Source organism: Rhineura floridana, chromosome 4 (genome assembly GCF_030035675.1).
Source record: "Rhineura floridana isolate rRhiFlo1 chromosome 4, rRhiFlo1.hap2, whole genome shotgun sequence".
In the NCBI taxonomy this organism is placed as follows: Eukaryota; Metazoa; Chordata; class Lepidosauria; order Squamata; family Rhineuridae; genus Rhineura; species Rhineura floridana.
Window position 1 is genome coordinate 167,321,432 of NC_084483.1, and position 72,089 is coordinate 167,393,520.

General features: G+C 42.6%; 1 long non-coding RNA gene across 1 annotated transcript; it reads right to left on the reverse strand.

The window, feature by feature from the left end:
* Positions 1 to 1,716: 1,716 nt before the first annotated feature.
* LOC133384493 (uncharacterized) lies at positions 1,717 to 18,694 on the reverse strand. Its single transcript, XR_009762585.1, has 3 exons — positions 18,309 to 18,694; positions 2,723 to 2,808; positions 1,717 to 1,986 (listed from the first exon to the last, which is right to left on the reverse strand). It is a non-coding gene; the product is annotated as an uncharacterized LOC133384493 (long non-coding RNA).
* Positions 18,695 to 72,089: the final 53,395 nt, after the last annotated feature.

The window sequence follows — 72,089 nt, forward strand, 5'->3', positions numbered from 1 at the left end:
TCCATCAAATTTGCACTTTCTGAAACAATTTGAGAACTGAAATATAGCATAACTTGTACATATGAATTTTACAACGCAGTTCTCCAATCATATGTTTACCAAAAAATGCATATATTAGGGGAAAGCGTGTGTAAAAATGAATATATTAGTGAAAACAACATACACATATGCATATTAGAAGTTGCCTGCAAAAATATGTATATTAGTCAGAATTGCATACGAAGATGTGTTTATTAGCAGAAATTTGCACAAAATCCTGAAGAATTTTCAGGAGGATTTTAAAAAAACCAAACACATCACAAACTGCTGCAGAAATGTGGAGAACTGAATTTAAAAGTGGAAAAATACAAGAACAGAGAGAACCAAAACTGGCAGATCCTTCCATCTCTATTCACAGGAGAGCGCTTGATGGAGCTACACTCCTCCCTCACTGCTGTCAGCAGCAACTCACTGAGCTGCAACGAGATTCTGGGTCAGTTTCGATTATGGTGGCATGAGGATGTGGACAAGCTCTTGAAGAAGTGTGGGTTCTCCAGGGATGTTTCCAGAACGTAGTTATGGGGGGCTACTGTTTGATGCCATGGGAGCTTTTCTGTGGTGCCCCACAGGTTCCACCTTGTCCCCATGCTATGAAGCCATTGGGAGCTGTCATCAGGTGTTTTGGAGTGACGTTTCGGCCAAAACGCGGGTGACACCCAGTTCTATCTTTCTGTTCCATCTGAATCAGGAAAGAGGACTGAGATGCTAGATAGGTGTTTGGAGGCAGTGATAGGCTGGATGTGCACCAACAAACTGAAAATGAATCCTGGAAGATAGAGGTATTATGTTTTCCAGGTCCTCAAGTGCAGCAGATGGGATGGCAGTCTGTTCAGGATGGGGTTGCACACCCCTGGAAGGAACAGGTTTGTAGCTTGGGGTTCTCCTGGATTCAACACTGTCACTTGAGGCCCATGTGCCTTTTTCCAGCTCCGGCTGGTTCACCAGCTATGGCCCCTTCTGGACAGAGATGATTTGGCCACAGTATTCCATGTTCTGGTAACTTCCAAACTGGATTATTGCAATGTGCTCTATGTGAGACTGCCCTTGAAGATGACCCGTACATTTCAACTGGTCCAAAATGCAGCAGCCAGATTACTGGCTGGGGTTGCCTTTCGAACTTATATAACCCCTGTTCTAAAACAGCTGCATTGGTTGCCAGTTCATTTCCGATCCCAGTTGAAGGTGCTCATGCTAGTGTTTAAAGCCCTATACAACATAGGCCCCAAATATCTGAGAGATTGCCTTCTTCCCTACAGATCCTCTCAGGTGTTAAGATCAGCAGAGGGGGGCATCATGGTAGTTCTGCCACCCTTAGAAATTTGAGGGATGGTGGCCCAGGATAGGGCTGTCTTTGTAGCAACCCCTAAATTGTGGAATCCCTACCCTGCAGAATTGTGCCTGGCACCATCACTGCATAATTTTCAGGGAATGCTAAAGACACACCTCTTTACCCTGGCTTTTTGACACCTGAGATGTATGTCTCTATTCCTGAGGTTGTAATTTGTTTTGTTTTTAATATTAAATTTTAAACTATTGTAACCCTCCCTGGGACCTGCTGGTGAAGGGCAGGCAATAAATCTAACAACAACAGCAACAACTGTTTATTTATTTATTTATTATTGTTATTGTTACTGCACTTAAGGCAGGGATTACCAGCCCCAGCCAGCATAGCCAATGGTCAGGGATAATGGGAGGTGTAGTCCTACAGCATCTGGAGGGACACAGGTTCCCCATTCTTGACTTAAGTCTCATTTTCATGGTCCACTCCTAGTGTGGTAGCTGCTTCTCATACTGAGACAGCTACATGAACAGATGTGGTCAAAGCTTAGTCTTCTTAGGCTTGATTAAAAAGTAGCATTTGGCTGACTATATTGTTCAGGCATTCCTCCAGGTTGGAGACAGAGCCAACAGGGTGAACAGGCAAGAGATACATACATCTGTGTATATCTGAAAAGGAAGGAAGGAAGAAGCATAACCAATAGTTAAAAGGAACTGCAAGCCTGAAAATCACTGCATGAGATCACTTTTAATTCCTGAGTCTAATGCTTCCCCCCACCCATCCCCCGTCTCTCCATGCAGTCCCCAAGGATCTCATGTGGGGTTTCTTAGAAAACAGCAGCTAGCTCATTAGATGGGAATTTACAAGATTTGCTTTTATGGCTCCATCAGTCCAAAGAAAAGCATTCTGTGTATCTCACCCACTGAGATGTTACAAACTCCAGACAAACACAGGCCCATCTTTACATGCTGGGGTTCTCATTTGAGAACAAATGAGATAAATGGCTTCTGGGTAAGGATGGAAACATCTGTCAGTTTTGATTCTCTCACTTTCTCATTTTTCCAATCTTAATTTCAGTTTTCCACATTGCTGCAGCAAATTGCAATTTTTTAAAAGCATGTTAGTACAAATTTTTCCTAATACACACATTGTATAGAGTTTTGACTAATGTACACATTTTTGCAAGCCATTTCTCATCATATAATGCATTTTTGAATGTTATTTTCACTCATATATTAATTTTCCCTCTAACAAATACATTTTCTAAACATTTTTTGAACTGCATCACAAAATTTGAATAAGTGTGTATTTTGAAAGATGGCTGTGTTTCAGTTTTCATACTGTTCTGGAAAGTGCACATTTGATACATTCGGCTTGAAATGCGAACTGAATTGAAATTCTCACCTGTCTCTAATCCTGGGGAGAGCTGTGCAAACAGTCAATGCAATGATGTGGGTAAATGCAAAGGAGGCAAGACTCTATGGGCAGGGCTGAGAGAGACAAAATAGGGGATGGTTATTATTCTGAGCAGAGTTTCTCTCAAGGTCCCATTTTCTAGATTAAGGAATGCTTCTTCCTGACACTGTAGATTTACTGTATTTTGGAAGTGCTAGATCCTGGAAATATCAGCTTGCCTAAGATCAAGAGTATCCTATATTTCCCCCCATAGGTGTGCAAAAAATGTAAATCTGGGGTGGGTGGGTGAGAGAGATTTAGACCATATTGTGAGGGGGAAAGGGGCCTTCTAACAACTCTCAGCACCCTTAACAGACTACACTTCCCAGGATTCTTTGGGGGAAAGCCAGGACTATTGAAAGTGGTGGAATACTGCTTTAAGTTGTAAAGTGCAGATGTTGTCTCAGGGAGGACAAATGTCAGGATGGGAAGGGTTAAGTAGGCTCTTCCTCCCTCCTTCCCTACACACCTCTCTTTCCACTCTTGATCACAGCTTCTGAGACTGTTTTACATTAAAACAAACAACCCAGAGCATTGGAGAAGTTTCATATAACAATGTCAGCTGTAGTTTGAGCCCGAGACACACAAAGCAAAGTTTGGGTCACACCACAGTTGGGGGCTGGGTTACTTAAAGGACCACCTAAACCACAGCTTTGGTACTGCCATTTCCACATGGGCACATTCAATTTTGTAATGGAATTCTCTTACAATGACCCTCAAGTACTGCTGAGGGAAGGACATTCAGCTGTGCACTCAAGAAGATCCTCCTGTATTTTGGAAGCACTAGGTCCTGGAAATATCAGCTTGCCTTAAGATCAGCTTCAGACACCTCGCTTAGGTGCCTGCCTACAGACAACTAGGTTGGCAAGCACACAGAACAAGGCCTTGGCAGTAATGTTCCCATAGTTTCGGAACTCAGTCCTACATGAAGTTAGGCAGGGTCTTATAAATGGACCTTACATATCTGTGTTTTGACTGCTGTTTTTAATACTAGGCTGGGGGTGTTGTTGTATGGTTTTAATATGCCAGGTTTTATTAATGTTTTGTACTGTTTAGAAGTTAATGAAATGTCTGGTTTTAATTGGGTTTTTCAATGATTTTAATTGGGTTCTAAAGTTATGTTTTATTTCTTTGTGTATATTTGACTAAACCACTTTGGGAACGGTTTTGTTTGAAAAGTGGTCTATAATTCTTAATAAATAAATAAGCAAAGCAGTTCTATTTCTCGAGGCATAGGATTGATCTGCTGAGGTTCGAAAGAAAGAACTTTCTCAGACCCAATGTCTTTACTGCTATTCACATTGGGTGCAAGGGGTAGGCCCGTTGTGTGTGCCTTGACTTGGGAGACATGGCTGAGGTTTATAAAGGGAGGAGGGCATCCTTGTGATTAAGAATTATGCTGGAGCTTCTGAAGGCCAGACTAGGTCCCTTAGCCACCACTTGTTTATCTCTAGCTTCAGCTTTGTACAATTGCTTCTGAAAAGCATGACTTTAGTATCTACCCCCCTTTATCCATGAGACATTATACAGCCACAAGAGTAGCTATATACTGTAGTCAGCATGGATTTTTCCCATTCCACAATGTTAAATTGAAAATACCCCCTGTGCCATTCTGATGCTTCCCATAAGCTCATTTCAAAACAAAACCTTACAAAACCTATAGTCCTGAACTCAGAAATGCTTGCTTAACAACCCTGCAAATTTTCATGGTGATACACAAAACAGTCAGAGAGAATCAAGAGTTCAAAGTGTAAAGAGAGAAAAAAACCAGACCCCTATTTGACTTTTTTCTGTCAGAGTTCTCATAATCTGTTGAAATTAATTAAAAACCAGCCATGTTCACAGAGTACCTGTAATCGTATTACTGACCTTGCCCCATACTCTTTCATCTTCTGCAGTTTAAAAGTAAAAAAAAAAAAAGAAGCCTGGCTGACTTTTAATTAATTTAAGTAATTTTTCATTGAACTCAATGATAATGTTGGGCATGCTCAGTAAGAACCAACTGTCAGTGTTCTAAAAGCTGGACTCACAGCTGCTTGGCTTCCCTAATCAGGGGGCCACACCCACATCAGACTTTGATTTCACTTGAGACAGTCATGGCTTCCCCCAGAGAATCCTGGGAAATGTAGTTTGTGAAGGGTGCTGAGAGGATACTCCTATTCCCCTGACAGAGCTCCAGTGGTCAGAGTGGTTTAACAGTCAGCTGGTGTGAAGCTCTGTGAGGGGAACAGGGCATCTCCTAGCAACTCTCAGCACCCTTCACAAACTACACTTCCCAGGATTCTTTGGGAAAAGCCATGACTATCTAAAGTGAAATAAAAGTCTGGTGTGGATGTAGTCAGGGACAGCTTTGGTTTAAATTTGGGTGGGAGGCTAGATGTGCCTGCTGTAGAATAAAAAGGTCGGGTAAACCCTGAAAAAGAATGATACTGTTCCCAATGTTTTCCTTTTGGAAACAAAAGGGGCTTTCCCTCTGTGGAGTGCCCACCCATTCATCTCCTCTCCCTGCCCCTCCCCAGGTCAGTTTCACCTATCATAAGCATCATTGTACAGGAATAAATCCAACTGAACTCAAAAAGCAAGCAAATGATCAAACCTGCCCTCCCCTCCCCTCCTCCCCCCTCCTATTCCCTCCCTCTTGTCACTTCCCTCCCCCTTCCTTCATCCCTCCCTTCCCCTCCCCCAATTCCCTTTCCAAAGTGAAATAAAGGCCTGGTGTGGATGTGGCCAGGGACAGATTTGGTTTAAATTTGGGTGGGAGGCTACATGTGTCTGCTGTAGAATAAAAAGGTGGGGGAAACCCTGAAAAGCAATGATACTGTTCACAATGTTTTCCTTTTGGAAAGGTAAGGGGCTCTCCCTCTGCCCAGTGCCCACCCACCCAATCTCCTCCTCTCCCCCTTCTCCTACCCTCCCTGCCCCTTCCCTGGGTCAGTGTTGGACTACAACCTGGGAGACCAGGGTTCGAATCCCCACACAGCCATGAAGCTCACTGGGTGACCTTGGGCCAGTCACTGCCTCTCAGCCTCAGAGGAAGGCAATGGTAAACCACCTCTGAATACCGCTTACCATGAAAACCCCATTCAAAGGGTCACCATAAGTCGGAATCTACTTGAAGGCAGTCCATTTCATTTTCAGGCATGATTGCACAGGAGTTGAATGCAATAAGCATGCAATGATCAAACCTGCCCTCCCCTCCTCCTCTCTCCCATCACCTCCCTTTTGCCCCTTCCCTTCCCCTTCCAATCTCCTTCTTCCTTCTACCCCTTCTTCTGCTCCCCTCTCTCCTCCTTCCTTTTTTCCCTCTATTCTCCCCTCCCCCTCCTCCTCCCCCATGGTCAGTTTTACCTATCCTAGCCATGATTGCATGGGAGTAAATCCCACTGAACTCAATAAGCATGCAAATGATCAGATCTGCCTTTCCCCTCCTTCCCCTCCCCTCCTTCCCCTCCCCTCCTTCCCCTCCCCTCCTCCTTATTCCTCCTCCCCTGCCGACTCCAGGCTTCCCTCCCCAGGGTCAGTTTTACCTATCCTAAGCATGATTACACAGGAGTAAACCACTGAACTCAATAAACATGCAAATGATCAAACCTACCCTCCTTCCCCTCCTGCCTGCTCCCCTCCCCCTGCTCCCCTCCCCATCCCCTGTGGTTAGTTTCACCTATCCTAAGCATGATTGCAGGGGAGTAAATCCCACTGATCAATCCATTCTCAGCAAACTTGCACAGGATCCCATTTCTTACCTCCCGGATTAAAAAGCAGAGAAATTCACGAATAGGCAAAAAACCTTGCAGTTTAAGAATTTACCTATAGCCAGCAGATATTTCTATTAAACTTGAAAAAGCAGGGAAATTGGACAGCTATAGTGAATTCACCAGGGGAGCAGGAGACCTGATCTCCTCTCTGAGATATTGTTCTACAAATTTGTCAAAATGCAAACACAATTTAGGTTGGTTTTCCACAGTCCCATCCACTTCCTGTGTAGCTTGGAAGAATTTGGTAACATGTGCCTCTGAGCATATGGTGAGTGGTGGCAATACCTGCAATCAGCCCAAAGAACAGAAACAAGACGTGCTGTGCTGATCTTGTTTTAACAGGGAGGAATCAACAATATTAAAACAGTTGATACAGTTCAGATAGTCACTTGAAATATGTTTGATTTATTTTGCAATTTTAGTGAAGTTTCCTATAGTAAATCATTTTCTTTTGCTTCTCTTTCTGTGAATATGTGAAGTACAGCAACACTTTGCAACACTAAAAAATAGCTCCAAAAACAATTGTGGAATAATGGCACTGACTGTTATTCAGAATAGTTTCCAAAGGACATGAGGAGTGTTTCAGTTTGCACAAAAGAAAACCATGGGGGGGGGGAAATATATTCTAGCAAAATGCTAGGTGCACTCTGTTTTTAATGGACCATGCCCACCTTTCCTTAAATGGAGAAGTTTAAGTATAGCAAGCTTAAAACATGCATCTTGGGCAGGCCAAGATTGTTTTTTCCAACAGGTACAGTCATTGCTTAAGTAGTAACATAGAGGCGGGTCCCGCTTCACGGCGTTTCGCCTTTCGGCGTTGCGCTAATGCGGTGGCTTTCAATCCCAGAAAGTCCCCACTTTAAGGTGCTTGTTCTGCTTTTATGGCGTTTTTTCATCGCGCGCCATTTTTGTGCAACACACACCATTATTTTCAATGGGTTCTGCTGTTTGGCGGTTTCTGCTTTTCGGCAGCAGTCCGGAACGGAACCTGCCGTATAAGCGGGGCCGGCCTGTATTGTAATTAGTCTGATTTCACATCAAACTGCAGTTTCAGATTCAACTGTTAGTACACCCAAAATAGAAATAGAGTATAAGATCCAGTTTGAAACACAAAAGGCTGCCTTCACCATCATATGACATTGACCGCTAAAAAGGCTTTGAAATTAATAAAAATAAATTTGACACAGACTTCTAGGATGAATAATGATGGAAATATAATTTTCTAGGTTAGATTCTCTGTAGAAACAGTAGTAACACAGAAAGGAAGCAAAGTAAGAACACCAACAAACGTACAAAAATGTAATTCTTCATCTTTGGAGATGGCAGGTGTCGCCACCACTCACCATATGCTCAGAGGGGCGTTAGCAAATTCTTCCAAGCTACACAGGAAGTGGATGGGACTGGGAAAGACCAACCCAAATTGTGTTTGCATTTTTACAAATTTGTAGGGTAGTCCAATGTCTCAGAGAGGAGGTCAGGTCTCCTGCTCCTCTGATGCATTCACTATAGCTGTCCAATTTCCCTGCTTTTTAAAGTTGGATAGAAATATCTGTTGGCTATAGGTACATCCTTAAACCACAAGGTTTTTTGCCTATTAGTGAATAGATACTATGGATTCTTGGAGAGAACTTTATTAATTACATCCAGTCACATTCTCACCCTAATCTTTTATTCCCTCCTTCCCAGCTCCTCCAGTCAACTACTGGCCTCTGCTCAGGACAAATTTCTTAAACTCAGATTTATTAACAGAATACAACGCCCTAACATGAGGTTTTTGAGCATTGATGTTTGACCAAATCAAGAATAATCCACAATAGGTGCTAAACTATGGGCTGCTTGAAATATTTACACACACACACACACACCAGTGTCGATATTTGTTGTATACCTACTTGTTTCATTATTGTGAATGTACATGTCTGATGTAATCTTGCATACAGTTAAAACAGCCTGACTCGCACCTCTGTCAAATTGCAAATTTTAGCAAATGCATAATTATGCTTTGTTAGAAATACAAGGCCCTCCTGTTGATGTCAGCTGCTCTACATTCTTTCTAGTGTATTTTTAGGCCTGCCATAAACACACAAAATCTAACTTTTCATCGCAACATCAGGAGTGTAAATTCTTCTGACAATTGGTTGTGTGTTGCTTTAAGCAGCCAGGTCAAGTAATTGGATTAACGTGCTCCATTCCTGGGCTGGGCTGCCAAAGTAGTTAACGGGATAACCTCTTTTCAAGCATAGTGATTGGGATTTAAGGCCAAGGTCTGCTGTAATGTAACCTGTTGTCTTCTTATCCCAAAATGGCCCCTTGTGTAATACTTAGCAAAAGTGTCATCCCTGTACTTACCGACCTGTACCATCAGAGGAACTTTTTCCAAGGTCAGAGGTTAAGAGAGGAGAGAGGCCATCCCAGGCAATATCCCTCATCGGCTGGCTTTAAGAGGGTCCTGAGAGCCACCACCCTTACACTCTGTTGCTACAGGTAGCTATAGAAAGCCAGTGTGTCATCAGAGAAAAAGTCAGGAAAGATTCAAAAGCGGTGCTGGATATTAAGGTCAATGAAAGGTACAGTGATAAGGAAAAGTTGTATTTAATCATAGAAAAGGAAGTCTGGAAAAAGGATGGGGAACTTGTGACCCGCTAAATGATGTTGGATTACTACCATCATGGAATACGAGAGGAGTTTTCCCCAACAGGGTGCCCTACAGTTGTTCTGGACTACAACTGTCATCATCCCTGACCATTGGCCAGGGTGACTGGTTTATGCGAGTGGAGTCCAGAAACATCTGAAGGGCCACAGGGTCCCCATCCCTGGTCTAGGAGAACCTTGAAGGTTTTTGAGTCTAGTCTTCTTCACTGGAGCATGTTCTTCCCCGTACAATCATTGCTAACAAACTGCTTAGGTAATGGGACGGAGAACATAATTTATCATTGTCAGGAACAGAAAGGAAGGACAGACAGACAGACAGCCATCAGGTCATATTGTCTGAGCCAGCTTGGTGACTAAGGGAGGTTCCAAGGAACCACCCTCCTGCCTTAGTTGCTCTGAGTCTGCCTCATTGATTTGGAGATATGATGAATAAATTTGGATGTTATGTAATAGGGCTGTGAACAGAAAGTCCAGGTGACTTGTGCTTCCTGTTATCTGTGCTTCTTTGTAATATTTGACATGCAAATCTTGCAACTTCCCCTGATAGTAACATACACAAAGTCCCAATGTATGGATAATTCATGCATCTCACTGCAGGGGAAGAAGTGAAAGTTCCTTAGTGGACATAGCAAAGAAGCATAGAAAACAAGACATGTGAGTCACTATGGGGGGAGGGGAATGGAAAACTGGGGGTGTCAAATGGGGTGAGTTGAATCCTGAACAACAGCACTCCACACAGCAACAACTTGCTGTGATTCCTTGCTCAAGTGTTCTAGACATTTCCAAGGTGATCTAAGATGATCAGGTGATCAGGGCCGGTGCCAGGCATGACTTGGCCCTTGGGCACCAGCCTGCTCCGGGCCTGTGGTGCCTGCCTGCCTGCGCCACCTATCTTTCCCACTACGTTGAATGCTGGGCGCACTGTGTGAGTATGCTTGCCATCAACCAAGGTGGTGGCAGGGGCATCAGCTCCTTAGGGAAGCCTCAGCCACCATCTTGGTTGATGGCAGGTATGTGTGCACAGTGCAAACAGCATTCACTGCAATGGGAGAGGTAGGTGGGGCGTGCAGGCGGGCATTGTGGGCCTGCACGGTTGTGTGTGGGGTGCCTGGGAGGTCCCTCTCTACAATCCACAACAGGGTCGGGAGGCGACGCTGCCGCATATCGCAGAATGGGAGCACTACCCTCCCACCCTAAGAAGGATCCCTTGGCCAGGGTCCGCCCTGGTTGCCCGCTGGCACCAGCGCTGCAGGTGATTTCATTTTCTGCCTCTTGGCCTTCTTTGTGCATGCATGCCCATTGCATAATTTGGTTGATACAGCTCATGTGGAGCTTTGCACTTTTAACTGGGTTTGAGAGAGAAAAAAGACTCCTGTTTGGAACCTGTAAAAAGGGGTGTATTTTGGCTCTCTTGGGTTGTTTCATGATTCCCTCGGAGTCAGACCAGGAGTGGCAGGCACTGGAGAAAGATGGGACAACCAAGCAGAGCTTGATGGAGCAGACCCCCTGCCTCTGGACATGCCTGGCTCTGTTGCTGATGCAGGAGTGCCAGGGGCTTTATCTCTTCTGCCGTGGAGAAGGGGCTATCTGAGTCTGCAGAGGCCGCTGCCCTTCTAGGGGATGGGATGGGCTCCTGGGCATGGTCTGTTGGGACTGGGTGGGGGGATTTTGATGGGGAGGTGCCCCAGCATTGTCTTCCAGGGAGAGCAGAGGTGCCGCATCAAGAGCAAAGAGGAGCCACATCCTTCTGCACATAGCGCTTGCCTTCAGGCTAGGAACTCCCATGGTAGTAGGGATTCTTGTGAGTAGCTAGGCATCTCCGCCTCTGTTTAAAAGCTTGGCAGGTAGGTGGGGAAACTTGTTGGAACAACTTCACAGCTCCCATGCAGCCTTGGAATTCTTGTCACTGATCTTGGACTTGTGAACCCTGAGCCTTGCACCTGGACCAGACTTATTCCTGCTGGCCCTTTGCCTTGCAAGAGCTCCTGGACTGTGCCTGGCTCTTCCATGCCTCTGAGTGTGTACTGTTAATCTGCTTTAATAAAGTGTCACTTCCTTACATATACATAAGTGCACCTGCTGTCATGTTTTCGGCAGGAGCCAGGACAAGGTAGATTTAGAGGGAGCAATTCCATGAAACTCAGTGGCACTCCTCCCAGCTCCTTAAGCCTCCAGGTTTATTTCCCAAGAATTCCAAGGAACACTGCTGTGCTGTGGTGTAGCCTCATTCTAAGGCACATTTGGGAGTGAGGGAGGGGGAATGGCAGTCTCCACTTGCAATTAACAAAATGGAAATGAGTGGTTGGAAAATACAAGTGGCAGCCACCAGTTGAAAGGAGCACCGGAAGACCAGTGAGTGCTGTCCTCCACATCAAGGAAAGGGAATTTTGCCACATCTTTTCCAGTCTCGCTCTCACTCTCTCACACACACTGACTTCCTGGTTAAAGAACAATCTGAAAATGTTCATCCCAGCACTACTTTTATTACCAAAGTTCAGCAAGCAGAGTTACCCCCAAATCTGTCAGCTCCTTTCTCTAGTGGGAATGAACTGGTTTTGTCATGCACAAGAGGTGGATGGTAAAAGCAAGCAACAGCTTTAAACTACTTGTGGGCACTTCTCCCAGCTCCCTGGCAGTCGTGGCTCTCCCATACTCCCCTATTGATGCCACAAGGATCATTCCCAGGAAGGAAGAATGTTTTTTTCTGGCTGCGTTTTGAAGCCCTCTGCTGGCCACGCCTCCCCCACTGCTGCCTCCCCCACTGCTGCCTCCCCCACTGCTGCCTCCCCCACTGCTGAAATCTTTCAAGACCGCCCACAGCAAAGCGTTGGGCCAATCGAAGGGCTCATCCAGACGACTGCAAAATGTGTGACACGCCCGCTATGTCTGTTCATTATTTTTCGGTCGTCCAAATGACGTCTCGCGCTGTTACGCATTTTCGCAGGTTAAATCCGCTCCTTGCAATACTGGCAAAAATGCGATTTGCTGTTTAAAATCGGGAATCATCCACTGTGCCTTCAGGAGGTAGGATGCAATACCACGGACTTTACAGCTGAGGGGTGGTTCTTGGGCGTTTCCCCTTGCCCCTTCTCCTCATTCCAGCCAATCACGTATCTGCACTTTTGCGCATGTGCGAGAATAAGCCTGGGAAAATTGAACCAATCATCGCAATGGTGGGGTGTTGGGGGGGGTCTGCAACTACTGCGCAGATGCATTTTATTTTTTGCCAGCCTGCAAACTGGGCAGCCGCTCTGGGTGAGATCTGCAATGCACAGCAAACAGAAAGGGATGGTGGTCGGTTTCAGCCTGCCTCCAGAAAGCTTTGTCAATTTCATTGTACTTGCTGGGGGTTTTGCTTCAAATCAGAAAAGCATACATTTGTTTAAGTGTAATATCACAAATACAAACAAGAAAAGGGCTGCTGGTCGGTTTCACACCTGCTCTGGAAAGCTTTGTCAATTTCATTCTCTGTGGGAAGGAAAGGGACAAGGAGAGGAACGTGACACGTTTCTTGCTTTTCTGGAGAAATAAGTGCAATTGCCAGCATGTGTATCTCCTTAAATATCAATAAAGGCAGAAAAGCATACATTCATTTGAGCATAATATCGCAAATACAAACAAGGCAGGCGTGAAACCGAGCAGCAGCCTTTCCTTCCGAGGCGAGAACTCCTTTACAGCCATATTGTGCTTCGTTGCAAAGGGGGAGAGGAGCATACCTAATTTTTTTGCTGACCAATTGGTTGATAGGGGGAGGTTTTAGAGGCGGAGCTTAGAGAAAGCAAAAAGAATGTAGGGGTCTTACTGCTGCGGGTGTGGGTGCAAAAAAGCGTTTTTTTTAATTGGGAAAGAGCAAACTAAAAGGCAAAATGAGGACTATCAGATGACAAACTGAATATGGAAACCGTGGATTATCCCGCTCCGTTTGGATAAGCCCAAAGTCTCTGCCTGAGCCTGCAGCAAAGCATTTCCATTGGCCATACCTGGAAGACAAAGAGGTTGATCTACAAATCAGTTGAGAAACCTCCCTGAAGCTGAATCCTTAAAAAATGCACTGGAGCTGATCTGATGACGTTTTAAGAGTAAAAGGGGCAAAGCGTTGTGTGCCCCATATTGAGAAAAGAGCAGTAGAGACACACTGGAACTGGCACAACAGTAAGTGGGTTTCTACCCTTATACAAGTCAGACCCCTGGCCCTTCAAGCTCAAATAAGGGGGAAGGGCAATAGCTCAGTGGTAGAGAATCTGTTTTGCATGCAGAAAGTCCCAGTTTCAACCCATTGCATCTGCAGGTAGGGCTGAGTGAGACCCGTCTGAAACCCTGGCTGCTGCTGGTAGTCAGTGTAGACAGTATTAGCAACATAGGAAGCTGCCTTATACTATGTTCCTAATATTGTCTGCATTGACTGGCGGAGGCAGCTCTCTAGGATTTCAGACAGGGATCCTTCCCAGCCCTACATGGAGATGCCAGAGACTAAACCTGGGACCGTCTGCATGCAAAACACATGCTCTACCACTGTTCTACAGCCCTTCTTCACAACATTCCTGTCCCAATGTGATTTGTGGGTCCTGTTTGCGCAGTGTGCCCGGCACATGCAGAAGCCTGTCCCTGGAAGTACTTTGAGTCATTGCTATCTTAGCAAGCTATTTCCAGTATAACTTGCCATATGACTCCTGTCTGGTTAGGGGTGGTGGGGGCGGTGGCGGCCTGAATGACAATAGTAATGATCCAAAGAAGGATACTACCGCTTTAGTATTAGGGCATATGCAACCGGGATTTATTTTATTTTATTGCAGGGCAATGTGCACGTCTCAGGCGAATTGATTCAGCATATCTGATAGTCAGAAAACACAGGATGTGATTCTCGACTAGTCTGCTTGAAGGACTTGGGAATCATGGGATGAGCTTTGTTTGGATTCTAAGTGCATTAACATCGGCATGTCACACAGCACGCATTTTCCCTCTGGTCCTGCTTCTGTGTGCCTTTGGTTGCACACTGAAGCATCAGCTCAGGGGCTCCCATTAGGACATGCAGAGTTAAAAAAAATACTGCTGGTTTGGGTTCGTTATTAGCTTGTTTGCTTTGCCTGCTGACTCCTTGAAAGTAACCTGAATCAGCAAGGTCAGCCAGACATCCACTATCAGTCAAACCAATCACAGACACGAACTTCATAAATGTCTTTCATTTGCAACCTACAAGTTGGACAGGTTATGTGGGTTTTCAGTCTATTTTTAACTCGACAATCTGTCATTGGGGTTTTTACAGAGCTCTTAGCTGCATGCCTCAGGATTTAGAATGCAATCACAGAGTATATTATAGGATTTCCTTTGCCACTTTTTAGAAACAGCAGGTGCAATGTCAGCATTCAATGCTGATAACAAAATGCAGATACCATCACACATGCATTGCATAACACACCTAACCTTGAAGGTATTTGCTCTGTCAGAGACCAACAAACACTAAAAGCACCATCTATTGTTGATAGCCACTTTATGCTAAGAATTGTGTATGGGTACACCGGTAGTGGTCATAATGGCAGGGATATTTGTTTGTTTTTAAAAATATATTACATAGTTAACAGTTTAAGGGCCTTCCAACTCAAAAGTGCCAGGAATTAGGGGTAGCTGCCCCATGTAACAAGTCATTGGGATGTGGATGGCAACGTTTCAGTGAAGTACTTTCAAACTCTGCATTAACTTTTTCCACCAACTTTGTCCATTGGATTCTCCTGGGCAGGAAGGAACATATAAGAGGACTTCCTCTTCCAGTTGAGACTCGGCAGGAAGGAGTATGAGATGCTTTCCTGAGCTCTGGTGTATTCCTATATCCTTGGTTGTACTTTGCTCCTGACTTCAGATGTGCTTCTTGACCCTCCATTAGATTCCACTGAATTCGGATTTGGTACCAAATTTTCCACTAATTCACTTATTCTCAATTGCTAAGGATTAGATTTTAATGTAGAGAATTTCTGCACCTTTTTTTGAAAATGGACCTTTATTTTTTTAACAATCTGCTTCTACAACATCGATTGTAAGCATGATAATTTGCTGATCTTTCCTTTTAAAATATCAATTAAAGTATCAATTCAAAATATTGATATTTTTAAAGGAAATATTGACATTTTCTTCAAAATACTGATATTTTGTTAAAAAATATCAATATTAATATGGATATTTTTTCCAAAAAAACATGGATCGGTAAAAGCAGCGGCTAGCTGATACAGAACAAATTCAAATCAATGCCAGCCTGTTAGGTCAACAGAATACTTTTGAACTGGCACCGGCCAACACTTCCCTTCCCTACCTTCTATCCTGGTTCATCCTTCAGTCCTAACTTACTCTTTTGTCCTGACTTCTGGGTTCATCCCATTGCTCTTTGCTCATCTCACACTGCTGTCTATGATCCAACAAATATTCTGTGCTACTCAAAGTAGGTCTAAATAATAATTTTATAATGCCACCTTCTCACATACAGACTAGCCCAGATATCTGACCAGCAGGAAGAGGACATTCTTTGTGGTGGCACCTGCTCTTTGGAACAGTCTTCCTCCAGGAATAAGGCATGCACAAACTTCAATCCAATTTCATCATTTCTGTTCATCATGAATTTTGCTGCTTGATTGTTGGATTTGATTTGATATTTTTATTGTATTTTTGTTTTTCATATTGCATTTTATTATTTATTCCATGCTGCTTCGAGATGACACATAGCAGGTGATATATATAAGTATTTAATAAATACAATTTACCTTTTAAACCATCTGTCCCTTCTCCCTTTTCTCTGCCTTCTCTGGCAGAGGCAAAAGAGGAGAGATGAAATGTAAAGGTAAAGGTTGTATTGTTTGGGGAACCTAAAACGTAGACAGGCCCATGCTGCTAGCTTATCGATTCTGCTTGTGTGAAACAGTAACCCGTGCTTTTTCTTATTATTTTCTGAAACAATATGTGAATTAAAGCACTGTCATCCTTCAAAATCTGCACTGCTCTGAAATTTGCAATGCAGGTCTCCAGCCAAGACAACTGCACCTAGTATGCATAAACATAAACATAAAACAACGTGTAAAAATGGATTGCTAGAGAAAATTGCTTCTCAAAAATGTGTATATGAGAAATTTGCACTAATGCTAATGGATTTGCATGAGGATTTTATTTTTAAAAAATTGCAAACTGATGTGGAAAAGTGGAGAACTGAAGGCTGGAAAACTGAGCAATGGAGACAAATTGAAATTGTCAAATTCACTCATCCCTAGACCCAGACCAGCCCACAAACTCTCTCTATCTCAGTGGCGTCACTAGGGTTGGTGTCACCCCCATGGACCTCCTCCCGTACCAGACCATACAGAATCCTTAGTAATGTTTTTTGTACTAACGTTACTCGTAAATCGTAATTCCCGTATATCACTGAATGTAATAGCAATAGTAGTGACATAAACAACTAGCAAAATTAAAATTACACCTTTAAATTACAATATCATACGCACAGCCTAAATGTATTTACATTTATACATAGTTTCATGTGGTTAAAGTGAAAATTCACCACTGAGATTAGGAAGCAGAAGGAATATGGCAAGCAGGGCCGCCCCTAGACTGGTTGTAAGTAAGGAGGTAGGCAGGCCAGACTGGCAGATGGGGGTTGGCTGAGGGCAGACTTAGCTTGGTGGGGTGGTGCCCTACTTGCCCTAATTAATGAATCAGCCTCCAGTGGAACTTCAGTGTCGTCCCCTCAGTTATTTTGGGAGTTAATGGCATTCCATATGAGAATCATGGTTCCACACACACACCCTGCAGTAGTGCAGATTTAGGAACTTTTACTGTTGTGTAATTTTTATAGAGGTGAAAGAGCCAGGCTTATTTTGTCCCTTAATTGCTCCCTTCCTAGGAAGACTATAGAAAGGTTTAGAGCTTTCCTGGACACTGATAACGCAACCTGAACCTGATGTAACCGGTAGGGCTGGGAAGGACTCCAGTCTGAAACCATGGAGAGCCGCTGCCAGTCAGTGTAGACAATCCTGAGCTAGATGGACCAGATGACATAAGGCAGCCTTCTATGGGTGGTATTCAACTCAGTCCTCCTCAGAGGAGGCCCACTGAAATTAATGGAGCTAAGTTACAGTGCAATCCAATATATGTCTACTCAGAAGTAAGCTCCATTAGGTTCAATGGGACTTACTCCTATGTAAGTGTGGATAAGAGAAAAATCAACTCATTTGAAATGTGGTGCTGGAGGAGAGCTTTGCGCATACCATGGACTGCAAAAAAGACAAATAATTGGGTGTTAGAACAAATTACACCAGAACTGTCACTAGAAGCTAAAATGATGAAACTGAGGTTATCATACTTTGAACCCATAATGAGAAGACATGATTCACTAGAAAAGACAATAATGCTGGGAAAAACAGCAGGGAATAGAAAAAGAGGAAGGCCAAACAAGAGATGGGATTGATTCCATAAAGGAAGCCACAGACCTGAACTTACAAGATCTGAACAGTGTGGTTCATGACAGATGCTCTTGGAGGTAGCTGATCCATAGGGTCGCCATAAGTCATAATCGACTTGAAGGCACATAACAACAACAACAAGTGTGTACTGGATTGCAGCCTTAGTCATGTCCATTAAGTTCAATGGGTCTGCACTGAGTAACAACTAGCACTGAATACCACCCAATACAATTAAAAACAAAATAAAACATTTAAAACAATTGAAACAACTAAAAGCATGTTTAGAATCTTGTTTGGAAGAAGGATTTGGCTAAAATGGGGGGAGAGGGCTTTGAGATTCCATTATGGCACTCCCCCTCCAAAATTTCCAGCACTGCTCCCATGTAAGTGTACCTAGGTTTGCAGCCTGAGCAGTAGACCCATTGAAAATATGGGGCATGACTCGATCCATTCAGTTCAATGGCCCTACTTTGAGTAGAAGTGAATTGGCTAAATAAAACACAACCCAGTGCTTTATTGCTGACACGCTTGCCGCCCTGGGCTCTTTTCAAACCATTTATTTCAATGCCTCTACTCTGAGTACGGCTGCTACGCACCCCTCCACTAAGTGTAAGCCCCCGCGGAGCTCAACGGGGCTCCCCACCAGGGAAAGTGAGACTAGGCAAGCAGCAGCCTTGGAGAATCATGACTTACCCGAGCTGGCCGGCTGCTTGCTCGGGGCTGTCCCTAACCGGTAGCGCCTAAGGCCAGCGCATCCTTCTCACGCTTCCCGTCACCCCCCTCCTTCCTTCCAGCGGGGCAGGCAGGGCCACCCGGCCGGCGATTGCTCCGGGGAACGAGAGAACTGCATCACTCCCACCTCTCCACCGCTGGGCCCCGCGTGGGCGGCTGAACGCTGGCTGGCCCGCCAAGAGGCCGGCGTCCAGCCAACCAGCCCTCAGCAGCAGCAGCAGCCGCCGCACACAGCTTAAAGCCAGGAGGGATTTTCTGGGTTGCTTTGCGACATGCCCGGCCTCAGGCTGCTGGAACTGCGGAGAGGGAGAGAGATCGCACCATTCTGCCAGCCTGTGAGGCGGCAGGGTGGGTGCTGAGTGAAGAGGGCAGTTGCCGCACTCGCTCCTTTCTCTCTCTCTCTCTCTCTCTTGGCCGCGCCTGCCGCTTCCCGGTCGCGGTGCCTAGGTCGCGGCTCGTGGTGTAACCCCCGTCTCGTGGTGACACCTGGTGCGGCCTGCACCCGCCGCACCGCGGTAGTTACGCCCCTGCTCTCTGTCTCTCTCTGTCTCTCTCACTCTCTCTCTCTCACACACACACACACACACACACACACGTGGGTACACATGAGGAACAGCCAGCTCACCTATTCTGAGTGACAGTGTGGAGGTTGAAGATGATCATAGAATCATAGAGTTGGAAGGGGCCTATAACGCCATCAAGTCCAACACCTTGTTCAATTCAGGAATCCAACTTAAAGCATATCCGCTGCCTCTTGAATGCCTCTGGTGTCAGAGAGCCCACTGCCTGTCTAGGTAACTGGTTCCATTGTTGTACTGCTCTAACAGTTAGGAAGTTTTTCCTGATGTTCAGTTGAAAATGGCTTCCTGAAACTTGAGCCCATTATTCCATGTCCTGCACTCTGGGACAATCAAAAAGAGATCCTGGCCCTCCTCTGTGTGGCAACCTTTCATGTACTTGAAGAGTGCTGTCATATCTCTCCTCAGTCTCCCCTCAACATTGCATTATTGGCTCATATTCAGCTTGTGATCAGCAAGTATTCCAACATCCTTCTCGCATGTATTATTGCTGAGCCAAGTATCCCCCATCTTATAACTTTGCATTTGGTTTCTTTTTCCTAGGTGTAGAATTTGCACTTATCCCTGTTAAATTTCATTCTGTTGTTTTCAGCCCAATGCTCCAGCCTATCAAGATCACTTTGAATTTTTTTTTCTGTCCTCCAGGGTATTTGCTATCCCTCCCAATTTTGTATCATCTGCAAATTTGATAAGCATTCCTTGCATCTCATCATCCAGATCATTAATAAAAATGTTGAAGAGCACTGGACCCAGGAACAAGCCCTACAGTACCCTGCTCATTACCTCCCCCCAGTTTGAGAAGGAACTTTTGAAAAACACTCTTTGAGTACGATTCTGTAGCCAACTGTAGATCCACTTGATTGTTGTTCCATCCAGCCCACATTTAGTTAGCTTGCTGATCAGAATATCATGGGACACTTTGTCAACAGCTTTGCTGAAGTCAAGGTATATTATGTCCACAGCATTCCTGCAGTCTCCCAATCAAAGAATGTGATAAGGTTAGTCTGGAAGAATTTTTCTTGATAAATCCATGTTGGGTTCTGGTAATCACTGCATTGCTTTCAAGGTGGTTACAGAAAGACCACTTTGTAATCTGCTCCAGAATTTTCCCAGGGATCTATGTCAGGCTGACTGGTCTGAAGTTCCTAGGTTCCTCTTTTTTTGCCCCTTTTGAAAATAGGGACATTAGCCCTCCTTCAGTCATGTTCTTCAAGATTTGGAAAATGTGGGCATCTCACTAATAATACCACTTGAAAGGGCTTCTAATAAATGGGACTGAAAGGAAGAGGGTAAGCAGGGAGCTGAGCCAAGGGTGCTGTACATGGATGTAATGATCTTAAGAGAGGAAAAAACAACAATGGCCAATGGAAGAATAACTGGTCCAAAGCCAGCTAAGAAGCATAAATGGGTTCGGCACTTTCCCACTCACTCAGCTACAGTGATGATCTTTATAGTCACTTTTTTTGTACATATTCCCACCATGTGTTGAGTATCTCATTAGTATTTTTGATGCTCTTTGGGCTATATCAGCATGGAGGAACACTTGTATTAACTGGGCCTGGCATCCGAGTACCACAGATTAACGTAGCTTGGATGTCACAAAGAATGTTTTCTTCTGCCATAGGTCTAGGAGCATCATCCATTCAGATTAAGTTACAGAAGTGCAAGTGGAATTTGCATATTATTATTCACCATCATAAGCCCTGTCCAATGGATTGCTCATAACATTCCCTCAGCCACAATCCACATTTGAAAACCATTATATTACATGGCAGAAGAGCTTCATTTCATTTCCCAGCAACATCACATCACATCACAGTTTGAGTGTTGGGAAATGTGATACCATCTCCAGAACAGAAGTACTACTTTAGGTGATGATGCGATTGCATTTGGCAAACCACTCTTGCTGAAAAACTAACACAACAATGCAAATTGGCCAGAAATGACACCTTTTTTTAGATATGTGGTTCTCATTTTTTTTCATTTGTCTACTCTCTGCATGGTAATTTATGGCCCCATTTTCTCAGATTCTTTTGGAGAGCCTGTCTTACTTAGATCCAGATGCCTCCATATTTGATTGGAGGGTTGGGGAACCTGTAGCCCTCAGATGTTGTTGGACTCCAACATCCATCAACCCCAGACGTCATGGCTAATTGTCAGGAATTATGGGAGTTGCAGTCCAGCAACCTCTGGAGGGCCACAGGTTCCCCATCCGTGCTCTATTGTAGGTATTCTCACATCAGTATATGTTTGACAAAGTACTATACCTAAAATTCCAATGGCTGGCAGACTTTGTAAAGTTTGTTTATTGTTTCTCTTGTTATGAATAAAAAATCTTTAAAATAAAACTGTATACGTATGATGTTTGGATCTCCCAGAACAAATAAAGAGCAATTGTGCATTTATTGTGCATCTTCATATACACACGATGCCTCTGATTGCATGGAAAGACTTTAGTGAGAAACTCAATGAAGAAAGACATATGAAGCTGCTAAACAAATGTTAACTGATAATAATAAATGCAAGGAATTTTGATTGTTCTATATTTGTACAATAGGAATGGGCATGCTAAAATTATGCTTATGTCTGGAATATAGAAAACAGTATATTTTAATCCACATTTTTGCCTATACATACACCCACCCACAGCCCTGACACTAGAAACCTTCCAGCAATCCAAACAATTGCCATGGCTAAAGTGGACCGCATTATTTCCTAAAATGGTACAAAACAGCCTTATTTTAACCTGGGGTTATTTTCATCATGACAGTCATGCAATCCCCCAGCTGTTAACTTTGCTGTGAGAAGAGCAACAGCTTTTAGGAGAACAGAAATCTAAGCAAGAGACTTCCCCATATTGGACAAAAACATATAGGCATCCAAAATGGGACCGCAATGGGAGAAGGATTCCAAATGACCCTGCCTTTTCTGTATGCACCTAATCAGGTATTCATAATTCACATTTATGAACAAGGAAGGGTGAAAAGACATCTTTATTATTGTTGTTGTTATTGTTTCAATTTATTAGTCAAATGACTTACAACATAATTAAAAGCTAAATTTATATATCATACTTAAAACAAAAATAAAATAAAACAATAACCACCCCCACCCACAGAAAGCTTTGGCAGCACACTAATAACTTAGGCTGCAATCCAATGCATGTCTACTCAGAAGAAAGCATCATTGGGTTCAATGGGACTTACTCCCAGGCAAGTGTGTATTGGACTGCATCTGTAAAGTCTGATCTTATCCCTTTCTTCGGCTACAGTAATACAAGCCAAAACAAGACCTATCGGGTATTGGCCAAGCTCCAAGACAGGGTGTAGCTGGGGCTTTGCACAAGCAAATGAGGCTCAAAAGGGCCAGAGACAGATGACATGTCAAAGATATGCTGTGTGTGTGTGTGGGGGGGTCATTTTCCAGGGTAGGGTGGTGTGGTTACTCACTGTAACAAGCTGCTCAGACGGACATGGTTACTTAGATGAAAGGGTTTAATAAGGTCTGATGAATCCCAGTTGATTTATAAGGAATCAGCTGACTACACTCAGGCCAGAATTACAACTTAGAGCAGGGGTAGCGACATCTGGAGGCCATGGATAGCCAATGTGGTGCTGTCCAGATATCGCTGGACTTATTTATTTATTAGATTTATATCCCACCCTTCCTCCCAATAGTATCTTCCATTAACCCTGCCAAACGGCCAATGGTCAGGATGATGGGAGTGGTAGTCCCAAACATCTGGAGAGCACCATGCTGGCTATCCCTGGCCTAGAGCAGGGGCGGGCTAACCTGTGGTCCTCCAGATGCTACTGGACTCCAACTCTAGTCAGCCCCAGCCAGCATGGCAACAGCATTTGGAGGGGCACAGAAATATTTTGGTTTGGTGCCTAAATGAGCAGTGAGGTTTCTGTTGGGAAGGGTATTTTAAAGGCAAGGGGCCACCACAGAAAAGGCTATCTCTCCAGTAGGGATGTAAGAAGGCATTGACTTCTGTTCTGACCTGTGTTTGTTACATGCAGTTCACCTTCCAACAAGAGCTACATTATTCATGTAACTGTCTGCTATAGCAGATACTTACATAATTAATTAATTACATAATTAATTAGTTACATTATTACATTCTTCCACACCGTTCATTTAAATGCAAAAAACCCCGTGCAAATGGGAGGATGACGACTCATCATTGCGTATTGTTTGCAGACTGAAAGCAACAATAACAGTGAATGCCAATCATATCTGCTGGATTGGATTCCGTTGTAGACATGGGATGAATAAGCAAACAGCAGTGATTTCTGCTCCTGTTTCTGTCAGTATTTCTTCCTCTCCAGTCACCATCCACTGAACTTCAGATAGCAGGCCACCCAGATAAAGTCCCCAGATGACAATCTCGGTGGATGGATGAGTTGATATGGGAGAAGGTGACCCAACAAACAGCTGGGTCCTAAGCTATGTAGGGCTTAAAGGTTAAGACCAGCACTCTGAATTGAGCTCAGAAATGTACTGGGAGCTATTGTTTCAGTACAGGAAAGAGATGACCTCTTCACCCAATCCCTATTACCAAGCAAGGAGCAGTGGTCTAGAGTAGCTGCAGTTTCCAAACAGTCTTCCAAGGCAGCCCCACATATAGCACATTGCAGTAACCTAACCACACAGGGCAAGAATAACTGTGGCTAGCAGTAGTGTAGTAGCTTTCTTGCAATTAACACTCATTGGGACTCTTCTCGGTGGCTAACATACTCCTCTTTCAGGATGATTGGCTCGTAGGACACTGTGGACATAGGGACCTTGCTGGGACCTGGCTCTCCAAAAAGGAAGGGTTCTAAGACCCCCCGAGACCCTGGACGACTATACCCCTGGTGGATAGCCTTTTTCTGCCCAGGGAGTCACAGTTACCATAGCTTCAACTGATAGAAGATCCTTCATGCCACCAAGGATATTGAAGCCTCAAAAGGTAAAAATAGATTTAATAGACTGGGCACCTGATGCATACATTCCCGAAGGTGGAATATACATTTGAGAACAAAATAATGTTATCTATATCACAGAGGGAAAACTGAAGCTGAGAGAATGGTGGCTTGTTTAAGGCCGCCTACTGAGATTGTGGCTGAACTGAAGTAAGATTTGAACCAGGGGCTTCCAGGCTCACAACTGCTATGCTATATCAGCTTTTTGGTGCTTGATGAAAATATCTCACGTCATTTCCATTCATGATGCAGATATTTCCAGCCACCTCCTTCCTCGGAAGAGCTGTAGCTCAGTGACAGAGAAGCTACGACACATGCCGAAGGTCCCAAGTTCAATCCCTGGCATCTTCAGTTAAATGGAACAGGAAGTGGGCAATGGGAAGGACCCTTCCCTACCAGAGATGCTGGAGAGCCACTGCCATTCAGAAGAGACAATACCAAGCGAGATGGACCAATGATCTGACTTAGCAGAAGGCAGCTTCCGGTGTTCCAGCTTTCTCTTTTTCCTCTAGATTCTGCTGTTCTCAAGGGCACTGCAATCACAAAGATCCTTGGCTTTCACCTTCTTTTCTGTTGTGAATAGGCTGGCAGCTGTTGGCATGGTAGTTATTATTTACTCCTATTTTAGATAGCATGTTTGGACTTGATGAAGTTCTGAAGTTCAGTCGGATCAGCTTGCAGAGCCATCAAGACAGCACTTGTCAAACTGCTAGAAAAGTGGTGACCTTCAATGGACCATTGAACTATAACTGAAATGGAGGCTTGACATTGTGTCACAGTACAGTAGCATAAATAAGATGTTGGCCATTGATCTGTTGATGACAGATACAAGTGTGTGCATAAAGTGAGCACTCTCTAAAAATAGAACACATGTAGAAAGGGCTTCAAGTGCCTAGTATCTGGGCTTCTCATAAAGTAGGTCACAGATGACCAGTGGAATAAAACAGCAGATGCTTTGCTGCTCTCAGTGAAAACCCAATGGGGCAAGACAACCCATGCATCAGTGGGGCCAACTAGAGAAGAAGGAGCACCTCTCAGTGGTAGGGTGGAATGAACCACCCTGCACTAGTAACCAGCTTGAAAAGAAGGAGCAATTCTAAGAACATAGGGACAGCCCTGCTGGATAAGTCCAATGATCCATCTAGTCTAGCATCTTGTTTCCCATTGTGGTCAATCAGATACCTATGGGAAACCCACATAAAAGTAACAGCCCTCCCCTATTAATAGTGATAGAGAGAGTGGAATTAACCATAATATCTACTGCACTAACTGCCCAGGCTCCATTCCTTTTCCAGTCCCAACCATTTTAAGGACTGGCAGCTCAGTTTCAATTAAAAACAAAAAATAAAAGCCCCCGAACCCAGCTCTACTTGCACATAACTAGTCTTGTGGAACAAGCTTTTAAAAAAAAGTTTTTAAAGATGTTGTGTTTTAATGTATTTTAAAGTCTGTTTTTATGATGTTTTAAAGTGTTTTTAGTGCTTTTGTTTGCTGTCCTGGGCTCCTGCTGGGAGGAAGGGTGGGATATAAATCAAATAATAAATAAATAAATAAGTTGTGACCCTTAATGGGAATGTACATCTCCATCTATATCAAGAAGTAATCCAAAGACTGTGAAGTGGAGCCCAGATGAATACCACAGTGTGAAGTGCATTTCCAGATGCACAAGTTCACCTGCAATGGCCTCCAGCCTCTGTGATTTATACAAAAGCTTAGAAATGCATTGGCTGTGCCAGAACATTCCTTCTCTTTGGTTCTAGAAATCGCACCAGGTGATGTGGAAATGTCACAATCATATCTGGGGAGGGAGGGAGACTTAAAGTATCAATTAATTAGTATCTCCTTCTGAATAACCATGGACATGGTCATATATCTTCCTTAGATATATGTTTAGTTGTTTTCCACCTTATATTTATTTATTTATTATTTGATTTATATCCCACCCTTCCTCCCAGCAGGAGCCCAGAGCAGCAAACAAAAGCACCAAAAACACTTTAAAACGTCATAAAAACAGACTTTAAAATACATTAAAACAAAACATCTTTAAAAACATTTTAAAAAAACTTTCAAGACATCTTTTTTAAAAAGTTTAAAACATATTGGTTAAAAAAAGGTTTAAAACATATTTAAAAGATTTTTTTAAAAGGTTTAAAAACATATATGGCACACTTAACCCTTAATGTTTGCAATTTCTTTTATCTGTTTCTGAAAACAGTGTCATGTGCAGAGCAGTCCTATCCTGGAAGCAGGGAGAATTTGACAGTGGAGCAACCTCCACATCTGCCAGCTCAATGCAATCAGGGCAGGAGATAGAGGGCAGGGAAGACCAGATTTTTTCCTCTTTTCCCTCTCATTGATATCAGTTCAAGACTTTCAGGGCTAGTGTAGTTTGAAGCCAGTTTTGTGATCCATTAGGGAAACAAGGGGAACTTTTGATCCATATTCTGTGGATCTACACCTCAACATGCCCCTGACATACCCTGTTTTGCCCCCAACACCACTGGCAGGACATCTACACTACTGGATGGGGGTTCTAGCAACACCCACCTGTGGCCCCCTTTCCACCAACAGAGCAATGCCTATGTTGCTTCCTTGGGCCCTGAGCTGGACTTCATCTGACTGTAGGATTACAATCTTAATGTTTCATTCATTCATTCATTCATTTAATTTATATCTCACCTTCCTCCCAAATAAGTTTATGACTAATATAACAGCAATTATATTAAATATTATTTATTTATTTAATTTATATCCCACCCTTCCTCCCAGGAGGAGTCAGGGTGGCATATTAACAGATAAACTGCATATAAGCTTCATTTTAATACATGTCCTAAGTATAACCTGCTGAAAAGATAGTTATGATCATAAATGTGACCTGAAACAGCAATAAAATAGGGTAGTTCTTGAGTTCACAAAGGAGCAACTAAGAATTTTGTCTTATAGAATTGCCTTGAAGTAAATCCCACCAAATCCAATGCTACTTGTTATGTGCCTTCAAGTTGATCATGACTTATGGTGACCCTATGAATCGGCGACCTCCAACAGCATCTGTCATGAACCACCCTGTTCAGATCTTGTAAGTTCAGGTCTGTGGCTTCCTTTATGGAATCATCCCATCACTTGTTTGGCCTTCCTCTTTTTCTACTCCCCTCTGTTTTCCCAGCATTATGGTCTTTTCTAGTGAATCATGTCTTCTCATTATGTGTCCAAAGCAGGATAACCTCAGTTTCATCATTTTAGCTTCTAGTGACAGTTCTGGTTTAATTTGTGGTAACACCCAATTATTTGTCTTTTTCGCAGTCCATGGTATCCACAAAACTCTCCTCCAACACCACATTTTGAATGAGTTTATTTTTCTCTTATCCACTTTTTTCACTGTCCAACTTTCACATCCATACATAGAGATTGGGAATACCATGGTCTGAATGATCCTGACTTTAGTGTTCAGTGATACATCTTTGCATTTGAGCACCTTTTCTAGTTCTCCCATAGCTGCCCTCCCCAGTCCTAGCCTGATTTCTTTATTGTCTCCATTTTGGTTAATGACTGTGCCAAGGTATTGATAATCCTTGACAAATTCAATGTCCTCATTGTCAACTTTAAAGTTACATAAATCTTCTGTTGTCATTACTTTAGTCTTCTTGATGTTCAGCTGTAGTCCTGCTTTTGTGTTTTCCTCTTTAACTTTCATCAGCATTCATTTCTAATCATTACTGGTTTCTGCTAAGAGTATAGTATCGTCTGCATATCTTAAATTATTGATATTTCTCCCTCCAAGTTTCACACCTCCCTCATCTTGGTCTAATCCCACTTTCTCTGTGATATGTGCATAGGCTTGAAGCCTGAAAGCAGGGTGAAGGATGGGAATGTGAGAGGTGGTTATGACATGGGATTGGAGAATGTGGATAGTAATCTGTTCCTTTCATCTTATAGTATTACTAGGGGCTCTGCCTCTACTTGCTTTGCTAGCCAACACTGCCTACTGTCTCCAACCCTCTTTCCCCCTGGGGTCACCAAAGCCCCCCCCACAGTTCACTGTAGCTCTTCCCTCACTCCCCTCAGGTGTCACCAGAGCTCCCCTCCACCTTCTCCCCCACCAGAAACAAAGGACTATAAAGTCATACTAGAGGACAGGATCATAAAGAGCTTGAGGAGGAATACCTTTGGGGAAAATGTTTTGTTTCTTTTGAATAGATAGTTGGATTTTTTTTTTAGGATATTAAAAAAAACAGAAAATCACAAAACACTCCACATATGCAGAATAATTCAGTCTGAGGCTTGGCTGTTTTGGCAGCGTAACTTACAACATCCCCAGTCTGTTATCCTCAAGGGTGACCTTTTTTCATTCATGTACTGTATTGCAACATAAAAAATCTGTTTTCTCCAGCTGGCCTTATATAGTTTAAGGCATTGTTGACATGTATTATATTAGTTATATATATAGGGATGGGTGAGTTTTTCCCAAGGCTCATCTCAGATTCACTCATTAATTATCTAATCTTTATTAATTTAATAGTTAGGGTCTTTGAAAATTATTATACACACATATAAGAGCCTTCCGGCAGCCTTGCGAGATCAGACCAAAGACCCATCTAGCCCAGCATCCTGTTCTCATGGTGGCACCCAGAAGCCTATGAGAAGTCCACAAGCAGGACATGAGCGGGGCAGCACTTTCCCAGCTTGTGATTTCCAGCAGCTGGTATTCAGGAGCATACTTCCTCTGACAATGGAGGTAGGACACAGCCTTATCCTCCATGAATTTGTCCAATCTTCCTTTAAAGCATCCAAATTAGTAACCATAACTACACATAACCCCAGAAGTCCTTCCCATCAGCCCCCGAAACCAATTCTTTCCATTCCTTGCAAAAGGAGATAGGCATAATTGACAGAAGCAAGGAAAGGTGCTTTCCCCCCTTCCCTACCTCCTCCCCTGGTATGCCAATCAGCAGCACTGCAGCCCAGTAGCTCCTGGCTTATGTAGTTCTCCCAAGGGCTGCTGCAATTGCTATTTGTGCTGCCATGCCTATCCACTTAGGAAGGTGTGGGGAGATTTTGGGCATCCTGATGTTGCTGAACTACAATTCCCATCACCCCTAGCCATTGGCTATGCTTGCTGAGGCTGATGGGAGTTGTAGTTCAGCAACATCTGGACATTTGATCCAAGCCAGAGAAAAGTTTGGGCTTTTTGAATATCAGACGTTTGTTGCTGATACTGGTGTGCAAAAACTCCACTGGCATTCTATGGTCGAAGGGGGTGGGGATTCAGTGGCCCTCCAGATGTTGGTGGACTTCAACTCCCATCAACCCAGCCAACATGGCCAATGCTCAGGGTGTTGGGAGACGGAGTCCAGCAACATCTGAAGGACCACCAATTCACCTTGCTGTCAATCAGAAGCCAAGTAAAGGCAGGCATTTGAATTCTTTCTTTTTTTATTGCTCATCTATTGCACATTCCAGGGCACACCTAGCTCCTGCACTGGCCTGTTGTTTCAGCTGGTAGACTGGGAGAGCTGCTGTCTGTGCACACATTAGTGATGCCAGCAATCAGTCGTTGGGCTAGGAATTCTTCATTTGGTAGCCTCAAGTCATGCTGATCCCTGTGATGCATCCAGACAGCAACACACTTTTGTCTTTTATATGTATCCCAGGATACAGGCACTGCACTGTTCTATCACAGCTCACAACCATAGCCAAAAGGTCAGTTTTGCAGTCATGCATATGAAATACAACCTTCTCTTTAAAAAAAAAAAAAAAAAATAGGGCTGCCCTGAAGGCATCATCTCCATGTCAGGGAGGCTAAGGATAAGCAGCCAAGGCCACATGATACAACATTTTTCACAGGAGAAGGCTTCACATCATAGCACACAAAAGCACAATTGTTTGAATGGTGTTGAAGTCTGAGTATTATTTAGTGCTTCCTTTAAAAACAGCCACTACCTCTCTTGTTTACAGTATCATTTGCCGTCCATTTTAGATCAGGCTCCCAGTATCCAGTTGCCCTCGGAGGGATCCTCCAGATGTCCTTTTTACTGTGCATTCATGATGCTTTGTGCTCATGATGGTATTGGGCCAGTTTTATGAAATCCCACATTCAGTACTGTTTGTGCCTGCAAAAGTTTCAGGTTGGACATACTGATTCATTTCCAGTCCGTTCATTTCCTGCAAAAATCCTGTAACTTTTTCGAGGTCAAATGTTTTGGGTTTTTTTGTTGTTCCATTTCTGTTGGGCAAGAGTGTCCTTCCAGACAGCAATAATCCAATAATATTGAGGAAGCATCGCAGAGCAACCGAAGACGATGTGAAATGATGTGTGGACAGCAAAGTATACATCCACCTCTAATGCTGTATTATTGTGTCAATAACACACTGGTCTAGAGGGGCCCTAAAAGAACCTAGGCCAGAAAGGAAACACAAAGGGAAAGCAAACCAGGGAAGGGCCTTAAAGAGCTCGTGGTTTGCATGCAAAACGTCCCAGGTTCAATCCACAGCATCTCCAGGCAGGACTGGGAGGGGCTCCTGCCTCAAATCCCAGAGAGCTGCTGCCAGGCAATGATAATGATACTGAGCTAGATGGACCAATGGTCTGGTTCAGTATTATTACTGATTACTGTATTGCCTTCTGCACATGTCTCAAGGCGATGTACAAACAATAATAAAAACAGCTAAAAACAACACAGAAGACAGCAGCAGATCAATTGAAAGGCAGCTTCCTTTGTTCAGGGATCATTGTTGGGAATGTACGTGGTTCCTTTTTGAAGGATGCTTTCTGTTAACGCACAAAAGAACTGGTTCCAGCTAGCCCTTGAGAACAATCCAAACTGATAATCTGTTAGGATCTGAGGCATCTGCAGCTCAGCCGGTTGAACCCTGTCTCAGCCAGGGCTGCTCCAGCGTAAGTCCCAAACCTTGGCTCAGCCAAAGATATGCTATTGTAATTCCCTCATCCTGGCACAGCCGAGGCTGATGCAAGTTAAGAAAAGGGCATTGCAGGGGTGGGACCAGGTGGGGGCAGGACTTATGCCAGATCCTAACTCCGTTCAGCTCAGTGACGTGCCCTGGCAGCCCAGCAATGGAAAAAAGAATGGTGTAAGAAAAGCTTGTTTTCCCTCTGCCAGGCTTGGGCCAGCTCAGCTGGCAGTAGCCTTGCTCCTGAATGGGGTTTGGATCTGGTGTATTCTATGCCAGTTTAATGTAAACCAGCATAAATTCCCATAATTTGGATCGCTCACCTAGTCAACAGAGATAGGAGTTGTAAGTCACCTAGAGACTACTTGGTATGAGGTGACTAGCAAATATAATCATCATCATCATCATCATCATCATCATCATCCTTGGCTGGGGTTATTACAAAGTGTCTACACTCAGCAGCAGGATTGCAAGTGGCAGGATCTCACCGCAGAGGGGAAGACTTTGAGATAACCTGTGTGCCTGCTCAGGTTGCTGTCCAGGTGCTAACTTTTGATGGGCAACTTGGAGGTCCCACCTGCCCTCCCTTCCTATGGTTCTTTATCTTGAAACCACATTTGGATGGACAGTCCTTCAACTAGATAACACCTTCAAGCAGAGGCCTGTCCTCTGTAAAATAGGACACATGGACAACCTTACTCATGTCTCATTTCAATTGCAAGACAACATGACTGCTTCCTTAAGCTAGAAACTAGGTCTAGTGTTTTAAAACATAGATATCTGGCTTGGATACTTTGTATAGTTTAATTATTGTTATCTATGCAGGGGGTTTTTAAGGATATAGGCCAGAAGAATATGATACAGATTTACTAGCAGCAGGTGATGATTGCATAACTCTGCTGTCAGCCAACCCCCAAGTGGAAATGGTAGTTCCAGCAATTCTGGGAAGAGAGAACATGCTGGAAGGATAGGAACTGGCTGAGAATTTATCCCCTGCCATGTGAAAATCCTTCCTTCACATTCGTTTAGGGTCACATTCATTGAATGTACAGCAAACTTCTTTTTAAAGAGCTGTTTAAAATGCTTTCATTCCAATTCACCAATACAGTATATCCTAGGATTCAACCAAACTAGGGCTCTTTTTGACAGTTCTATTTTGTAATGAATGTGAGGGAAAGAGATTCACATGGTAAGGGATAGATGGCTTGGGATCCAGGCCCCAGGTCCCAGATATGCCTGCCCAGGCATTGAGTCATCCACAGAAGCTCTCCTCTGGGTACCCCTGCCATCTGAGTGGAAGCAGGTGGTAACTGGAGAGAGGGGACTAGGTGGTGGTGGCACCCACTTATGGAACTGCCTCTGTAGCAACATAGGAAGCTGCCTTATAATGAGTCAGACCATTGCTCCATCTAGCTTAGTATTGTCTATACTGACTAGCAGAAGCTCTCTAGGATTTCAGACAGGAGTCTCCCCAAACCTACCTGGATATTTTGGGGAATGAACCTGGGAACATAAGAATATAAGAAGAGCCTGCTGGACCAGGCCAGTGGCCTGTCTATTTTGGCAACCTGTTCTCACAGTGGCCAACCAGATGCCCATGGGAAGCCCACAAGTAGGACCTGAGTGCAAGAGCACTCTCCCCACCCCCACCCAGTGTTTTCCAGCAACTGGTATTCAGAAGCATACTGCCTCCAATTGTGGAAGCAGAGCATAACCATTGTGGCCTTTGATACCATTCTGCATGCAAAGTAAAAGCTTTACCACTGAGCTATGCTCCTTTCCATAGGACTGCTCATAGTGTGAGGTGAAGATATTCATTCATTTTCTCAGAATTTTAAAGTTTTAATTTATTTTTGCTATATTTCATTTCATATATTTATTTACTGATTAATACCGAAACAGTCCCTATGTTGTTTTAAAAGAAAACAAAAACAACTAATATATAAAAAAGCAAGCAATGCAACTATAGCAGATGAAACAATAAACTAAAAAAACCTAAAAATATAACAGCTCACTTTGAAAACACCTTAAGTCAAAGGAAACGGCTCAGTAGCTGGGCCATCAAAGACATGTCAGGTGGATGAAGGACTGGAGAGAAGTATGATCTGCAATATGCTTCTTCATTATCATCTGGTTGTTATTTAATTTATATATCACTAAATTGTCAAAATGCCTTTTAAGTGAATTTACACAAACTTGCTGTGGAAGCAAAGATGATGGGTACATTTTTATAACAAAATTAAAAATCTTAAAAATAAAAAAATCAGTGGTGGTATCCAACACTGAGCATGTACAAGAGGAATGGACTGCCACTCCTGCAAGAGAACTACACCTTCCCCTCCTTCTTCCTTCAGCCCTTCACATGCCCTCCAAAGCTTCCCCAGAGAGTTGTGGGACCCCCCAGAGCAGATTTTAGCAAACCTACAGCCCTGCCATCTTTCTTGTCAGGATATGGGAAGAGGTGCTGTTCAAGGAACTCTTCCATTACCCACTCAGTTCCAGAGCTTCATAACTGACTTTGCCCAAGTTACTCTCTCAACCTAACCTGCCTCACAAGGTTGTTGTGAGGATAACATTCAAGATCCTCATGTACTTCATCCTGAGAATCTTGAATGAAGAACAACATACAAGTGTATGTAATGAAGACATAATTCCACACAATTCAGCTGCAGGGTCTGAAACCTGGATCCTGTTGCAGTGACTACATATTTTGCAGTGCTGGCATTTGATGTGTCAGTTTTCAATGGTCATGAGAGCATGTTCTTTGAATATATAATGATAATTCACATTTTTTATAATTGTCATATAAAGTCATTGCTGCAAAATTATTTTTTTAAATGCTCCCTAGAAAGTGCCCTGAGAATCTACCCAGAGACATGCAGCTCGGCTCCAATTAAACAAATGGGGCTCACAGTTCAGATTTAATTAAATTATTTCTCATTTTATATAAATGAAATTTCCAGCCATAATTAGTTAAGTGATTATTTTCCTTTGGCAGGTCATTATCTGCATGCTTAGGGCTGGATTCCTCTTCTGCCCCTGGTTTAAACTATAAAACAAAGACCTAGTTCTAGAAATGTGGAGGTTGGTATTTTTAAGAAATAAATAAATGGCATGACCTGTTTTAGACCTCTGGCGATGCTGTCATCATTTGCAGTCTATTTTGGTTTAAATCAGCAAAGGTTATGTTATGGCTCCTCTAGTGAACAATAAAATTTTAGGAAACAATTGAGTGCATGAGTAAATATGAATGTATATCACACCTATGATCTTTTTTTTTTTAAAGTCTGCACCTTCTTTGTGTTTGAGATAGTCAGAACCAAAGTGAGACTTTAGAACACAATCAGTACTGACTTCGGCCTGAAGCAAAATTTTGAGAATACTCTTTGCATGCAGAATGTCCTAGGTTCCATCCCTGGCATCTCCAGTTTAAATTATTAGGGAAGAGGTGATGTGAGACACTTGCGGCTGAGACTCTGAAGGGTCACTGCCAGTCAGAGTAGACAATATTGGGCTAGATGGACAAACAGTCCCCAGGGAGCTGTTCTCTTTATCTCATAGGACTCTTCAGTGCCTTCTGGGGGTGGGGCCAGCAGTGCAGCCCTACTCCCTAGTAACTGCATGATGCCCCCTTTACATGATCCACACATGAAGGGGGTTACAGCTGTGCTGTAAGAGGTAAAAAGTGGGATTCCTCCTCAAGGATCTGTAGACTAGTGGTCCCCCCCCCCAATTTGTTCGTAAATGATGCAGAGCATTGAGATGGCCAGCTCTGCTGATGAAACCAAATTATTCAGGGTAGCAAAAAACAAAAAAGGGATTTCAGAAAGCTCCAAAAGAATCTCCCCAAACCGGGTACAAGGGGATTAAACCAGCAAATGCATTTCAGTCAGTAAGCTCTTAGAAGTATGGAAGATTGCATTATCAGATTCATTTATTTTTATTTTTTAAGGATTGGTAAAGTAGTTTCCAGATGAGTAGTCATCCTGATTTGTTTGCAGGGAGATTAGACAATGTTGGTTATTTAATGGACATTCATTCTGATTCATTTGTGGGGAGGTTAGATGATGTTGCATCAAAACAAGTGTATTTCCCCTTCACTTTCCTTACTGCAAAAAGTTTGATCTTTGGTAGAAGCAGGTTTGTTGAGTGAGAGCTCCCAGTCAACTAAAATTGCACAACCTGAATTTGCCAGTATGTAACTGAATATCACCCAAAGGTACTGGCAGTCCGGCAGTGCCCTAAGTAAGCTCTCAGAATCTTGAAAGTTTGCATTCTCATATTTAGACATTTTAATGTCAGTTTTTAACACGATTTTCTTTAAAAAAAAAGAATTAGTAAGCAGATAGAAAAAACATTTTTAAATAACTCCTGTGCCTATTAAATAGCTTCATTTGCGCTCCTTGATGTCATCACAGAATCAAATCTTTTTGATTCTGTCCTCATCAATGTCCTTTGTTTTGAGAGGAAAAGGAGACCCATGTGAAAAGAAACCCCCACTTGGGACTGAGAAGAGGCTGTAAAGAGGCTCACACAATCACTATGTACTGCTGCCGTGCCATAGATACTGGAGAGAAGGAGCATGCAATGACTGACTGAGTGAGTGTGTGTGTGTGTGAGAGAGAGGGGGGGTATGGCCATGATGCAACACCTCAGTAAACATTTTCAACTTCTTGAAAGCTTCTATTATTACTGTTACTTGGCAATTATCTACCGCTCTTGTCAAAAGGCTAAATGGCAGTTTGCAACATAGTGACATAAATAACATAAAGTAAATATATAACCAAGGGAGTTGTTTAACTATCACGTCCTGTCAGTGCAAGGATTTCTGCTTGCACAATGAGACTTTCCCCCCCACATGAGCCCCACGCCCTCCCCAAACCTGCTCCAGAGGGTTGAGGGAATCCCTAGAAGAGATTTAGGGGCCAGGCGGGGGGAGGAGAGAGGGAGAGTGCTCTGTTGCAGAAGGAGAAATCCTTGTGCTGATGGAAATACACAAAAGTAAAAGTTATATAAACACAGTCCATAATAATAAGTAGTACATAATACTTAGTAATACATAATAGTTGGCTACCAACCAAATAGCCATGTTCTACCTCTATTGTCAGAGCCTAGATACCTCTGAATACCGGCTGCTGGAAACTGCAGGAGGGGAGAGTGCTCTTGCGCTTGGGCCCTGCTTGAAGGCTTCTCATGGGCACCTGGTTGGCCACTGTGAGAACAGGACGCTGGACTAGATGGGCCACTGGCCTGATCCAGCAGGCTCTTCTTATGTTGTTATGTTCTTAATACATAATAGGCAGTACATAATAAACAGCAGTATCAAATTCTAACAGCTGAAGAGGGTTTCATTTGTGGTTTGACAAATCTCCAGCAAAAGGTGCCCCCTTTGGCTCCACCTTAGAAAAGACCCCACATCGGCATCATTTTGCTTCTGTTGTCTTTCACAGATATGGGGGCTGAATCTTCTCAGTGGCTTCAAAAGAAGCTGTTTTAGTTCCATTTTGAAACTGCATGCCCTGCATTTGCTTGCAATTATTCACAGAGTGAGTGGGCAGGTAAGTACCATGCCTCACAAAAAATGACCAGCTTACTTTCATATTCCTCAAGGAGTTCAAAACTATGAATGCAAACAAATATATTACGCATACACTCCATGGTTGTTGCTAGGGGCATTGCTAGGTACTTAAAACACACACAAATTTATTTTTGACATGATTTTGCATGGAATTTTGTGTACACGAATTTATAAGTATTGATGCAAACTCTGGCTGAGATGAAAATAAACAAATTAAAGCCCCCCCCTCTCTCACACACACACCTCCTGTTCGCCCCATCCTGCTATTGCATAACCATCTGGGCAAATTAAGAGGGTGGGTAGTTGGTCTCACTAGCACTGTGCTTTGGAGTGTGCCCACCTGCTCTGTAAGTAAGGATGAAAAGGTCTGTCAGTTTCAGTTCTCTCTCTTACTCATTTTTCCAATCTGAAATTCAGCTCTCCACATTTTTGCTGAATTTTTTTTTCATGAAAATTCTTCAGCGTTTTAGCTGAATTTCTCCTAGTAAACACATTTTGTATGCCATTTTAACTAATGTACACATTTCTGCAAGCAATTTCTCCTAATATAGAGCATTTCTGTATGTTATTTTCACTATTATATTCATTTCTTTGCACACTTTCGCCTATTATATGCTTTTTTGTAAAGTTTGTTTGGATATAGACCTGTGATGTGTTCTGGTTCTCGTATTGTTTTGGAAAGTGTGAATTTGATAAATTCAGGTTTAAATTTAGTTATTACATTTATACCCCACCTTTCTTTTCATGAAACCCAAGGCGGCTTACATATGGTTCCCACAGGGTCTCCCATCCAGGCACTAACCAGACCTGACCCTGCTTAGCTTCAGTAGGGAGCTGGCCTTATGTGCCTTTAGACCATAGCCTGTCACCAAGTTGAATGTGAACTGAAATTAATGTCTCCCCCATCTGTATCTGTAAGTAAAGTTTTAAAAAGTTTTACAAAAGGGGGAAAGGAGATGTGGGGCTCGCTGCCCCTGAGTCACCACCTAACAATGCTCCTGGCTCTTATTAGAGTTGGGAACTCCCTCAATTTCTGTCTATGGACTGGCTTCCTTTGTTTCATCATTCAGTGTGAAATTCAGCACACATTATGACTCATTTTTGTATGTTAACTATTTGTCAGGATGGATCTTTCTAATGACAAATGCAGTACAGTGCATAGCTAAGAGACTAAAACAGAGAAGACAGCACGATGCTAGAATCGTCAACTCAGGCAGACAGCTGAAGTGGGCACACTGATATGGCACATTCAAATGTCAGTGCCTCCGCTCTCACAGGCAAATTGTTGGAAAACTAAGTGAGGCATTCCTTCAGCCACCCCTTCAGACAGCTTTCCCGATATCCTTTGAGCGTGGGAACACGTTATGACTTTGTAGACGTTATCCAAGGCCAATGAGGTGCATGCACAGTCCCTAGGTTTTACCACGGTGAATAGTCTGAGAAAAGCTGAAAGAGTTTCGCTAAGGTTTGTGAAAATGTCTTGAGGGTGTTCTGCACATTCCCGGACAGTCACCTGGTTTCATCTAATGCAAAAAAGTTAATTTGGAGGTTCCTTCTCAGCTGAAACATCTAGCCCAGGGGTAGGGAACCTTTTTTCAGCCTGAAGTCTGCATTCCCTTCTGGGGCTCACATGCCTGTAGTGGGTGGGGCCAGGGGCAAAAGGGGGCAGAGCAGGGAATATGGATAGTAACTTAGTACGGCTAGTTTCTACACATACACAAGCACCTATCCTTCATCTAGACAAGCAAGATGCAGTATCAGAGTTCAACACATTCCAGCCAGGGAAAAGGACTCAAGGAGAGTGGAAATCAGGACTGGTGAAGGGTGTGGCTTGGCAGGCTGTGAGAGTCCCAAGGGCCAGATTGGCAAGTCTGGAGGGCTATATTTGGCCCGTGGTCCTGGAGTTCCCCATCCCTGATCTGGCTCCCAAAGAGTTTTTGACAGTAACGCTTCTCGGGGGGATTTGCGTTTTGCACAGCTGGATAAATAGCAGGCCTAGAAATTGGCTTCAAAGTCTCGTATGTCTTATGGCTTCACTAAGTACCCTTGGGCAAGTTACTACCTCTTAGTATTTTCTGTCTGCCTAACTGTAAAATTGTACATTTAGGCCAAATGTCACATTACATTTACCAGTTGTGTGGTTTTTTTTGAAGTGTGTTTAATATGGCTTTCTTCAAAATTACAGCTACGTGGAGCCCCCAATCCAGGTAATGCCCTGGATTGGGGCCTGTGCTGGTTCGCCAACCAAGCTCCCATCCTTGGCTGCTATTTGTCCCAAAGATGCTGTTTCCATCATGTCTAGTCTGGTCCTTAGCGACTAAACTCACCAGACTAGTTTTGAGAAAGAGGGGGGGTTTGCCACCTAGTTAGCGTTTCCAGGGTTCTGAAATGTGTAGAAAGCCTCCATGTGTCCCAGGAGCATCCCAGCTTCATATAACTGCCCTCCAACTCACAGAGGGCAACAATAGCATGATGGCATGAGGGGGGCAGGGAATGTGTCCATCCCTGCAGCTCCCCCTTGCATGTTTACAAGACATGAGTGTGCAAAGACGCTTCATATCAGGCCTGTAGCTAGCGGGGGGGGGGAATGGGAGCACCGCGCCACCTAGAGCTGTGCTTCCATCCCTCGAATTTTGTTAGGAAATTGACTTATTTTTAATTTGTGACATGACAGACAATGATAACCTCTATTTAAAAAATGATAGCTTGTTTTGAAAACAGGAGCAATTTAAAAATTGGACCCTCTGAAAAATTTAGTGAATAAGACCCTGTTGTTCTTACTTGATTTCTCAGAGGCTTTTGATGCCATTGACCATGGTATCCTTCTGGGCCGACTTGGTGGGATGGGTATTGGAGGCACTGTTTTACAGTGGTTCTTATCCTATCTCCAGGGTCGTTCTCAGAGAATTGCATTGGGTGACTGTCTTTTGGCCCCCTAGCAGCTGTGCTGTGGGGTGCCGCAGGGTACCATCTTGTCCCCCATGCTGTTTAACATCTATATGAAGCCCTTGGGAGCAGTCATCAGGAGCTTTGGGGTGAGGTACCCAGCTCTATTTCTCCGTAACATCTGGATTGGGAGAGGCCGTGCAAGCAGTGGACCACTGCCTGGACTGGGTGGTGGGCTGGATGAGGGCCAATAAACTGAGTCTGAATCCTAGCAAGACAGAGGCGCTGTGGGTTGGTGGTTCCTGAGTTTGGATAATTGGTCAGTTGCCTGCTTTGGACCGGGTCGTACTCCCTCTGAAAGAGCAGGTCCGTAGCCTGGGGGTGCTCTTGGATCCATCTTTGTCGCTAGAGGCCCAGGTGATCTCAGCGGCTAGGAGTGCCTTTTACCAGCTTCGGCTGGTGAGACAGCTGCGGCCATTTCTGCACTGGGATAGCCTGACCACTGCTGTCCACGCACTGGTAACCTCTAGGCTGGATTACTGTAATGCGCTCTATGTGGGGCTGCCCTTGAGGTTGGTCCGGAAGCTGCAGCTCGTGCAACATGCGGCAGCGAGACTGCTCACTGGAACAGGGTATCGCCAACATGTCATCCCACTGCTGAAAGAATTGCACTGGCTGCCCATTTGCTACTGGGCCAAGTTCAAGGTTCTAATTTTGGTGTACAAAGCCCTATACAGCTCAGGACCAGGATACCTGACTGTCTTACCCCTTATATACCCAGTCGATCACTGTGCTCTGCAGGTGAGGGCCTCCTGCAGATACCATCTTATCAGGAAGTTCGTTCTGCACAATATAGGAAATGAACCTTTAGTGTGGCGGCACCTACCCTGTGGAATTCCCTCCCTTTGAATATTAGGCAGGCTCCATCTCTGCTATCTTTTCGGCACCTTTTGAAGACTTTCTTCTTTCAACAAGCCTTTTAGGTTGAGACCTATCCCAGTCTGCATCTGTGTCAGAATTGTTTAATCTGTTTTTAATAATGTTTTAACACTTTTTTAGAGTTTTTTAAAAAATGTTTCTAATGCTGTTTTGTTAATGTATTTTAAGATATGTTTTTATGATGTTTTAAAGTGTTTTAGTCCTTTGTTTGCCACCCTGAGCTCCTGCTGGGAGGAAGGGTGGGATACAAAATAAATAAATAAATAAATAAATGCTACTTTGCATTATACAGAATACTTTGTATTATGGGCTAGAGTTAGACTCACTCCTTGGACTTTCCTTTGCTCTGCTTTTCAGTTTCAATTTCAGTTGTGCGATCTATCCAGCCAGCAATAAAGATTCATGTTTGTTTGCCTGCAGCAAGAAGTAAGAGTTGGTTTATTTTGCAGTTATTATAAGGAATAGAGCAGGATTGGGTGCTTATTGCCAAAGAGTTAAATAAAGTGATATGAAAAAATGGCTTCCCTTGACTCTTTTAAAGCATTCACTAGACTCATAATCATAGTGGCTTTCTTTTTTCTTGATTACTTGATGGCAAAGGATGAAAAACAGTCCTAGAGGAACAGAAATATTGCTGTCTATACTACAGTTAGCTGGCTGGCCACCTAAGCTGTAACTCAGGCCTAATTACTGATTTTTCCAATATATGCAGCTCAGCATGAGGCCTTTTCAACCCAGCAACCAGTAAACCAAATTCCAATTGCCTAGTTAGCCTTGTATATAGCAGCCAGTTAAAAGGTTTCTCCTTGTTTGTCCAAAAAGAAGGAAAATCTAAAGGCCAAGAACAAGACTAGAAGGAGGGACTCTGAAGGAGAAGTTAACAAACACATCCTATAGTACATATTTTATCTCTACTCTTCCCTAAACTTGCAGTATGGTGGAATCTAAAATTGAGATACCTAATGCAGCATCAAAGCCAAGATGAGGGGCTCATTGTCTTTACCAAAGTAGTTCAGTTCATGAAGAATCAGAACAAAGGTGACTATAGCTATAGGCAAAGTATAGCTTTTGAGTCCGATATTCCTGGGGACCTTTCAAAAAAAGGTGAGACAATTCAACAGACTAGACTTCATTCATGTAAGGTAACACACTCTCTGGATACAGGAGGAGTGATGGGAAAGGTAGCCACCTTTATCTTCCTCTGGCCTGACCCTCACATTTTCTCTACCAGGAGTGGGGGTGGGGATTGGATAGTACTGAGGATTGGCTATGCACCTACCCCCCCCCCAGTCGCACTTAGAAATGTGGCTACACCACCTAACAAGGAAGGCTGGCTACAGGGCTGCTTCATATTGAGCCAGACTACAGACCAACACTATCTGATAGTGGCTTACTATTGTTAAAAGTAGAAGTTCTGCTCAGCCTGCTGCTAAGGTGTGTTAACCTGAGCTGGCAGGGATTGAACCTGGGACCTTCTATAGCAGATGCAGGGAACCTTTGGCCCTCTGGATGTTGCTGAACTACAACTCCCATCAACCCAAGCAAGTATAGCCAATGGCTAGGGATGATGAGAGTTGCAGTTCAGCAACAGCTGGGGGGCCAATGATTCCCACACCTGTTCTACATCCACAGATATGGGATGAACCATAGACATGTGACTAGGGTTGCCAGGTCACTTTGAGATTTCAGGAGCGAGCCCTAGTGATATCATGGGGTGGGCCCTAGTGACGTCATTAAGCATGATACATTAAACATCAACCACAGTTGCTTGTAGCATACCCTTCAAACAAAAAAAATTATCTGATTGGAAAATAAGATAGAAATCTTAGCTAAATGAGGGTGTTTCTAGGTCCAGCAGAATGCTGCAGCACAGTTCCTGACATGAGTGAGACCTTATGAGTGGTATATAAATGTTGCAAATAAAATGCACAAATAAATTTTGGAGTCACTGTGGCCCTTGGGTCTCTTTCCTCTTTTGTACCTAGTCAGGCCATTTGGTACCATCTAGCTCAGTACTGATGACAAGGACTAGCATTGGCTCTCTAGGATTCCGGGCAATAGTCTCTTCTAGAGATTGAATTTTGGACCTTTGCATGCAAAGCATGTGCCCTATCACTGAGCTACAGCCCTGTTTAAAAAACTATCTTTTCAAATTGTTGTCTTCAGTTCACTAATGAATGCACAGCATATTAGGGCAGATCCACACCATGCATTTAAAGCACATTCAACACACATTTGAAGCACATGAATCCCAGCACAGAATCATGGGAAGTGTAGTTTGTTAAGGGTGGTGGGAACTATAACGGTGAGGGGGAAACTACACTTCCCAGGATTCTTTGGGGGAAGTCATGTGCTTTAAATGTGAGTTGGGTGTGCTTTAAATGTATTATGTGGATCTGCATTACTTCATAAACTTTGCCTGCATATAAATCAATTTAATTATTTTTTAAACTGGAAATAAGCTACAAAGTTTACAGGGTGACCATGGGCTACACACCATCTCTCAGCCTAATCTGCCCCTCAGGGTGAAAACAACAGGGGGAGACCATGACCACCCAAGGAAGAAGGGCACACTTAAAATGTAGAGGAAATAATAATCTGTAAATAGTAATTTACAACCATAGTATGAAATCAGACACATATCAAAACATAGCATGAAGACATATTTATATAAGCATGAATGTCAAAGATGTTTATTATTTACACAACCTGTAAAGACATTTATAGTGCAATCCTATGCATGTTTACTCAGAAACAAGTCCCAATGTATTCAATGGGGCTTACTCAGACAGGGAAGCATGCACAGGACTGCAATTGAATGATAAGAAACTTTACCCACCCAATCCAAAATTCAAAATCATGCCACTTTAAGCTGTTTGGCAACTGTTTTATATTTACTTTATGATTATTTGATTTTAAATTGCATTATTTCTTGTTGTGAGCTGCCTTGGTTTCCAATCCTACCTCACAGGGTTGTTGGAAAGATTCCATATACACACACACTGGAGATGTAAAAATACATACACCCCATATAATAGTTTATTGTCAAAATGAAACCTAAGAGTCTGGAGATTAAGGTGACTCAGCCAGAGAGGACCCCCAAAAACTGGAGTCTCTGAGTGAAAACCAGATATTGGGCAACCCTATATGAGACCCCACCAAATAATGGGGATATTGCTTAGTTATATGTAATAAGTACACATATGCATGCTAAGTGATATTGCACTGTTTTGTTTAGGCAAGCCTAGTCAGACATGTAATTTTATTATACACACTTGAATTTTAAAATGTTTTGTGTTGTGTATCTGTAATTTGATAATTTTATTATATCTATTGTTTTTAAACTCTGTTTTATTGCTATTTGTAATGTTACACTGTTTTATTTAAACTACTGACAGATTTTTAAAATTAAATGGTATATAAATCTTGCTAAATAATTGCATTGCACTAAGTGTTGCCTGCCCTAGGGTCTCTCATTGGTGCTGTGTATTGACAGTGCCATTTTTTTTTTGCACCCTGCAGCTGGCTATGCCACCTCTGCTACTTGTACCCAGAGACATGTTCAGAAATACAGTGGATTGGATCCAAACCTACATGAGCTGAAGCCTCTTTCCCTTCCCCTCTTCTCCATGCAGCCCTGAAGACCCTGAACAAAGAGACGGGACCATCCCATAGTGAGACAAGAGAATTGCCTGAAGATAGGCAGAAGCGTCTTACATGAGTAGCATGAGATCTTTCTCATCACAGGCTACCTGCTTCTTTTTAGGGCGAGATGCTGGGGCCGAAGTTGAAGACTTCTCCATATATAAAGCTGATGTTCTCCCACTAAGCTATTGCCTCTCCCCTAGTGTTCTGCTGTATCATTCACACATGCAAGTCATCAGCTGATGTTCCACTCATCAAATGATAAACATGTGCATGTGGACAAGCACTGCTGGCTAGGTCATGCTTGTACCTGTGAAAAAACAGATACATTTAGTGCAGTAAGAATGAAGACAGTTCACCAAACAGGTAATTAGACTTCCATGCAAGAATATATAATGCATTGGGACTTAACATTTTAAAGACCACAGAGGATCAGAAGAAAGGAAGTATTGTTTTCTGAGATATGTTAGGTACAAGTCATTTGGGGCGGTAAACCTAACAGACTTTAAAATTAAAAGATGGAAACCGCAGGAGGCAGGGATAGTGCTCTGTGCATTCAGGTCCTGCACGTGGGCTTCCCATGGGCATCTGGCTGGCCACTGTGAGAACAGGATGCTGGACTAGATGGGCCACTGGCCTGATCCAGCAGGCTCTTCTTAAAAACAACACCTTAGATATAGTTTAGTTGAAGATTAGGAAGCCAGTCCCAAAGCAAAATACCAATTAGCCCCCTTTCTGAAGAGAGCCATTGAATTCTGCTCCGTCTTGTTCAAGAGGGCAATCAAACTTGTTGGTTGCCACTCCCTTCCCTCTCCCCTCAGTGGCTTTAAAAGCTGCATGACAGTCAGAAATTAAACCGATGCAGCTTTTCTGGTGAGCAAAAGCACAACAACTGTGTCAGAAAAAGGAACCACCTACCCACACAACGCAACCATGGAGACCCTGCAACAGGGAACTCAAGTGTTGTGCAATAAATAAATAAATAAATCTCCTGCCTCTTTGTGTCCATTCCCCACCTATCTCTAAGAAAAGAAAATGCATTTGAAAAAATTATGAAAGGGAGAGTACATTTTGGTGAAATTATCGTGGATGTATGTGGAAAGGTTTTGTTGTGCTCATCTTACTTTTGAGGTGGCCAAGGGGGTGTTTATGAGTGTCCTTTCTTTCATCTCTCCATTCTATAGCATTCCTGGGTACGAGTGTCCTCAAAAAGCCCATGACATCCTTAGTGGAGCTTTCCTATAAGCACTAGAAAAATACGGAGGCTGGCTACTCTGTCTGACAGCTGTTGGTTGTTTTCTTTTTAAAGTGACATCTTGTTTTACTTTAAAAAAAATCAGTGTGGATTTTTTTTAAAGGAAAAAGTAGAACTTGCCTTAAAAATAAAATCATTGACCACATCAGTCTTAGGTGCTCAGAAGGCAGCCTCCCCCTTACCATGCTTCCAGGAAAGCCTGGCTGAGGGTGTATATGCCACTTTCCCACCTACCTAAGCAGTTTGCAAGCAATACAACCATGTTGTGAACACCAAACACAATAATGACACCTTAATATATAGATCCAACTATTAAGTTGTTTCAATTCCACAGGACTTAGGAGAAAACAGGACAATCTGCACATTGAAAACAGTCATTTTTTGTTCAATAAATGTATGCAATTACAGATGGGCCAAAGGAGGTAACATACCACAAATATATCTTCCACCAGTATATATAGTCCTTTGGAAACTCTGCTCAGTTTCATCTACAGGACAAACATGGGCATAGATGACAATGTTCCAGTTTTTGCCCTTACAAGGGTTGAGATGAAATGAGAGAGGTTTACATCTGGAGCTTCAGAAGCAAATCCAGTAATTCCACCACTGAGAAATTCCTGAGATTCTTTTGGCAGCCAAGAGAATAGTTTGTAAAAATGCTCTCCAGAGCAACTTCACAAATCAGTTTAAAGTTATAAAAGGTGGGGACTGACATTGATGGATAGTCATGGAGATAATAATTGCCATGAAATGTAGGGAGTCATAATAATGCAACAGGACTATTTTCTTTCTTTTTCCAATTTCTATCCCGCCCTTCATCAGTGTTGATTCCTGTCTGAAACCCTGAGGAGCCAGTCAGTGAAGGCAATTCTGAGCTAGATGGACCAATGATCTGATTTGGTGTAAGGAAGCTTACAAAGATCTACAAATACATACATACCAATTTAGTTTGCTGTCCTTAAAGATTATGAACCCTTATCTGCCAAAATAAACTAAACTGTTCTTCCCAGAAAATCAACAATTAATAGAGATGGGGGGGTAGGCTTCTTAGTATTTTCCTTGAACCTGATGATGGCTTTGAAGCCTTTTCAGCTGTGCTGCATCTAATTTTCATAATGTTTTCCCCTATCAAAGCTATATTGCTTCCCAGGAATGTGTTCATCCAATGCTGAGAAGATTTCTGAGTCTGTCCTTTCATTGTCTGTCTAGTGATCTGTCCAGCAGGCAGTGCAAAATAAAGGCAACTGATGTCATAAGATTCAGTCATAATTTAATGTAAATGGCTGTTATATCCACAAGGTTAATGTATGTCATAAATCAAATGTTGGGATATCAATGTGATTTTTGTCCTGTTGCTACTCAATGAGGATGGCAAAATGATAACAGATGACACAGAAAAGGCAGAACTGCTCGATTCCTACTTTGGCTCAGTCTTCTCCCAAAAAAGGGTCTATGACCCTCCTGGGAAACATGAAGGAGAGGGGGCAGCATTGGAGCTTAAGACTGATAGACAAATGGTCAAGGAATACCCAGTCACTTTGAATGAGTTCAAATCGGCAGGGCCTGATAAACTTCATCCTCGAGTATTGAAGGAACTGGCTGAAGAACTCTCAGAACTGCTGTCTATTATCTTTGCGAAATCATGGAGCACTGGTGAAGTGCCGGATGACTGGAGGAGAGCTAATGTTGTCCCTGTATTCAAAAAGGAGGAACTACAGAACTACAGACCAATCAGCCTAACATCAATCCCTGGAAAAACTCTGAAGCACATTATAAAGCAGTCAGTCTGTAAGCACTTGAAAACAATGCAGTGATTACTAGGAGCCAACATGGATTTATGAATAACAAATCCTGCCAAACTAATCTTATCTTGTTTTTTGATTGGGTAACCTCCCTTGTAGACTGTGGGAATGCTGTGGACATAATATATCTCGACTTCAGCAAAGCTTTTGACAAAGTGCCCCATGATATTCTGATTAGCAAGCTAGCTAAATGTGGGCTGGATGGAACAACTATCAGGTGCATCCACAGTTGGCTCCAGAATCATACTCAAAGAGTGCTTATCAAAGGTTCCTTCTCAAACTGGGCAGAAGTAATGAGTGGGGTACCACAGGGCTTGGTCCTGGGCCCAGTGCTCTTCAACATTTTTATTAACGACTTGGATGAGGAGGTACAGAGCATGCTTATCAAATTTGCAGATGATACAAAATTGGGGGGCATAGCTAATACTGTGGAAGACAGAAAGAAAATTCAAAGGGACCTTGATAGGCTGGAGCATTGGGTTGAAAACAGAATGAAATTCAACAGGGATAAATACAAAGTTCTACACTTAGGAAAAAGAAACCAAATGCACAGTTATAAGATGGGGGATACTTGGCTCAGCAGTACATGTGAGAAGGATCTTGGAATTGTTGTTGATCACAAGCTGAATATGAGCCAACAGTGTGATGTGGCTGCAAAAAAGGCAAATGCTATATTAGGCTGCATTAACAGAAGTATAGTTTCCAAAATGTGTGAAGTGTTAGTTCCCCTCTATTCAACACTGGTTAGGCCTCATCTTGAATACTGTGTCCAGTTCTGGTCTCCGCACTTCAAGAAGGATGGAGACAAACTGGAACAGGTTCAGAGGAGGGCAACAAGGATGATCAGGGGACAGGAAACAAAGCCCTATGAGGAGAGACTGAAAGAACTGGGCATGTTTAGCCTGGAGAAGAGAAGACAGAGGGGAGATATGATAGCACTGTTCAAGTACATGAAAGGTTGTCACACAGAGGAAGGCTGGGATCTCTTCTCAATCGTCCCAGAGTTCAGGACACAGAATTATGAGCTCAAGTTGCAGAAAGCCAGATTTCAACTGAACATCAGGAAAAGCTTCTTAACTGTTAGAGCCATACAACAATGGAACCAATTACCTAGAGAGGTAGTGGGTTCTCAGACACTGGAGGCCTTCAAGAGGCAGCTGGACAGCCATCTGTTGGGAATGCTTTGATTTGGATTCCTGCATTGAGCAGGGGGTTGGACTTGATGGCCTTATAGGCCCCTTCCAACTCTACTATTCTGTGATTCTATGATTCTAAGATTGGAAGCTGTTTTATACCAAGTCAGGCCATTGGGTCATCTAGCTCAATATTGTTCTCACTGCCTGGAAGTGACTCTCCAGGGTTTCAGATTGAGGTCTCTCCAGCTCATACCTGGAGATGGCAGGGATTGAACCTGGGATCTTCTGCATGCAAAGCAAGTGCTCTACTATGGAACTATGGCCCTTCCCCAAAGCTGCAGCAAATTACTCCAGAGTGCATCTAGTCTCTTGGACAAGAAGAGGAAATATTGCAGAGCAGGGGGCAGGGGAGCACATCCAACATCTCACAGTTAATGAGATCTTGAGTTGAAAGCCAAATGGGGACCCCTGGGGTGTGGCTGGTTCACAGGACGTTTCCACAAGTGCTAGGCTAAAATCAGTGGTGAGGGAAATTGCATTGGAAAAATTGCCTGCCTCTCCTGTGCAATTGCTCCAGTCTGATGTTGTTGTTATGTGCCACCAAGTCGACTACGACTTATGGCAACCCTATGAATCAGTGACCTCCAAGAGCATCTGTCATGAACCACCCTGTTCAGATCTTGTAAGTTCAGGTCTGTGGCTTCCTTTATGGAATCAATCCATCTCTTGTTTGGCCTTCCTCTTTTTCAACTTCCTTCTGTTTTTCCAAGCATTATGGTGTTTTCTAGTGAATCATGTCTTCTCATGATGTGTCCAAAGTATGATAACCTCAGTTTCATCATTTTAGCTTCTAGTGATAGTTCTGGTTTAAATAATTCTAACACCCAATTATTTGTCTTTTTTGCAGTCCATGGTATCCGCAAATCTCTTCTCCAACACCACATTTCAAACAAGTTGATTTTTCTCTTATCGGCTTTTTTCACTGTCCAACTTTCACATCCATACATAGAGATCGGGAATACCATGGTCTGAATGATCCTGACTTTAGTGTTCAATGATACATCTTTGCATTTGAGGACCTTTTCTAGTTCTGTCACAGCTGCCCTCCCCAATCCTAGCCTTCTTCTGATTTCTTGACTATTGTCTCCATTTTGGTTAGTGATTGTGCCAAGGTATTGATAATCCTTGACAAGTTCAATGTCCTCATTGTGAACTGTAAAGTTGCATAAATCTTCTGTTGTCATTACTTTGGTCTTTTTGACGTTCAGATATAGTCCTGCTTTCATGCTTTCCTCTTGAACTTTCATCAGCATTCGTTTCAAATCATTACTGGTCTCTGCTAGTAGTATGGTATCGTCTGCATATCTTAAATTAGTGTCCGTTAATTCGGACAGATGGGCAACTAACAAATAAAATTTTATTCTAATTATTATTATTAAATTATTGATTTTTCTCCCTCCAATTTTCACACCTCCTTCATGTTGGTCCAATCCTACTTTCCGTATGATATGTTCTGTGTACAGATTAAATAAATAAGGTGATAAAATACACCCCTGTCTGACACCCTTTCCGATGGGGAACCAATCGGTTTCTCCATATTCTGTCCTTACAGGAGCCTCTTGTCCAGAGTATAGGTTGCGCATCAGGACAATCAGATGCTGTGGCACCCCCATTGCTTTTAAATCATTCCATAGTTTTTCATGAACTACACAGTCAAAGGCTTTGCTGTAATCTATAAAGCACAAGGTGATTTTCTTCTGAAATTCCTTGATCCGTTCCATTATCCAACGTATGTTTGCGATATGATCTCTGGTGCCTCTTCCCTTTCTAAATCCAGCTTGGATGTCTGGCATTTGTCGCTCCACATATGGCAAGAGCCTTTGTTGTAGAATTTTGAGCATTACTTTACTTGCATGGGATATTAAGGCAATAGTTCAATAATTACTGCATTCCCTGGGATCCCCTTTCTTTGGAATTGGGATGTATATGGAACGCTTCCAGTCTGTGGGCCATTGTTTAGTTTTCCATATTTCTTGACAGATTTTAGTCAAAATTTGGACAGATTCAGTCTCAGTAGCTTGTAGCAACTCTATTGGTATGCCATCTATTCCTGGTGATTTGTTCCTTCCAAGTATTTTAAGAGCAGCTTTCACCTTGCATTCTAAAATTTCTGGTTCTTCATCATACGGTTCCTCCATGCATGAATCTGTCATCCTTGCATCTCTTTTCTACAGTGTATTGCTTCCATCTTCCTTTTATTTCATCTTGGTCAGTCAGTGTGCTCCCCTGTTGATTATTATTCAACATCCCTATTTGTGGTTTAAATTTCCCTTTCATTTCTCTAATCTTTTGGAACAGGGCTCTTGTTCTACCCTTTTTGTTGTCCTCTTCTATTTCTATACAGTAACTATTGTAACAGTTCTCTTTGTCCCTAAGTACTAGTCGCTGTATTGTTGTATTTAGGGTTCTGACTGTGTTTCTATCTCCTTTTGCTTTTGCTTTCCTTCTCTCTTTAACCATTTGAAGAGTTTCTTCAGTCATCCATTGAGGTCTTTCTCTCTTTTTAACAAGAGGTATTGTCCAGTCTGATAGGCATCACCTTTTCCTCCCATATAGTTGGTAGATCTGCAGATGGACCTTCCATGTAACCTGGTGCTTAGCACTAAGTGGAGAGTGATGCCACATGTGCACTATACATTTCAAGCAGTATCATACCACTTTAAACACTCATGGCTTCCCCCAAAGCATCCTAGAAACTGTAGTTTGTGAAGGGTGCTGAAATTTGTTAGGTGACCTCTATTCCCCTCACCCAGCTACAATTCTGAGAGCTCTCTGGGAAGAAGGTTTGATTGTTAAGCCACTCCGGGTACTCTAGCTCTGTGAGGGCAATCAAGGTCTCCTAACAACTCTCAGCACCCTTCACAGACTACAGCTCCCAGGATTCTTTTGGGGAAGCCATGACTCTTAAAGTGGTATAAGAGTGCTCTAAATGTATTGTGTGGATTGGCCTAAGATTGTACTGTTACATCCAATGGTTGGGGAAAAAATTACATTCATATGCATACTTTATCAGTGGAATTGAAGCTGAGCTTTTGGGATTCTGATGGTAAAACATACTGAGGGGAAATTCTGATATCAGAAATGAACAAGTGGCTCCCACAATAAACATGGCAGAGTGTAGTGTTCCTGTTCAGTGCTCCAGCCAAACAGACATGCCTTCTGCTAGGACGCTCTGTTCCATTCCTCCCCTCGGGCTTCTTAATAGCAGCAGACATTGTTGTGCCCCAGTGCAGCTAGGGCAAGAAGCCAGCTGGTTTCATGGGGATGGTAGGATGCTGCATGGGCTCATGTGACACACACACCCCGGAGCCCATCAATAGGTTTGGAAGATTCTGGGGAAGCTCCATAACACATGCAAGCTCCATAACACACACGCCATAGGGCACTGTTCTCAGGGCTGGGAAGGAATTTTATCCATAACCAAATGACTCAGGTCATGGGGTTTTCACCTTCCCCACTGCAAAAGCGGCTCAGCTATCCAACGGTCATGCTTACATCTGACACAACTTTGCAGTTTGGGCACAGGGCAGGATGCCTAGTCTACGAGGAGATCCTCATAAGGGGTCTTGGGCTGACACTAAAGCCTCCTAGTCCAAGCTTGGGGGGGGGCAGGAGATGCTAGATGCCATGCTCCCAAGTTGTTGGCGGGGGTTCTACCAATCCAACCCACATCGAGGTGGAAGCTCTCCCTCCCCAACAATTCCTATTGGTATCCAGTAGGTGTGCTGGGAGGAGTGGTCCGCTCAATAGCTGCATCCTTGCCCTATGCCTCACCAAACCCTGAATCGATAAAGCTGGGGCCGTTTTCCATCCACATGCTGTCTCCTTTCATTCTTGACTCACAAGCTCCCTGCTCCCTGTGCCTGGGGCACAACCAGTGTTCCATTCCGCTCATTCAGACAATCAGAATTCTGGGTCCATGCAGTCCTCACTAGGCAGTTTTAGTTTTCCCCCCATAAATATTTTTGTTTACTTCTGTATACCTTGCTGTTCACAGAAGCATACCGATACCTCCCTCTTGTTTCCCAGTGGCCCAGTTTTGATTGCGATCCTCATGGCCCTCACCACCTGAGTTTCTTATAAGAAGGACTGATAAATCCCAGACATCTAAATGAGTTCCATGATATGTTTGCAGTTTTGTCTTTCATCTTCACAGCAGTACCACCATAATAGCATGGGCTGCATCTGCTAAAATTGAAAAACCACCGAGCATTTATTCCCTTAGAAAGGAAGACACCTTAATCTCCCATGAAGGAACCTGCAGTCTTAATTTAAAGTACTCCCTTGTGCAGAATGTATAAATGGAACTAGGATCAGTATGGCAGTGCTGGTCATATGAATGCCATTTGACACATTTTAGCTGACGTTTGCTTTGATGATGTACCTCAGGCACTGCTGATGATTGTGCCTCCTTTTATGAGAAATAATGGTTCTTATTTTGTTTGGATGCTTGAATCTACAGTAATTGGGAAGAGTAGATTAAATGCCTGAAATGCAACAACAACAACAAAATCAGGTAGTTCATGTTAAAATATTTTGAACATCATCCTGTTCAGCATGGAGAAAATCAGAATGGATCTGAAAATAGATTAAAATGTGCTGTAAAAGAAAAATACTGAAATGTTTCAGATTTCCATACATATTTGGCACACCAGTGCAAGCCCATGTTTAGATGGCTTGTGGTAATCTGCAAAAAGTTCAGTCTTGCGAAGGGCAGCTGTTGACAGCCATAGGCAGAGAGCCAGTATACACTGCAATTTCAGTCGCCCATCATGTACTGGATAATTGTGTAAATCAGCCCAATTCGTGCTCCTTTCAAGTGTTCTCTGGCAATGTCCCACGTCTTCAAGCCAATGTGTGAGAGATATGAAGATGAAGGATTTTGCAAAGGCAATGTGGGCATATAGGCCAACTTTACAACATTAAGAAAAAATATGAAGGATGAAGGAGACATAAAAAGTGCCTCTACAGTTTCTTAAGTCTTCCATGCAATTAACTATCACTACATAATACGTTAGCAGCAGCAGCAGCATCCTCTCACGGCTTTCCCACTGAAGGCTGGGATGCCATCCCTCACCTGTTGAAGGGTGCTCTGTTGTTCATCCCCATTGCTCTCATGTGTGTATATATCTATAGTTCTAGACACCATCTCAAGGCAGGTTGTGTACTGAAAGATGCTGACATGGTACACAGCAAGGGCCAAACGATAAGTTATATCAATTTCCTGAAAAGCAACCACTCCCCCTCTGTAACATCAAGCAGAACTTACTTCATGCTGTGATGGTACACTGTTTGTCTTTCACCACCCCTTGCCATTGCCAGCCAGTGAAATGCACTATGTTGTGATGCCATGAGTCTGACGCAATTCTTAGCTCTCTTCCATTACACAGTGCAATTAGTGAGCCTGGAGGAGAGAGTCAACTAGCCCTCTGATAGGTTGACATTGCCACACTGCACCCCAGAACGGCCCTGACTCTAAGACCCAATCGGTGACTTGGCCAGTTCTTGGAGGGGCGGGGCCTGGGTATGGATTGTGGGGAAGACTTACCCCTTCTGGTCTGAGGCACATATGAGTTGCTGACAAGCATCTTCCACAGGAGGGAGTATCTCGGCTGGTTGCCTTCAAGGCAGCCTTGTCCAGGGCAGCCTTCTCTCTGGCCTTCTATGCAGCCTTGTTCAGAGCTTGGAAAAGTTACTTTTTTGAACTACAATTCCCATCAGCCCAATCCAGTGCCCATGCTGGCTGGGGCTGATGGGAGTTGTAGTTTTAAAAAGTAACTTTTCCAAGCTCTGTGCCCTTGTGAGTAGAAGAATTGATAGTTTCATCTTTGGAGGACTGATGAGCCAGGACCTTAGGCATCAGGGATGTGTCTAGATCAGAGTTTGGAAAAGTTACTTTTTTGAACTACAACTCCCATTAGTTCAATCCAGTGGCCATGCTGGCTGGGGCTGATGGGAGTTGTAGTTCAAAAAAGTAACTTTTCCAAGCTCTGGTCTAGATAACATGGGGAGATTTCCCTGCATGTTGATTGTTCTAAAATGGACCAGAGCATCAGGGGTACTACTCTCCATTTAAGGGCAGGTGACTCTGTTGAAGCCCTTGGCACAGTTGCCCCCGAGCATCCTCTCTGGCATTGTAGAGCCTGGTTTGCACCCTGGTACACCAGTGAGCTAAGGGCAATGAAACAGGCTGGATGACGGCTAGAGCACAAGTGGAGAAAGACATGCTGTGAGGTTGATTGGGCACAAGTAAAACATCATAACCGTGCCTACTGTGCAGCGGTGAGGGTGGTGAAAAAGGCCCACTTCTCTGCCTCCATCGCATCCTCAAGTAGCCGTCCAGTGGAGCTTTTCCATATTGTCAGGGGCTGTTGACATCAACTCCAGGAAATTGAGTTTTAGATCCTTCGGAGGCCCACTGTGAATTGTTTGCAAGGCACTTTGGGGGTGAAGTTGCTTGCCTCCATAGCAATATTGATGCCTCATCCGTATCTACTGTAGTCCCCAATGAGGTGTCCAGTACAACGTCTGCTGCAACTTCTTGGGAATGGGTTTAGTTGATATGGCTGAGATGGGTATTGGAGGCACTGTCTTACAATGGTTCCAATCCTATCTTCAGGGTTGTTTTCAGATAATAGCATTGGGCAGTTGTGTTTCACCCCCCTGGCAGTTGTGCTATGGGGTGCCTCAGGGTACCATCTTGTCCCCCATGCTGTTTAACATCTATATGAAGCCCTTGGGAGCAGTCATCAGGAGATTTGGGGCAAGGTGTCAGCAGTACACTGATGATATCCAGCTCTATTTCTCTGTAACATCTGAATCAGGAGAGGCCATGCAAGCCCTGGACCGGTGCCTGGACTTTGTGGTGGGCTGGTGGAGGGCCAATAGGATGGGCCAATAGGATTGACTCTCAATCCTAGCAAGATGGAGACACTGTGGGCTGATAGTTCCCGAGTTTGGAGAATTGGTCAGTTGCCTGCTTTGGATGGGGTCGTACTCCCTCTGAAAGAGCAGGTCCACAGTCTGGGGGTGCTCCTGGATCCATCTTTATCGCTAGAGGCCCAGGTGACCTCTGTGGATAGGAGTGCATTTCACCAGCTTTGACTGGTAAGACAGCTACAGCCGTTTCTGAACAGGGATAGCCTGACCACTGTTGTCCATGCACTGGTAACCTCTAGATTGGATTACTGTAATGTGCTCTATGTGGGGCTACCCTTGAGGTTGGTCTGGAAGATTCAGCTAGTGCAAAATGCAGCAGCGACACTGCTCACTGGAGCTGGTTATTGCCAACTTGTCACTCCACTACTGAAAGAATTGCACTGGCTACCTATTAGCTACTGGTCTAAGTTTAAGGTTCTAGTTTTGGTGTATAAAGCCGTATACAGCTTGGGACCAGGATCCTGAAAGGACGTCATATCCCTTATATACCCAGTTGATCACTGCGCTCTGCAGGTGAGGGCCTCCTGCAGATACCATCTCATCAGGAGGTCTGTTCTGCAGAACATAGGAAATGGACCTTTAGTGTAGTGGCACCTACCTTTTAGAATTCCCTCCCCTTAAATATTAGACATGCACCATCTCTGTTATTTTTTTTTGGCACCTACTGAAGACCTTCCTCTTTCAACAAACCCTTTAAGTAGAGACCTTATCCTAGTCTGCATTTGTGTTGGAATTCCTTTTTAATATATTTTTAAACCTTCTTTTTAAAAATGTTTTTAAAGCTTTTTAAAAAGAAGTTTTGTTTTAATATGTTTTTAATGGTTGTTGTGTTTTAATATATTTTGAAGTCTGTTTTTGTGATGTTTTAAAGTGTTTTTAGTGCTTTTGTTTGCAGTTCTGGGCTCCTACTGGGAGAAGGGGTGGGATATAAATCAAATAAATAAATAAATAAATAAGGGCATACTCAGAAAGGGCTCCCTGTCCAGCAAAGATCTACAAACCTATCTAGAGATGTGGCTTAATTGCTCAGATCAGTGCTTACTACATCAGGATAGCTTCCTTCTCACCAAGCACCAGTTCTCTGGGGTATTTTGTCACTGCCCTTGACGCTTGGGGTCCCCAAGTGAATACAGGATTCAGTCTTCCTAGATCAGAGTCATTATGGCCATGACAGGCTGGGAGCTGCTGCAGGCACAGATACAAAGCATTGTACATTGGTGGTCTTCTGCTTATAAAGGCTACATCCACCCCTATTTGGCCAAGCACAGTTACCTCTGTTTTTGTCATTTTAGGTTTGAGATCAGTGTGGATATGCACACAGAATAGTCTTCTGGGCATGCCTCATCACCCACTGGGGTCTACATGTGGGTCTGGACAGCAATTTGAGAACCTCTTGGTTCATAGTACAGGGTATGATGTGGAACAGGCTAATGACCATGGTCCTAGATCAAGCAGAATTGCAGGAACCTCCCAATGCCCTGATCATCCAAGTCAGTGAAAGTGACTTGCAAAAACAATGAATCAGTGACCTCCAAGAGCATCTGTCATGAACCATTCTGTTCAGATCTTGTAAGTTCAGGTCTGTGGCTTCCTTTATGGAATCAATCCAATTCTTATTTGGCCTTCCTCTTTTTCTACTGCCTTCTGTTTTTCCCAGCATTATTGTCTTTTCTAGTGAATCATGTCTTCTCATAATGTGTCCAAAGTAGGATAACCTCAGTTTCATCATTTTAGTTTCTAATGGTAGTTCTGGTTTAGTTTGTTCTAACACCCAATTATTTGTCGTTTTTGCAATCCATAGTATGCACAAAGCTCTCCTTCAACACCACATTTCAAATGAGTTGATTTTTCTCTTATCGGCTTTTTTCACTGTCCAATTTTCACATCCATACATAGCGATCGGGAATACCATGGTCTGAATGATCCTGACTTCAGTGTTCAGTGATACATCTTTGCATTTGAGGACCTTTTCTAGTTCTCTCACAGCTGCCCTCCCCAGTCCTAGCCTTCTTCTGATTTCTTGACTATTGTCTCCATTTTGATTAATGATTGTGCCAAGGTATTGATAATCCTTGACAAGTTCAATGTCCTCATTGTCGCCCGTAAAGTTACATAAATCTTCCGTTGTCATTACTTTAGTCTTTTCGACGTTCAGCTGTAGTCCTGCTTTTGTGCTTTCTTCTTTAACTTTCATCAGCATTCGTTTCAAATCTTTACTGGTCTCTGCTAGTAGTATGGTATCATCTGCATATCTTAAATTATTGATATTTCTCCCTCCAGTTTTCACTCCTCCTTCATCTTGGTCCAATCCTGCTTTCTGTATGATATGTTCTGCGTATAGATTAAACAAATAGGGTGATAAAATGCACCCGTCTCACACTCTTTCCGGTGGGGAACCAATCGGTTTCAAATATTCTGCCCTTACAGTAGCCTCTTGTCCAGAGTATAGGTTGTGCATAATCTACACGTCAAAGGCTTTCCTGTAATCTATAAAGCACAGGGTGATTTTCTTCTGAAATTCCTTAGTCCGCTCCGTTATCCAACATATGTTTGCGATATGATCTCTGGTGCCTCTTCCCTTTCTAAATCCAGGTTGGACATCTGGCATTTCTCACTCCATATATGGTAAGAGCCCTTGTTGTAGAATCTTGAGCATTACTTTACTTGCATGGGATATTAAGGCAATAGTATAATTACTGCATTCCCTGGGATCCCTTTTCTTTGGAATTGGGATATATATTGAATGCTTCCAGTCTGTGGGCCATTGTTTACTTTTCCATATTTGTTGACAATTTTTTGTCAATATGTGGACAGTTTCAATCTCAGTAGCTTGTAGCAACTCTATTGGTATGCCATCTGTTCCTGGTGATTTGTTTCTTCCAAGTATTTTAAGAGGAGCTTTCACCTCACATTCTTAAATTTCTGGTTCTTCATCAAATGGTTCGTCCGTGAATGAATATGTCATCCTGGCATCTCTTTTCTTCAGTGTATTGCTTCCATCTTCCTTTTATTTCATCTTGGTCAGTCAGTGTGTTCCCCTGTTGATTATTCAACATCCCTACTTGTGGTTTAAATTTCCCTTTTAATTTGTCTAATCTTTTGGAACAGGGCTCTTGTTCTACCCTTTTTGTTGTCCTCTTCTATTTCTATACAATAACTATTGTAATAGTTCTCTTTGTCCCTAAGTACTAGTTGCTGTATTGTTGCATTTAGGGTTCTGACCGTGTTTCTATCTCCTTTTGCTTTTGCTTTCCTTCTCTCTTTAACCATTTGAAGAGTTTCTTCAGTCATCCATTGAGGTCTTTCTCTCTTTTTAACAAGAGATATTGCCTTTTTGCATCCTTCCCTGATAATGTCTCTGACTTCACTCCATAGTTCTTCTGGTTCTCTGTCAACTAAATTTAAAGCCTCAAATCTGTTCCTTATTTGATCTTTGTATTCTTCTGGGATGTTATTTAAATTGTATTTTGGCATTATGATTGCTTTGTTGTTCTTGTTCAGCTTTACTCTGATTTTTGATACAACCAGTTTATGATCTGTACTGCAGTCTGCTCCTGGTCTTTTTTTTGCAGAAAGGATGGAACTTCTCCATCTTCTGCTACCAATTATGTAATCAATTTGATTCCTATATTGACCATTTGGTGATGTCCACGTGTACAGTTGTCTTTTCGGTTGCCCAAAAAATGTGTTTGCAAGAAACAAATTATTGACTTCACATAATTCAATGAGTCTTTCTCCTGCTTCATTTCTGTCTCCTAAGCCCCATTTTCCTACAATTCCTAGTTCTTCTCTGTTCCCTACTTTTGCATTCCTGTCCCCCATGATTATCAGCATATCTCGTTTTGGTGTGTGATCAATTTCTTCCTGTACTTCTGCATAAAATCTCTCCAATTCCTCTTCTTCTTTGTTTGCCGTTGGAGCATAGACTTAGATGATGGTTATGTTAATAGGTTTCCCATTTAATCTCATTGATATCACTTGCTCAGACCTTGTGTTGTAGCTCCTAATTGCTTTTGCTACATCACTTCTCACTATTAAAGCAACCCCGTTTCTTCTTGATTTCTCATTTCCTGCACAAAATATTTTGTAGTTGCCTGATTGAAAATATCCCATTCTCATCCATTTTGTGTGTGTCGTACAACTCCGGACTCTCCTTTTGCATCTGTGTACATAAGCCTCTGGGCTTCCTTTCGGCTTTGACCCATCTGCGTCATTAGTCACAGCACTATTCATTCAGTAGCTCGGTGAGTGCCTTCTGATCTGGGGGTCTCATCTTCCAACACTATCTCATGTTGCATTTTGGATACTCTGTTCATTGGATTTTCATGGTAAGAGGTATTCAGAGGTTGTTTACCATTGCCTTCCTCTGAGTTTGGATGCATCTTAGTCTGGTGTCTCAGCTTTGACCATTCCGCCTTGGGTGCCCCTGCTCGGAGTCTAGCCTCTTGGTCTAGACTCCTGACGGCATTGCTCTCAGCTTCTTCAACACTCTCAAACTCCCTCACCACGTGAAGGTGTGCATCCTAAAGGGGGGATGGTGCCAGTAGGAAAATGAAAAAGGCCTCACGCTGCTTCATTGAAGTGTGGGCACCCATGAAGGCTGCAGAGTGTAAGCCACTCTAGTGAGAAGATTTGTAGAATAAAAAAAGACACTCACAAACATCCCTTGGCCACCTCAAAAGTAAGGTAAATGTCACAAAAACCTTGCACTCGCCCCTGAGAATGCCACCAAAATTTTCTCTTGCTTTTGGATAATTTTCAAATGCAATTTTTTTTCTCATTAATTGATGGAGAATGGTTGGAAAAAATGCAGAAGAAATTTCAGCACAGCATTGTGCACAACAAACAAAGGAGTAGACCAGGGATAGCAAACAGAGCTACCCTCCAGATGTCAGGAACTAAAACTGCCATCACCCCTACCATTGGCCATGCTGCTGGGACTGCTGGGAATTGGACTTCAAAACATCTAGAGTGCACCTGGAATAGACAAAAAAGACTAATGGGGAAATGGCAAAGCCATTGAGTCTCTCAGTTCAGCTCATACATCTTAAAGCTGTGTATACCTACTAAGGCGGCTACTGAGTTTAATGGACTTATATGTGATTTAAATTGTGTTGTTTTACCACGTTGGTGTTTGCTGCCTTGGACCCCTTTGGGAGGAAGGGCAAAATAGAAATGTAATAATAAATAAATAGTAAGGGAGCAATCCAAACCCATGGTCCGCCAGGATGAGGTCAGTTTGGAATAGGTGAATCTCTGGCTCAGTCAGCTGAAGTTCCCCACCCTGACTGAGCCGGAGATACACCAGTGTATGTCCTCCATCCTGGCTCAGCCAAAGCCAGGTCAGTCAAGGCTGGGTTAAGCCATGAAAAAGGGGTGTTCCAGAGGCATGGCAGGGCATGGTGGAGGTATGTCAGGGCAGGGGAAATGTAGCTCTGTTCCAAACTCCTTACCACTCATTATATGACCTAGCAAGCCTGGCAAAATGGTAGTGTAAGTCAAACATTATTTTAAAGAGTTGTTTTTCCTCTGCCAGGGTCGGGCCAGCTCAGCCAGCAGTAACCCCACTCCTGAAAGGAGTTTAGAATAGGAGTAATTTACTCTGTCTTAATTTAGGCCACCATAAACTACACTGGCTTCCTATAGTTTGAATTGCTCTGTAAATATACGCAGATTGCAATTTTAAAGGTAAAGGAAGAAATCTACAGGTTGCAAACTGTCATCCCTAAATAGGCCTTTACGAGCTTAGAGGGTACCCTTAAGTTTCATTCATTTAAATGAGACTTAAAATGTTCAGCTTTCTTCAAATTGGATCAATAATTACAATAAATATTATTTTCCCCAAAACACATATCAACTTGTGTATACACCCATCTTTGAATCAGACCAAGGAAATGTTACATTTTCAGAACTCCACATTAAATGGTTACCTTTGACATATTTCCTGGCTGTATTATATTGGAAATACATGAGAAAAATGGTTCTTGCCTCAGTCTGCCGAGCTAGCATCACAAAAATCCATTAACAGATTGATTATTCAAAAGCCTGGGCAATGATTGGACCAAAGTGGAGCAAATATTTCCCAACACTGGTTTTCAGTGGAAGTGTTTAATAAAAATCAGAGCAATGTATAACTGTTCCTGCAAGCTACATCTGTAAAAGGTTTGACAAAGATTACCACCTGCTGGGCAAACTGTAACAGTGCAACACATCATATATTCCAGAGGGATTGCTGTGTTAATTTGAACAAAGAGAGCTGTGGCATCTTAAAGACATAACCATTTAATTCTGACATAAGCTTTTGTGAGCCAGACACCACTCCATCAGATTCATGAAATGTGATTCTCCAGATTATATTCAGAAAGACATTTGTACATAGTATGACCCAAAGGCCATGAAACATAAAGGATAGTAGAAAGTCTGTGATATTTATTTGCCAGTTTGAATATATGCAACACACAAAAAAGTGACCCATTCACAGCTGTAATCACTGGGAGTAACGCTATCTAGCTTCATTGTGCTAATTTAACACCTGCAGAGGGAAAGAAAGCCACAATCTCTGTCAAGTCCAAAATGAATCAAATTGAATTTCAGTTCAGCTTGAATCAATATACTGTGGTAGACCTAGGCATAACAATTCTGAGATAAAAACTGGCCCTTACTGGGTAGTCTCTGAATGCAACTTCAAACATTTAGGCAAATAATGGTACAGGAGGGACCTGAATGCTCCTTTCACATGAACTGGGCCAAATCTTTCTGTTTGCCATTCTGGCTTTTTACATGCACAGGATTATAGTCTATTTATGTATTTTAAAAAATGATATTTATTTAACAGAATTTATATAACACTTGATTGTAAATAGAATCTCTAAGATGTTTACAAAAAATAAAACATTAAAATTAACAATAAAAGACAAAGTTAAAAACAGGTATTAAAAAATAAAATAAAAAATCAACAGTTAAACTAAAAACAGATTAAAACACATGTCAGCTTCTACATGTACAGATAGATGTGCCTAAACAAAACAAAAAAAATATGCTACCATTAGTGCAGGGGCAACCAAAACATGAACTCCAGATGTTCCTCCCCTCCCTCTTTAACTGTGGGATTGCAGAGACTTAAGAGAAGTGCAGGGGAACCTGGAAAAGACTTTAAAACAGTCCTCTCTCACTCCCATTTGAGCATGTGGGAGCACATGAGCTGTCTTAAAAAGTCTGCAAAAGCCTCTTTGGAGTAGCTCTCATGCAATAGCTGCTTCAAAGGGTGCTTTTACACAAGGCTTTAATCCCTGCTCAGCTAGGAACAGAATCACACAGCAAGACAGAATTAAACCCTGTTCTCTCACCCATCAGCTGACATCGCTAGTGACATCGGGGGTGGGTATAGTTTGCAGAAATTGGACTCATGCTGATAAACCTTTTGGTGATGTTACACCCCTGATACAGAAAATGCCCCAGTCCAGGTAGTGAGATCTGTGCACAGAAGTAGACTTCCATGAGTGTATTAAGATTCTCCAGGTGTGGATCTCCTGGCTGTATATGCCTGTATCTAGGAATTGATGATGATGATGATGATGATTTAATAATAATAATAATAAATTTATATCCTGCCCTTCCTCCCAGTCGGAGCCCAGGACGGCAAACAAAAACACTAAAAACACTAAAACACCTTAAAAACATACTTTAAAATATATTAAAACAAAACATTTTTAAAACATATTAAAACAAAAACATATTTAAAAGCATCGTTTAAAAAAAGCTTTAAAGGCAATTCCAACACAGACGCAGACTAGGATAGGTCTCTGCTTAAAAGGCTTGATGAAAGAGGAAGGTCTTCAGTAGACACCAAAAAGATAACAGAGATGGTGCCTGTCTTAATATTTAAGGGTAGGTGCCACTACACTAAAGGTCTGCTTCCTATATTGATGATGGCTATCTGGGGCATATGCCTTCCCTAATATAAGTACAACACTTGCATACAGAGGGCAGCAGAAAGAGGGAGAAAGGAATAGCAGAAAGAGAGAGACAAAAGAGGGTGGCCCCCTACTAGGGATGGGCAAATCTGTCTATTTCAGGTGCTCTCCATTTCTAATTTTTCTAATCTCCATATGTCCATATCATGTTGCATTTTTTTTAAAAAAAGTCTCATGAACATTCATAAACAAATTTCTCCTAGCGTACACATTTTTGTACACAATGTTGCCTAATATACACATTTTTTCAAGCAGTTTCTCCTAATATAATGCATTTTGTATGTTATTTTCATTAATGGATGCCTTTACCCTAGCATATGCATTTTTTGTACACTGGAGAACTGCACTGCAGTATTCAGAGAACTGTGGATGGTGAAGGAGGGCTCTATTTTGGTTCATATATAATTTCAGAAAGTGCAGTTAAATGCAAACTGGATCAAATTTCTCCCCCCATCCCTGCCCCCCCCAACTCTGTCTGACCCCTGACAGCTTTCCATCAAATGAATGTGGCTCACAGTAGGCCAAAATGTTGCTTATCCCTGCCACAGGCCTTAACAGAACCCTATAGTTTGCACATAACATCATCTGTGGAATGGAAGGTTTGTGTGCACCTTCTGTGTTTCCAGCCAGCCAGCTCCCCTCATCTCTCTGTTAGCTTATTCAATTTTGAGCTTTAAATCTTATCCAAATGGGGTGGCAAGATGCAGATAGGGGAGGTGTACTTCCATTTCAAGTAACATCCTTCTTGCTAGCCTCTATTAAGCCCAACAGGGATCCCTCTATGCTCACACAGTTAAGGCATCTGGTTGAGCACTTGAGAACAGGATGTTGGACTAGATGGGTCTTTGGCCCGATCTGGCAGTGGTCTTCTTATTCTCTTATGATTTTGCATCATGGTTCACAATGCTACATTGGGGATGCATTGTTGTGAGTGCTGTGCCTGATGCATGACTGGCATAGGGATAGGGTTGCCAGGTCAGAAGCATCCCAAAACCTGAGATTTGAGGGGCGGGCCCTAGTGATGTCATGGGGCAGGCCCAAGTGATGCCATAGGGTGGGCTCAAGTGATGTCATGGGGCGGGCCCCAGTGATGTCACAGGGCGGGCCCCTGTGATGTCATTAAGCATGATACATTAAGCATCAATCACAGTTGCTTGGAGCATACAATTAAAAAAATATATCTGATTGGAAATTAAGATAGAAATCTTAGCTAAAAGGTTGAGCCTGGGTAGGGAACATTTAATCTAGCCTACTTGCTTTCAGCAAGAAGAGTTAAGTGCCTTCAGGCCAGGCCAGTCACCTGAAGGTCACTGTAGGGACAAAGGAGCTTAGTGTTGTGGAGATGTTAGATGGGAGCTTTGGGGAGTAAAGATGGATGCTCCTGAAGGCTACAATTCTAAACACACTTACTAAGGTATTAAGCCCCATAGAACTCAACAGGACTGACTTCTAAGTAGATATAGTTTGGATTGTGCTGTTGGTAAACCTTGACTAGGGTTCTTCTGCAAAGACATCCATATCCAAGCAGGGTTGGCAACCCCCTGCCTGGAATACCCTGCCCTTATCTTTTAACGTGGCTGCTCCAAACTTTTTTTTACAGATTTGACCCTTTACTTCAGAAAGAAGCCTGAGAAATGAGTAAGAGTAAGAAGTATCTTTTAAAATTGTTCTTTTCAATTCACTCTTGAATGCACATCATACCTAGGGCAGATCCACACCATTCATTTAAAGCACATTCAACACCCATTTGAAGCACATGAATCCCACCACAGAATCATGGGAACTGCAGTTTGTTAAGAGTGGTGAGAACTATAACTGTGAGGGGGAAATGACACTTCCCAGAATTCTTTAGGGGAAGTCATGCGCTTTAAATGCGAGTTGGATGTGCTTTAAACGTATTGTGTGAATCCACTTAATAAATTTTGCCTGCATGTAAATTGTTTTAATTAATTTTTCAAAATGGAAATGAGCTATAAACTGTAGTGGGTGACCATGGGCTACTCACCATCTCTCAGCCTATCTGCCGCTCAGGATGAAAACAATGGAGAACCATGACTACCCCAAGGCATACTTAAAATGTAAAGGAAGTATTGTACAACTATAGTGTGAAATCGGATACTTATAGGAAAACAGTATGACAAAACTGGGCGGAAGTAATGAGTGGGGTACCATAGGGCTCGGTCCTGGGCCCAGTGCTCTTCAACATTTTTATTAACGACTTGGATGAGGAGGTACAGAGCATGCTTATCAAATTTGCAGATGATACAAAATTGGGGGGCATAGCTAATACAGTGGAAGACAGAAAGAAAATTCAGAGGGACCTTGATAGGCTGGAGCATTGGGCTGAAAACAACAGAATGAAATTCAACAGGGATAAATACAAAGTTCTACACTTAGGAAAAAGAAACCAAATGCACAGTTATAAGATGGGGGATACTTGGCTCAGCAATACGACATGTGAGAAGGATCTTGGAATTGTCGTTGATCACAAGCTGAATATGAGCCAACAGTGTGATGTGGCTGCAAAAAAGGCAAATGCTATATTAGGCTGCATTAACAGAAGTATAGTTTCCAAATCGCGTGAAGTATTAGTCCCCCTCTATTCACCACTGGTTAGGCCTCATCTTGAGTGCTGTGTCCAGTTCTGGTCTCTGCACTTCAAGAAGGATGGAGACAAACTGGAACAGGTTCAGAGGAGGGCAACAAGGATGATCAGGGGACTGGAAACAAAGCCCTATGAGGAGAGACTGAAAGAACTGGGCATGTTTAGCCTGGAGAAGAGAAGACTGAGGGGAGATATGATAGCACTGTTCAAGTACTTGAAAGGTTGCCACACAGAGAAGGGCCGGGATCTCTTCTCGTTGTCCCAGAGTGCAGGACATGGAATAATGGGCTCAAGTTGCAAGAAGCCAGATTTCGACTGGACATCAGAAAAAACTTTGTAACTGTTAGAGCCATATGACAATGGAACCAATTACTAGAGAGGTAGTGGGCTCTCCATCCCTGGAGGCATTCAAGAGGCAGCTGGACAGCCATCTGTCAGGGATGCTTTGATTTGGATTCCTGCATTGAGCAGGGGGTTGGACTTGATGGCCTTATAGGCCCCTTCCAACTCTACTATTCTATGATTGTATGAAAATATTTATATAAGCATGACTATCAAATATGTTTATTATTTATACAATCTGTAAATATATTTATAGTGCAATCCTATGTTTGTTTACTCAGAAGCAAGTCCCAATGTATTCAATGGGGCTTACTCAACCAGGGAAAACTGTACCCTGAAGTGATAAGGAACTTGTTTTTTAAGCAAGTCTTTTAAGTTGAGACCTTATCCCAGTCTGTGTTGGAATTGCTTTTTAATATGTTTTTAAACCTTTTCCTTAAAAATAAAGTTTTTAAAGCTTTTAAAAGTGTTTTTAAAGAAGTTTTGTTTTAATAAATTTTAAAGTCTGTTTTCATGATTTTTAAAGTGTTTTTGGTGCTTTTGTTTGCCGCCCTGGGCTCCTACTGGGAGGAAGGACGGGATATAAATCAAATAATAAATAAATAAAAATAAATAAATAAACTTCATTCACCCAACCCAAAATTTGGAATCATGCCACTTTAAGCTGTTTTCCAACTGTTTATACTTTTTATGGTTATTGGTTTTTAAAGTGATTTATTTCTTATTGTGAGCTGCCTTGGTTTCCAATCACCAACCCTGCACACACACATATATATGCAGGTGTAAAAATACACCCCATATAATAGTTTATTGTCAAACCAGTTGGTCATTGAGGAACTTTTTTTTAAAAAAAAGCAGTATTTGTTTCCTACATAATAAAAACTGTGATAAACCCTGCCTAATTTCTTTAAAAATAGGGTTGGAGGGGGAGAGAAAGATTTACAACACAAACACAAGTCTGTGCTATGTTTACTCAAAAGTCCCATTAATTTACAGCACAATCCTAACCATGTCTACTCAAAAGTAAGTCCTAATGGAGTTCAATGGGGTTTACTCCAGGTACATGGGATTAGAATTGCTTTACTCCCAGAAAAGCAGATATTGGATTAAATACTTTCATATTTCATAGCTCAGGGTCTGACTCTTGGACAGAAGAGAAAAAACAACGTTAAGCCATATTACTTATGCAAACTGCAAAAATCTTAAAGCCACCATTTTCTGACGTTGAAATTAAGGCTAGGCATGCCTCGATCAACAAGTCACAACCCTGGCTTCATTGGCTACAATCCTGAAAGGGTGGGGTTACAGCCAGAGCTTTGAAAAGTTACTTTTTAAAACTACAACTCCCATCAGCCCCAGCCAGCATGGCCACTGGATTGGGCTGATGGGAGTTGTAGCTAGAGCAAGGAATTGTGCTAGAGATCTGTAAAAAACAGTTGCGGGGGGGCGGTTGACGTTTTGGTGTATATCTTGGGAACCAGACCACCTAGAAACTTAATTTTTTTATATATTGAAGCTGAGAGTCTGGAGATCAAGGTGTGCTAGCCGGAGAGCCAGAGGGCCCCCCCCAAAAATGGAGACTCCACCCAAAAACCGGAGACCTGGTAACTCTACATAGGGAGCAGATATATTTGTTTCCTGTTTCCTGTTGGGGAGGGTGCACCTTGCTGTCAAGTAGGTTTGCCAGGTGTCCAGTTTTCACTCGGAGACTCTGGATCTTGGGGTCCTCTCCAGATCTCTGGGTGAGTCAGCTTAATCTCCAGAATTAGAATTAAGCTTCTAGGTGGTCTACTTCATTTTGACGAATCTGCTTGTTCTTTATGCCACTAACTATTTTGATGCTGTGAACTAAATTTGTTTTGCATTCTTGGACACATAAGAGATAAGGCAGTTTGTGCTGCCTAGATTATGATGTCATCAGGCTTGGAATATTAACTCCTTTGTTGCTGGAAAAAGAAATAAATTGCTCTTTGCTTGGGAATAGTGGCTATATTGGAAATTGAAGTTTTTTTTTTTCTCGGTCTTAAGAATGACAATCAAGAAAGTGGCTGAGACCCTGGATGTACAGGAAGGGGTCCTCTCTCTAAATATGTTTCAGAAAATAATGGATGAGATTGAGATGGCGAAACGGGAGCTGAGACAGGGTAGACAAGAGATGAAAATTGAATTTGGCAAAATGAAGCAGGAGCTGAAAGAAATAGGGGATTCTATGAGAGAGGAGGTAGATGAGATCAAAGATATAACTGGACAAGCAATAGAAGATGAAAGAAAAATTAAAGGGAGGATGCAAGTCCTGGAGATTGGAACAGATATACCAAGTGTGGAACTGGAAAAATATTTGGAGTTTGTGGATCCTGGAGATAAAGATTACTGTTTGGAATTCGGCGTTGTCCCTGGAGAAATTGATGAAGATATCAGAGATAAAGCTATCAATGTTTCGATGGAATTTCTGGACTGGAATGATTTGATAGAACTTGAAATAGAGAAAATTTATAGAATTAATTCCAGATATGTGACAATGGAAAAACTCTCAAGAGATGTGCTAGTGCATTTCGTAAAAAAGAGGAACAGAGATATGACTTTACAACAATATTTCAGCAACACATTCAGAATTGATGGCAAGGAAATATTTGTGATGAAGGAAATTCCCATCAGACTCTTACTATATGACTATGACTATGACAGCAAGATTATTATGGGTGCAAGGATGGAAGTTGGAAGATGGAATTAACACTGATAATGGAAAAATGGCTATTGAAATTACTGGACCTAGCAGACTTGATGAGATGGATTAATTGACATGTTTATTTGGAGAAAAATCGATGGATATATTTCTCAAGGAGTGGAAACCTCTCTTTGACTTTTTGCGGAAAGAATAAAGTGATGTTAATGAGATTTGATGATTAATTAAGATAACTACTGGAGGAAAATGATTTTGTAATATATTAAGAGACAGGTTTGTTATATATTATAGACCTATAACTGATCTGCGACAAATCGGAAGTCAACATTTTATTTTATTGTTTAATTTGTTTCTTTTTTGTTTTGTTTTGTTTTGTGTTTGAAAATTTGAATAAAATTAATGATAAAAAAAACAAACAAGATATACACCAAAACATCAGCTGCTGCCTCCCGCAACTTCTGTGAAATGATCTCTTAGCTGGTTGCTCTAACCCCGACCTTTTAGGTTTGTAGCCAATAAGTGAAGTCAGGGTTGTGATTGACAAGGGATTTCTGGGCCTCCAAGCAGTACCTAGACCCCATTGCAAGGGTAGAAAACTGTTGTTTATTCCTGTTTATCTGAAAATCTCATAAATTGAGAAATATAGCTTTCAGCAGTACCAAAGGTCTTTTTTTCTCTTGTGTGCAGGAGTAAAACAAGTTTAAATTTTCCTGGGCTGTTGAAGAGGGCAGTGTTTTGAAAACCTTCCCAATATGAAGCTTCAATCCAATACTTGTTTTTCTGGGATTAAAGCTGCAATGCTAATCCCACATACCCGGAGTAAACCCCATTGAATTCAATAGGACTTACTTTTGAGTATGCATGGTTAGGATTGTGTTGTAAATTGATGGGATTTTTGAGTGAACATAGCAAAGAAATGTGCTTGTGTTGTACATATTTCTCTCCCCCTCCAATTCTATTTTTAAAGCAATTAGGCAGGGCTTAGATAGGCATCACTGCTTTTATTATGCAGGAAACTAATACTGATTTTTTTTCTGTTCTACAATGACCAACTGGTATTGACAATAAACTATAATATATTGGGTCTATGTATTTTTACATCTCTAGTGTGTGTGTATATATGAAGTCTGTCCAACAACCCTGTGAGGTAGGATTGCCAATTAGAAACTGCCAATTAGCCCCTGTGACACCACTTGGGACTGCCCCTATGACATCACTATGGCCCAACCCCGTGACATCACTACAACCTGACCCCATGACATCACTAGGGTCTGCCCCTGAAATATCAGGGTTTGGGATACTTCTGACCTAGCAACTCTACGTCAAGTCCTTTTTTCCTACTTAGTCTCAAAGTGGGTGCTTTCCTTATGCATTGTTGTTTTACCCACACCTTCCCACCTAGGTTTTTCTAGATTTTTAAATATTCTAGGTGCTTTTGGAGACCAGGAGGTGGTGCCATAGTGCAGCTTTTTAGGTGGTGATTTTCCAAGGGCAATTGGGGAATTCACACTGCTGTTAATGGATACAGGGGACATGGGCCTTGAGTGCTGGTGTTGAGGATGTCGATAAAACCATCTTAAGGTGCCTATAGCAGCCAGTGTAGAAAAACTAGAAACATTTATTTTACAAAGCTTTTCAAGGAACAAAAATGTTTTAATTTCCAAAATACAAAGCCAAAGAAGAAGAAACAAAAAGAGAAATAATGACCAGAGATACATCATATAATTACTAGCAGAAGGTGATGTGTTTAACATATTTTTCCTCTTTACATGTGGGTAGGCATATGTAAGATCCATTGGCAATGTGTGGATTTTCTGTATATTTCATGATAATATTACAATTTGTACTTCAGCCTCTTTTCCATAACCTGAAGAAAGACTTTAATAGGTGTTGCTGCATATGTCCCTGATTTGTATGTGGGATAAAATCATATCACACTATATATAAAAATAATTACTTTGCCTTTAGCTAATTTAAGTTGGTAAGTCAATTTTTTTGCCACTGCTCACTGAACCAAGAATTCAGTGTCAAAAGCTGCAGTTTCCTCATGTTTAGTTAATACCCTGCAATCAGCCATCAACTTATAGATATGAGTTCCTTAGATGTCACTTTCTTATTTTGTTCATTTTGTTAAAAGACCTTAAGCGGGTGTAGAATATATTGTTTGATGTGTAATGTCTGCCCTTTCTTAATGCAGCAAAAACAATAACAGAAGTATTCAAAACTTGTTCTCCAAATAAAAATGAGCATTTTCATTTTGGTTTGAGCTATATATCTGTGGACTGTATCTGGAACTGCATTTTTCTTGGGCATCTGTGGTTCTCCACAGGTGGATCATTGGATTCTATAGTTGTGTTCCAAACTAGAACATGACTGACATTCATATTAAGTTTGCATATGCACTCATTTGCCCTGATCCAAAGAACGCATTAGTGAATTAGATGTGTCAAGTACACAAAACGTTCCCCAAATCTGGTACTTATTGGAGGAATATGATACATTCACAAACTCATACATGAACATATGTACAACTCCATTTGGAGGCCAGTACACACAACTTGTACTCCCAAATGTACCGTTGGGAGCACTGGATTGGTTCTGTTGGTGCCCTCACTGTTGCCTCAGCTCTCCACCTCTGCCTCTTGGTGAGCAGCAGCAATGAGACCAACTGGAGGTCAGGTGGGCAGCAGCACCCTGCCACACCATCCGCTGCTGGTAGTGTGTATGCAGCCTTGTGCTGCTTTCGTGGTTCTCTGGAATGGGCCAATTGTCTTTCTCTTCATTATAGTTCTCATTTTAAAAAAAGAGTGAGTTTTGGATCTGGGATGCCAGCCATTTTTGGCAGTTATGTTGTGCCTCTCAGCCATCTCCATAGAACCAGCCCATTGTTTTATAGACATGGGAAACCTCTAGCCCACAAGCCTCATAGTCTTGTCATGGGTCCCAATTAGGCCTGCAAGGCCATTTCCTCCAAGCCATGCCCACCAGCCTCACACCTGATGTCATATGTCCTGCTGAGAGTGGGGCAATTCAGGATGGAGAATTGGGGAAGGGCCATAGCTCAGTGGTAGAGCATCTGCTTTGCATGCAGAAGGTCCCACATTCAATTCCTGGCATCTCTGGGTAAGGATGGGAGACACTCCCTGTCAGAAATCCTGAAGAGCAGCTGCCAGTCAGTACAGACAGTACTGAGCTAATGGTTCACTGGTCTGATTCAGTATAAGGCAGTTTCCTATGTGTCCTGTTATCTGGCCCGCCAACCAGATCCAGTTGTGGGATGGCCAAAGATGAAAAGGGAATGCTACAAATGTCAAAGAAGTTGAAAACAGTGAATGGGGAACAGAGAGCTTTGTTTTATGCAGAGCAGTTTGGAACCTGAATTACATATTGAAGCAGAGAGAGGTGACTCCATGCACACTCCTAGTTTTGTCTTATGCATCCAACTTCC